This window comes from Pituophis catenifer, unplaced genomic scaffold, assembly GCF_029215685.1.
Source record: "Pituophis catenifer annectens isolate HBS135680 unplaced genomic scaffold, rPitCat1.0.hap2 SCAF_2, whole genome shotgun sequence".
In the NCBI taxonomy this organism is placed as follows: Eukaryota; Metazoa; Chordata; class Lepidosauria; order Squamata; family Colubridae; genus Pituophis; species Pituophis catenifer.
In genome coordinates, this window is record NW_027256882.1 from 239,637,615 (window position 1) to 239,709,703 (window position 72,089).

The following is a 72,089-nucleotide window of genomic DNA, read 5'->3' on the forward strand; positions in this document are numbered from 1 at the left end:
GTCTGTAGCACTTCCAAGCCCATTATTGCCACCTAACCTGGCAAATTATCATGGTAGCTAAGAATTATGGGAAATGTAGGCCAACCTAGGTGGAAGTGTATCCTTTACATTCAGTTCAGTTTTCAAATTGTACCTGGTAATGCACAGAATCAGGTTCTACTTCATTCTTCTCTTCTTCAAAGATTTAAAATAGTTGGCTGCACTTGGCCCTACCTTTATTTAAATGGGTGCCTCCTTTGCTTTTGAAAACAGCACAAGGAGTTTGAAAAAAATGCTGGCTTTGGAATTTAAGGGCAAAGAATCACCAGCATTTTCTCAGCAAATGCTGGAGAAGGTGGGATGAGCCGTGCAAAGTTATCTACACTACAAATAATCTTGAACGTTCTGTTCTGAGAGAATGGTTGCTTTATTTGAATTAAATATTTAATATTAATATTAGTTCAATGATCCTTCTCTCCTGTGCTTAATCTAAAGACATTGGCAGAAACTCCTCATATGATCTCAGATCTTTTTTAGCCTGAATTTGTATACATTTATTATTTTAGTTCAGTTGTAGCTCTTGGTTGGTTAAACATGCATATGAGTTCAGAAAGACTTCTAGAACAACAAAAAAAGTTGCCTTAGAAACTGAGATATGGGGGAATTGTCACACTTCAAATGTCTGCATTTCAATGTATGTTTTTCTGAAAGCACAACAAAAGTAATTCTTACCTGTTCTATAGAATTGGAATTAACGAAGATTTTCCTGAATATTGTATAGGTATTTATTTATTTATTTATTTATTTATTTATTTATTTATTTATTTATTTATTTATTTATTTATTTATTTTATTTTATTTTATTTTATTTTATTTTATTTTATTTTATTATTTTATTTTATTTTATTTTATTTTATTTTATTTTATTTTATTTTATTTTATTTTATTTTATTTTATTATTTTATTTTATTTTATTTTATTTTATTTTATTTTATTTTATTTTATTATTTTATTTTATTTTATTTTATTTTATTTTATTTTATTTTATTTTATTTTATTATTTTATTTTATTATTTTATTTTATTTTATTTTATTTTATTTTATTTTATTTTATTTTATTTTATTTTATTTTATTTTATTTTATTTTATTTTATTTTATTTTATTTTATTTTATTTTATTTTATTTTATTTTATTTTATTTTATTTTATTTTATTTTATTTTATTATTTTATTTTATTTTATTTTATTTTATTTTATTTTATTTTATTTTATTTTATTTTATTTTATTTATATACCGCCCTACTCCTGAAGGACTCAGGGCGGTGAACAGCCAAACAGTAAAAATACATAGATACAAAATTTAAAAACAAAGTAAAATCGAATTAAACAATTTGGCCCAAACAGATTAAAACCCCAATCATTTAAAAAACAGATTAAAATTTGCATAATTAAAAAGAGGGAAAAGATTAGGCCAGGCCCGCCTGGTGGAATAAAAAGGTTTTAAGAGCGCGGCGGAAGGTGCGCAGATCCGGGATCCTCCGTATCTCCGGGGGGAACTCATTCCAGATAGTAGGTGCCCCCACAGAGAAGCTCTGCCCCTAGGGGCCGCCAGTCAACATTGTTTGGCCGACGGCACCCAGACGAGCCCCTCTCTATGAGAGCGTACCGGCCGTATAGGTAGTGCTGGCACTAAAGGAATCATTTCAGTTTGATGACTTTGCTGAAAACCTTATGCAGGCTATAATACAAAAGTCTAGGTATTAAACTAACAGAGGTTCATTGCATTGATATATATATTATTCAATGCATGGAGGGTACAAAATGTGATAACCACACAGTGGGGTCAGTGTCTATAGTTTGATATTAAAATCGAAATAAGCAAAGTTTGTAGGATTTTTCTCTGTCCACAAGATGGCGTTTGACAACTTCCATATAACAGTGTTCTCAATTTTTGTTTCCCGCTCGACATACTATCTGGTTCATTTCAAACTTGACATACTATCTGGTTCAGTTCAATTGGCCTCTCCATTCCTGCATAGACAGGAGTGGAGAGGCCCGTTGAGAGATGCTTCTAGCAACCTTGCTGGAAGGGAAAACAAATTGGAGGAGAGATAAAAAGGACTTTCCCTATCATTCTTCAGAAATATTTTCACTCTAATTCTGCACAAAAAAAAAGACAATAAAACAATATTGAATATTAAAAAACAAACAAAAACCTAACAACCCAACAACAACCCCAAATTGGCAAGTTCATACCTGCTCCTTTTTCCTGGAAGAAATTTAAATGCAATGGAAGGCTAACTTTGAGCCTACATTCCACTCCAATATAAGCCGAGCGTCCTCCAAAGGGAAGTCTAGGTTTGAACCAGAACATTGGAGTTCAGTCGTTACTACTGTCTTTCTCTTCTTCTTTATTCTAAGGCAAGCTACTAGAGAAGGACTAGCAAGGTCTACCACTCATTCGCTCTGGTATCCATAGTGTGGTTATCCAGCCAAATCTGTAACGCCATCGCTCACATACACCTTTCCCGCTCCTGAGGGAAAATTGTCGTGCTCTAGTGTTCCCCATTTTGGATGAACAAACCAGCCCTGCAGTGATTTCAAGGCATGCTACTCAGCAGATGACCTTCTATCTCTAGATTGCTGTGAATGCTGTCATTTGGGGCCACAGGCAAAGTCAGGGAAATGAAATGCCAGTTGAAGATTCAAATCCCATGATGCTTCAGTCCCTTCATGATCTATGGGCCACAAGACATAGCAAATCAGAGTAAATTTCAATTTTTTAAAAAAACTTGCCTTTATTATTTTTATAAATAACTTAAGGTAGTGAACATATCCAACACACATTCCTGCTATTTTCCCCACAGCAATAACCCTGTGAGGTGAGGTGAGTGGGGCTGAGAGAGAATGACTGGCCCAGTCACCCAGCTGCCTTATATGCCTAAGGTGGGGCTAACCTTATACTGGCTATCTGCCTGCTATAAGAGGTGGCTAATGTGAGGTTATTTCCTCCTGCCTCTTCTCAGCCATGTGGGGCATGGAATGTAGTTAGCTCAGTGCTAGGTGCTGCCTATCCTTATAAATCATGTTCTGCTACAGTTAAAAACCTGCTTCCTAATTGTTGCTCTGAGTAAGATTCTCCCCCTCAGGAATGCTCACAAGTCCACAGAGAAAGCTTCAGCCTCCAACAAGATGCAGGTGGTTAGCCAACGTTGCTAAGCAGGTGAAAGAATAAAATAAATAGCAGCTTAGTTTTTCCCTATGGCCCAGCTTAGTATTTGAATAGGAGGAGGATTTGCAATTTTAGATTCAGAGCTCATGACCGGAAACATATCTATCCCGAAACCTGTTAAACCAGGGATGTCAAACTCACGGCCCGCAGCCTAGATGTGTCACGCACTGGCCATGCCCACCCCCCATTTTAGCAAAGGGGAAAAAAGTTGTGATAAGTTACGAGTCGTCATGAGTTTGACACCCCTGTGTTAAACCATACACTAACCAGACTAGAGCTGAAAAGGCATTTATTTATAATTCTGCATAGATTTGTGAATCACTGGAATATTTTGCTGAACTCGTGGGTTAAAACTAAATGCAGAATTCTTTTGCATCTTAATGAATAGAACTGAGTTTTTGTAGAACTAAACTACATCAGCTGAAGATGACGAGAATTAATGGGAGAAAAGCAGACAGGAACAGAGAATTTTATATTTAAGTCTCACAAAGAAAAAAAATGAATACAAAATATGAATGTAAAGTAATCAAAGTTTGATTTTCACAAGACGTATTGCAATAATACAATAAAACATGATTATAGATCAGCTGAATTTTTAAAAAGCATTAAACTTTTATAGGAACTGCATAATTAACCACCAGTTCCAGCTCAGTGAAACTGAGCATGAAGCTGATGAAGGAGGTGGTTGCAATGCAACACACACTGTACCAAAGACAAGCCAGGAGTGCTGACCGGCTCTATCTCAAGGGACTGTGGCCCTCCAATGGAAGAGCAGCAGAGCGCCAAATGAGGTCAGGAAAGAGGATTTTAAAATGCAATTAAATAAAATTGAAGGACGCAAGTACAGCAATGACTGGAAAAATATTTTCCTGGGACTGGAAATGTGCTTCTTTATAGGCTTGTAAATAAAGCAATTGTGATGGCTCTAGAAGTCTCAAGTGCGTTTTATTCCCATTTTGAATTCTTTAACTATTGGCACTCATCCATAATGTTGGGAAACAGCACAGATGGCACAACCCATGTATCGTTAAAATTACGCCCCCCCCCCTGAAAAAGTGCCTCCAACAATTTCTAGATGTTGTAAAACCATGGCTACGTTTGCCTGTATTGAAAATGCAGCAGATGAGAATAGCCTTTTTTGCAACTGAGCTGCCACCGCAGATGACATGCTGAAGCAGGGACAGCCGGAATGGAGTTCCTTGGGGCGAGGTTCAAATGCAGACAGCAAATACCGAGGGCACTTGATTCTTCATACTTAAGGTACTGAGTGGGATAAGATTTGGAAAGATCTATGCAGGAACAATGAAGAATTCTGTGGCAGTTAATACCAATACAAATATTTTTATGGATCAGTCCTCTTCATCTAATGCAGAATAGCCGTGAAAAAAGGAATATTCCATATATACACTGAAATACGAAACATTATATTCTATTTGGTTTATGAAATTGCCACAATGACTGGAATGTTTAGATAAAATCATGGACAGGTCTATCAATGAGAAATTATATGCATGAATTATTTCTTCACTAGAGGCAATATAAAACTATTTTTATGTACATTTACGAACCAAGTCAGATAGCCTTTTCAATTCCACTTGTTCATGAGTTCCTCCAGGATCATTTGAAAACAATTCCCAATTAGTGAAATTGCCACATTTTGATAAATCTAGCATTATTCAACCAAGCCAAAATCAATCTGGGTTGGGTTTTTTCCCCCCAATCTTGTAAATAACTTGGCTCCTTCAGGCTCTTTTCTTAAGGATAAGCGCTACATAGAGCAAATGCCAAGCCAAGGAAATCTTTCTGGAAACATTACAGCTATAAGGCTTCTGAGATAAATGAAGTTTGGCAGGACACAGCCTGGAAGAGAGAGAGAAAGACACCATCTGTGGCCAGGATGGATGGGTGACTGGGAAGAATGGCACAATCTTTGGATGGCAGTAGATGTTTCTGAACTTAAATGTACAAGTATCAAACTTAAGAATGAGTTCATTCACAGATAAATAGGGAAAGACTCTGCATTTTTTCTTATCTCTGACAAGCAAGACTGCTGGGCTAGGCTGATCCTGCCAAGTAATTCATATTTGGCCTTCCTGCAGACAGTTAAAAGCAGGTAGCTGTTTAGGCAGATTCCGCTGGAGAAGGAAGTGGATGAACTATGACAGATCAAGGTTATCTTATCTGGAGACGACAGAAAGAGTGTCAATGGTGCTTGAAATATTAAACCTGCAATAGCCAAAACAGATGACATGGAAGGAAAATGGTCAGAACCGCACAGAGGTGGGTATGGGGGGGGTTGCAGGGGGAAACACTGTAAATAAAAATGAAATGATTTAGACAAAAAGTATTTAATTCACTTCCATTTATTGCAGTGATCTTTCTTCAGTATAGTAGAGTAGCTGCAATACTCCATGTTGTTAAAACATTAGAAAAGTCATAACTGTAGGTAACAGTTGCAATACATTATCAAAATATGACATAACATTTTTGGACTGTGGATAGTACCAACCAAAGCTCAAGCTTTAAATTAAGACCGTAGTTCATTTTTAAATAAACAAAATAGCATATAAAATAATTGTGTAAAAAGGAAAGACAAACATAATGAAAATAATAAATAATCAATTTCTTCAACTATTTTCTAAACACTTCCAAATTTCACAAAATAAATTTATAAAAATGATATTGCTGAGTGTCAATGGAAAACTATTTCAAGTTATTGATTGAAACGTAAAAAGTGTCCAAAAGAAATTTAAAATTATAGTAAATAGAAACTGGAATGGCTAAATTTGCTAACAAGTTAATAGTATATATTATCTGGAGAGCTTTAATAATGTTATAATCAGGATTTGGCATTTTGCATTTCTAATATTGGAAATTTTAATTGGATAAAGAACTTTTAAGTCACAGACTATATTTGGTACCCATCAATAGATCCAAATGTTAAAATAATTATTTCAGCCACCACACACAGACAGAAATGCAATTCCTTTCTTTTGCACATCACAAATAATGGCTGCCCTAAATGGGCCAAACTGCTAAGTGTCCAAGTGCATTTCTTCTGGATGGTGACACAGTTTTCTATCCTATTCTAAGTCTGCACTTAACAAAACAGGGGAAAGGAAATTCAGCCTCACTGAGTAATTTTACATCTTCTCTCATCACAGCAACAATCAATCAATCTGGTAGTAATCAATACTCTATTTGCAATGTGATTTTTTTTAAAAAAATGAATGATAAACTATTATAAACTTCCAATTTCCTTTGAAAAATATATCCAGGCAACAAATTACTCTATGTGGCAGCCAACATGTATTGCACTTCTTGAAAAAAAAAAAATCAGCATTAGAGCAGTATGTTACTGAAGGTTATTACAATATGCAAGAATCCTATTGTCCTATTAACCAGATCTTCCAAAACAATTATTCATTCACAGATTTTGATTTCATTTAGCAGGAAAGCTGTTTTTTTATATGCTATGTGTTCACTTACAAACTCTGAAATTATAGATCTTTGATCTAATATGGCGCTCTGTATTAAAGCCAATAGTTGAAACATATTTTTAGGCAACTTACAGGTAACAGGTATAAGTGTTGTTATAATTATTGGATAAAGCCTCAAGAGTTTCTTCAGGAAGCAGTTCATAGAATAAAAAAATATAAAGCAATTGAAATATATACCCATCCACAAACATCCACAAATGGGCAGTTCTGGAATACACCATCTTCTTATCAAATTAAAAAGCTCAAGAGAACCAAACCTGAGTGTTTAGCAAGAGTTTTAGCAGATTTTAAATAAACTGCCTTTGGATGCCCTGGACAAAACATGGTCCCACAGAACTATTCTTTATCCATATGGTCTCCCCAAAAGGGCACACACAGTATCAGTCCCAACACCGATGGCATCCTGTGACAAAAGCACCCTTTGACAATGGAGCTGCACAATAAAATCTGGCCGGTTAATCTTCTGTCATAGGAGCCCAAGGAAAACATAGGACGGGATGGAATTGGAGAACATCAATAGTTCCCAATTAAGTACATCTTTCAGTAGTAAAAATTGAACATTACAAAGTCCTCAATGCTAACTGTTGAATTTGACTTTATTATCATAGCCAAGTCATCCCACTTACCTCTTAGGTCTAACCAGTCTCTTAAACAGACACATACACAGACCAAGACACACAACCCCCCTGTTCCAAACAATAAGAAACATACAACAGTCCAAACTAATACCTTCATGGAAGAACAGAATGCAGCATCTTTATTATTGTAAGATGGAAGAGTCTAGAAACTAGAGGAAGTCTGATCTAAAGTTTTAACCAATGGCAGACTGACTTTATAAATTTACAAAACGATATATGGATGAAATTTGGTTAACTTCAGAAGGCACCTCAAGGCTAAAAGGTTTTTATAAATCTATAACCCTTTCATTGATCAAAAATAAACACTTTATTGCTGCCTTTCAAGTAGCAAAGAAAAACTTGTTTATTTATTCTTTACTAAGGAATCCTCCCCCATTTAGCAAGATTAAATTACAGAAGAATTAGAAAAAAATGGAACTTCCACAATTTTAGGAGTATAGTGACTTTCCTTATGTGCTTTTGAGTCAGGGGAATAGTGAGAAAGTTATCACTTTCTGCCTCTGTGTGAGGTTAATATTTTAATAGAATGTTCCAGTCCCTTTCCTCTAGGCACTGAAGTACCATTTCTTCCCCGTTGCATCTTGCACAAGAGAGTTTATGAATAGAAAGTAAGAACACTTTGATGATTTCCACGGACAAGGAGAATGGGTGGAAGGTCTTTTGAAAGAGCTTCTATCCAGGCCATGTACAATGCACTCGATACTGCACTTTTTCGTGCAACTGGTAAACTCCTATTAAAAAACAGAGGAGGAAAAATTATTCACAGATGGACAGGATTAGAACTGTATTATGTAATCTAATTTAAACTGATCTGGCATCCAAAATATTTTTTGACATGAAATGGTTTTACTCAATGTTGTTCATTGAGTAGTATTGATAAACAATTCACAATTCTGCTGAAAGCAGTTTTTAAATTTTTATTTGATTTGCTATTTCTACCAATCACCCCCAAGTTCTTTAGTAGCAAGACCTATATTCAAGCAGGATTCACCCAATTAAATGATTAATTTATTGCAAACCACCATACTGTATTCTTTCCATTATCACTAAATTCTTATGCAATTAAGCTTACATTGACCCAAGGTTATTTTAATTATTTAATGCTTATTAGCTATATTTATAGATCTCCTCAAATCCCAAAAATTATGTTCTTTTTTTTTTTAAAAAAAAGAACGCAAAAACAAGGACAACAGGGCTGGTATAAAAATGAAAGTTCCCACAGGAAGTCTGTTCCATAGGAACTTCATGAGAAGGGGGGGAACTTACAGCAGGCATCTCTAAGATAGACAGATTCAAGCTAGGAAAATCTCTGATCACGTATCCTGTTGCAACATTGGCTTTAATGGAAATGAATTGGTCCCAGAAGCCTATTGGCAACTAGCGCAACAACCATATAATTGGCATTATTCTACAAGGATGAGGTTGTCTTACCAAAGAGCTAATTATGATGTTTGTCCCGGATGCAGCCTGGGTCATCTCAGAAAGCCTCTAAAGAAGTGATGAAGATTAGATTGGAACTGGTGTAGGTGGGATGTGCAAGTGGCTGGTGAGGTGAGTGCAGTGGGATTGGGGGAGGGTATGTGAATGGGCAACAAAGTGTAGCATGACCATGGATTGAGGGAACAGATCGCCAGTGAGGCCTGGAAAGGGTGAGAGAGGGTGCACAAGAGTGCTACAGCACAAGAAGCTCCGGAGTTATGGTGCCTCTCCGCATGGCCAGGATGGTAAACTCAGCGGAGAGGGTGAGGCAGGCAAACACAACAAAGGTCAGCTGGGGGAGTGGTTGTAAATGGGAATTGGCTCAAATTACCATGTGACCATGAAGGTACTACAATGATTATAAGTTCAAGGATCAGTCACAAGTCCATTTTTTTCCACCATTGTTGCAACTCTGAATACTCACTGAATGAATGGACATTAAACAAAGACTATATGTGTAACACTTTTGAGTGATTTGTTATTTCAAATATTTACCGGAAAGGATGTCAAGAATTACAGAAATGAGTACTTACATAACAATTAGATTAGCTGTGCTTGAATGTTCTTTCAATAATTCATTTAATCTAATCTGACGGTGACTCTGTAAGAAAAATGAAAACATTACTGATCTCTGAAAGGCAAATAACCATTTAAAAATTAATTTGGAATACTGATGTAAAGTTCAAAAATTTGTACATGTGGGAAAGAATGCTAGATACCTTGGTTTTATACAGCTCAATTTCGTTATCTGTGATTCTCCAAGGTTCATCTTCTTTCATTTTGTCTGCAACATCTTGTTCTTTATCATCTTCATGAAGTCTGAATGGTTCAATCATTTCTTCAAAGGCTGCAATGCTGAAAGTTATTTGATCACAGAGTTGGAATGTATCAATTCTCGGTTTTAACCACTATATCCACAGTAAGGCATGTGACTAGCATGTCACATATCATATAATGCTATTAAAAACTGCAGGCCTAATAACTGGAATTGAATAGCTACTATATCTCTGCACAGAGGTGTCCTGGTTCCTGGCATTTTTTTTCCCCAATAGAAGAGAATAAATGTAGCTTGGGCTTAAGCAATGGATTCCTTGAACCTCTCTGAGCTTGGATGTTTTGTTACCTTAACTAGGTAATATCTTCAGTGCAGCCCCTGAGCAGACAACCAAGTTGAGAGAGGACTAAGGATGCCACAAATTTGTTTTGCAATTTACCTCTATTTAAAAACATTAAGTCTTCCCAGGTAGTGTAGGGCCTGTTCATTATACACTGTAAAGTTGGAATTTTCATTAACTGAAATTTTAATCCTGCCTTTTTATATCTAGACAAGATTCACCAGTTAAGACTTTAGAGGGCAGGGGCTTATTATTGCAGATAGTCCTTGTTTACCAACTGCCCCTTCAGCATGTGCTTGGATTTATGAGAGTGCTGAAAAAATAAATTTACAATTAGTCCTTGAAATAATGACAGTGGCAGCATCCACATGGTTACACGATCTCAGTTCAGGCATTTTGCAACCTGAACTGCAATGGTTGCAGCATCCTACAGACATGTGGTTAACATTTGCAACCTTCAGAATCAGCTTCTGACATGAAAACTCAGTGGTGGGTTATAAATTGTGGTCATGTGACATTGCCTTAACAATTGTGATTTGCTTACTACTGCAATGCATCTGACATTGTAAATTTGGCATGCTCGTGTTATATTTCAGTTAATGACTGTCACCTAGTGATGAAATTGCTGGTCCCAGTTTTATTTATTTTATTTATTTGTTTAAATTTCTATACCGCCCTTCTCCAAATAGGACTCAGGGCGGTGCACAGCCTAAGTAAAAACAAAGCATACAAAATTTAAAAAACAGTATTAAAATAATTAAATATTCTGGCCGTAAATTAAAACAACCCAATTTAAAATCAATTTAAAATTTAGCTCAAGCCAGCCCAGCTAGTTGAAATAAATAGGTTTTCAGGGCCCGACGAAAAATCCGGAGGTCTGTTATTATACGTAACTCTGGGGGAAGGTTATTCCAGAGGGTGGGCGCCGTCACAGAGAAGGCTCTCCCCCTGGGGGTCGCCAGCCGACATTGTCTGGCAGACGGCACCCTGAGGAGGCCCACTCTGTCCGAGCGTAGTGGCCGGTGGGAGGCTATTGGTGGCAGTAGGCGGTCTCGTAAGTACCCCGGCCCTAAGCCATGGAGCGCTTTAAAGGTGGTCACCAACACCTTGAAGCGCACCCGGAAGACCACCGGGAGCCAGTGCAGCTCGCGCAGGAGAGGTGTCACATGGGAGCGCCTCGTCGCCCCCATAATCCCCCGCGCGGCCGCGTTCTGGACCAGCTGGAGCCTCCGGGTGCACCCCAGGGGGAGCCCCATGTAGAGAGCGTTGCAGTAGTCCAGGCGGGAAGTGACTAGTGCCTGAGTGACTGTGCGTAGAGAGTCCCGATCTAGAAAGGGGTGCAACTGGCGTATCAGGCGAACCTGATAAAAAGCCCCCCTGGCCACGGCCGTCAAATGGTCTTCTAGAGACAGCCGTGCGTCCAGGAGGACGACCAAGTTGCGAGCCCTCTCCGTGGGGGCGAGTGATTCGCCCCCAATAGCCAGCGATGGCGTCAGCTGGCTATATCGGGACGCTGGAAGCCACAGCCACTCGGTCTTGGAGGGGTTGAGTCGGAGCCTGTTTCTCCCCATCCAGGCCCGCACGGCCTCCAGGCACTGGGACATCACTTCAAGGGCATCGTTGGGGTGGCCTGGGGTGGAGATGTACAGCTGGGTGTCATCAGCGTACTGATGGAACTCCACCCCGAAGCCACGGATGATCTCACCCAGCGGCTTTACATAAATGTTGAACAGAAGGGGCGAGAGGACCGACCCTTGTGGCACCCCACAAGCAAGGTGCCTCGGGGTCGACCGCTGCCCCCCCCGTCAACACAGATTGCGACCGGTCAGAGAGGTAGGAGGAGAACCACCGCAGAACGGTGCCCCCCACCCCCAACCCCGCCAACCGGTGCAACATGATACCATGGTCGATGGTATCAAAAGCCGCTGAGAGGTCTAACAGGACCAGGATAGAGGAGCAACCCCTATCCCGAGCCCTCCAGAGATCATCCACCAACGCGACCAATGCCGTTTCCGTGCTGTGCCCAGGCCGGAAGCCGGACTGGAGCGGGTCTAGATAGACAGTTTCATCCAGGTACCGGGGAAGCTGTTGCGCTACCACACTCTCAACAACCTTCGCAACGAAGCGAAGGTTGGAGACTGGACGATAGTTAGCCAAAACAGCCGGATCCAGAGAGGGCTTCTTGAGGAGGGGCCTCACAACCGCTTCTTTCAAAGCGGCCGGCAGGACCCCCTCACTCAAAGAAGCGTTAACAGTTACAGCTGTTAAGCAAGACCTATCTGTTTTCAGAGTTATTTGGTAATTAAGAAATCATACTAAGACATTATTTTCCTTATTGAGATATTGAAGTTAAAACTATAATTAAAATAAATTATCACAAGGAAACTATTTAAATAGTAGCATGACATTCATATAGCACTTAATGATTCTGTTTTTAATAGCAATTCAGTCCATGTTCTGTAAAAGCCATTTCTTACCCAATATCTATGCTTTTCTTACTAATTATTTTAAATGATTTTTAAAAATGAAACCTCATTGTATAACCATTTTACATTAGAGTCTAAATATTAATGTAGCATCTCATTTAAATTACATAGAAATTGATATTGGAAATTAGTATGCAACTTACTTTTCTTTCTTTGGTTTTGTATTGATATCACCAAGGACCATGATATCTGAAAAGTCTATCCGAAATTTGCTAAGCAATGTTGCCATCCTGAAAGTTAAAGAAAGAGACCATAATTAAACGTGGAAATTTAGAATACTGCATCCAATTCTGAGCTCCATAATTTAAGGATATTGATAAGCTGGAATGGTTCCAGAGGACAGCAGCCACAATAAAAAATTTATGAGAAAGCCTAAGAGGCACTGGGTACGGCTAGCCTGAAGAGCAGACGATGGGGAACTCTAATGGTTGTTTAGAAGTCTCTGAAAGGTTATTGTGTAGGAAACAGAGCTGAACAATGAAATTGTTTCAGAAGACAGAAGCAGCAGCAATGGCTTTAAATGACAAGGCATAGGTAGACATCAGGAAGAAAATCTTGATGTTGAACATTCAACAATGAAATGTATAGTGCCTTGAAAGTTGGGGATCCTCTTTCAGAGGAGACATTTGAATAGAAACTGGATGGGCCTCTGTTAGGTATATTGTTAATATAGGCAGTCCTCAATTTATGACTATAATTGAGCTCAAAATTAAGGTTGTGCTGGATGTTAAGTGAGTCATCATGTGATCCTTGTTCAATTGTATGACCTTTTTTGTGGTCATTAAATGCAGAGTTTGTAAAGCAAACATTATGGTATTAAGCGAACACGGTCTTTCAGCAAATCCACTGTTCACAATGAGCATTTTTTTTGCTGTAAACTGGAAGTAAATGCCACCCATCATTAATCAAGGTCACATAGGACAGTGTAAACAGCCATAAATGCAACATGGTTGCCAAGGGCCCAATATGTGATCATGTGACTGGGATGAGCCATCAAAACTTTGAATCTGGGTTGTAAGTTGCTCTGGGGAGGTCCACTGTAATTTCGAAGAGTTGCTAAGCAACCAATCATGTGTCAAGAACTATCTGTAGAAGATTTCTGCACTGTGCAGACATTAGACTAAATTATTTCTTCCAACTTTTACATTCTATGAAATGTGTAGGGTAAAATACTTTGTATGAGATTTTTTTTAGTATATTGTAAATCTAATGATTAAGTAAAAGTAGATACATTTAATTTTTCATCCCACTTTTAATTTCATAAGCAATTCCTTATAAATGCTGAAGTGCTTAGAAAAGGATCATAGGAGTCATATATAAACTTTTTACCCATTGTGGCACTATCATTATTCTAAAGCAATTTATGAATTTTGATGTAAAGAATAATATATATCAATGCACTGATTGGGGTTGATTAATTGATTTGGTTAAAGTAGAAAAAATCTTAGCCAAAGGAACTTTGTTTAAATTCATTAAACTCACGCTCTTCTGTCATGGTCGATTCTATTTATTTTTCCACCAATGAATACCCTGATTTTGCAGTCTTTCCATTTTTTCTTGGTTGTCAGAAGATATGGAATCAAAAGTGTTAAGCCTAGAGTGAAGAAAAAACCCCAATATTAGTTTGGAAAAGAAATACCAGATAACATTTCTAATTTTCTTGTCATTTTTTTTAAAAAAAGTCTTACCCCCGTCATCAAAGAGCCACCAAACATCAATGTAATTTTTGCCTTGTTTTTTCTGAAATTGGGAACTTGCGTCAAGCAGCTTTTGATCGGCCAAGTTCAGAGGAACAGACGGGCCCTTAGGATCTGTAAAATTGAGAAGTGACATTTGGAAGAAAATGAAGTCCAAAATATCCGATCACCCATCTCCATTCAAATGCAGAAGCTGGTTTACAAGGAATAGAAAAAAATAAGAGATAAAGAAGATATGTTCTAAAATATATGGACCTAATATCACACTTGATTTTTTTCAGTATCATCACATTGCATGCCTTTGAAGCTCCCAATATGCAGTGCACTGCCGAGAGGAGTGGGAGTGTAAATGAATGGTCAATCACTTTTTACTCCGCTATCTAGATCTGTATTTCTCTGTTGTTGGCAGCTTTAAGCTGTGTGGACTTCACAGAATTCCCCAAGCAGCCAATTGAAATCCACAGAATTTAAAGCTACAAAATGTTGAGAAACACTGATCTAGATATTGGTCATGGCTTGAAATAATTAGCATCACTTTTATCAGCTATTTGGAACAATGAAATACATACACTGTAATATAATCCTTACATTTTTAGCACAGCAATAAAAAGTGATTTAGGTAAACAAGTTACTGAAATTCAAAAAAAATAATGCTAACTGTCCTAGCCAAAACATTTGCCCAAGTTCCCAGGAAGTCTGAATTATTAACTTCTACTTGTGATAAACAATATACAAAATAAGATATGAAAGAAATAATAAATGGACACTGACAGAAAAGGAAAATGGATTTAACAAAAAAAAAAAAAAAAAATGGAAAATGGCCTGCCTTTTTTCAAAAGTGGCTGTGTTGGAGTCTTGACATCATCTTCTTCTTCTGGACAAGTTTTCAAAGTAAACAAAAAATGAAAAAAGGTTATTTGCAATATTAATGATAATGGACCACTTTACCATTCAATGGTAAAAATCGAATATGAATTAATACATGCCATCATGTTATTAATTAGCATATTCACAACTTTTCTAAAAAAGCAACACGTTAGTAGCTGAAATAAATGTCCACTATATCCCTCTCTTTGCACTAGACATAAAACACACACATGCATACAACATAACGTACACACAAAAGTATTTTTATTCAGGGAAGAAATATTGATACAATTTAAAATTCTACATTAGCTTAAGATGTAAAGAGGATGAGTAAAAACGATGATCAGTCTCACATTTAACTCAAGACAAGCTGTACAACTGGGCAAATATGTAAAATAGACTTAGTCTACACAAGTGACTACAAGCACATATTTTAGACTTGGCAGAGCCAGTATATATTTATCAGTTTAATCCACATTATAGTCAACACGCTTGCCATAATCGTATCAGCAACCCCTTTGGTGCAGTACCTCAATGTACCAAAAGCTTTATTTATTAATTTAATTTGTAATGAATAACCTTCAGTAACACACTGTACCAATTAAACTGAACACTGCTGGTTCTGAAACTCTCAAAAGCTTCAAACTTTGTAATATGAAACAAAATGTAATAAGAAGGAAAAGACTTGAATTAACATATTCCCTTCCTCAGATATATGGCCAATAAAAGATCTGCACAATTATTCCATTATATAACAAGGAGTCTTAGGTTTAAATACCCACAGCACTATGACATTGTGATCAGTTACTATTTGGAGTCAAATCTAAATTGTAGGGTTGGTATAATAATAATTATTATGTGTATGTATGTCTGTGTGCACACATACACCTCTGTGAAAAGAACTATACACGCTACCTTGAGTTTCTAGAAAAAAAAGAAGTATACATATACTAAATACATAGTTACCTTTATGAATAGGTCCTTTTTCAGTAACAGGCTTAGAAGTTACCGTATCAGTCTTCTTGCTGTAGTCCACATTTACTATAATGTCTTTGGTTACTGGTGATTTCTCTTGGGATGACAATAATTCTTCTGTGAACATTAAAATATATATGACTCAATATTTATGCAAGGATAGGTTGCTATTTGAAACCATGATTTTTCCGGGAGGAATCTCAGCTTTTGCACTTAGGGATTCTGCGTAGGTGTTTCACTAGAATCTCTATAACTAAAAATTTTCAATGTTCATATTCAGAATGCACAGTAATAATTGCCAAGGTTGGCAAGAGTCATGCTGGCACAGCGGTTAGAATGCAGTATTCTAAGTGGATCGACTCAACCTTCCATTTTCCCCCGAGATCGGTAAAATGAGGACGCAGATTGTTGGGGGCAATATGCTGACTCTGCAAACTATTTAGAGATGGCGGTAAAGCACTGTGAAGTGGTATGTAAGTCTAAGTGCTACTGCTATTTGCACAAGAGAATGTAGATTGGTTGTGTCAATGTGTTGTAACCGAAGAGCTACAATCACAGGAAAATAATCTGTCATCATTCTTCATGGTTTCTATATATTAAATACATAGTTATTTAGTAAGTTTATCTCTGGCAATGATCCTGGCTAGAAAAGAATGGATGTAAAAGAATTTTTCCAAAGGTTTCAGAAACATCAATTTATGAGCATATAAGCATATAAAAATGGTTATAATGTCACAGCATTAGATAAGGTGTCCCCAATTCTTCACCTCATCAACTTCTTCGTCAAGGTTCAGGTTGTTCATTGATCCCAAAACATTTATTATATGAAAATAATATAATAAACACTACTTTGAATAATAGTACTTTAAATATTGGATAATCTTATTGACCCTTGGAGGTCAATACTGAGCACTTTGTAGATAACTGTATTAGGGTTTCAGTAATGGTTTCCCATGATCAAAGACAATCTATATTATGTTAGCCGTTATAGAAATATTATTTAGCGCCTGTTGGAAGTGATCTAGCTACCAGTTGGTAAAACAGTTCTACTTAGCCTATGATTTCTCTGGGAAAGTGTTAGACTGGCCAATCTTTGGGCCAGAATCTGCGTAATAAAGAGAAGATTTGGGACCTACCAAAAAATGGTGGCCTAACCTTTTGGCCACCAGGGACTGTGGTTTGGGCGTGATTTTGTACGCTACCTAGATCCTGCACATGTGCAGATGAAGCTTCGCTCACTTGCACGGCCCATTCCTAGCAGGCTGTAGTCCCCAGACCAGGGATTGGAGAACCCTGGCCTACAGAAGTCCAATGCGGATAAGACAGGGCTGAAATGCTCCCGGTTCGGACCAGATCGCTCGATATGGTAGCGATGGCGGCGGGTGGTTCGGAGAACCAGTAGCAAAAATCCCTGCACCCCCCCACCATGCCCAGCTGAGCTACACGATCATCAGACGCTTTTTTTTTTTACTTCTAAAAGCATTTTTTCTACACCTCTTCTGACGAAAAAATGCTTTTAAAAGAAAAAAAAAGCCTCTGATGATCGCGCGGCTCAGCTGGGATCGTCAGAAGCTTTTCAAAGCATTTTTTTCTGCAACCTCTTCGGCCAAAGGGGTTGTAGAAAAAATGTTTTGAAAAGTTTTTTTTTTAAAAAAAGTTGGCCACGCCCACCCAGTCACATTACTTCCCCCACCAAGCCATGCCCACAGAACCAGTAGTAACAAATTTTACATTTCACCCCTGGGATAAGACAATTAACTAGTATCTAGCAACTAGAAGTTGTAAACTACTTTAGATAAAATGGAATGTGAGTCTTCTGAACAGATAAAGGAAGGATAGTCAGCACTAAAGCTCTGCTTATAACTCTGGGACAACTATCCATGCTTCTGGTGTTTGCCACAAGTGCATCATAGTAATCAATCTGAAATATAAGGTAGTTCTCATTTAGCAACTGCCTCATTTAGCAACCAGAATTATGAGGGTGATGAAAATAAAATATGCAACCAATCCTTGTGCTTACAACCTTTATAGGTTTGTAAAGCAAAGGAAAGTGAAAATAAGAACTTAAGCACAGTTGTGTTTCATTTAATGACCACTTCACATAACAATTAAGTTGCTGGTCTCAACTGTAGTGGCTAAACAAGGACTACCTATAAGAAATGTAAAAATGAAGTACAATTTTAAAAAATCCTTAAAGACTTCAGATCTTCTAAGATTAGGAGCTATCCAGGCTCCTAATCTAACTTCAAATTAGGAGCCTGGATAGCTCTGCGGACAAGGCACTGTAATTTAACACCAGCTGTCTGCAATTAAAGTAAGTTCGAATCTTGCCAGGCTCAAGGTTGACTCAGCCTTCCATCCTTTCTAAGGTAGGTAAACTGAGGACCCAGTTTGTGGGGGCAATAAGCTGACTTTGTATAAAATATACAAAAGTATGAAGGCTATTGCTTAACGCACTGTAAGCCACCCTGAGTCTCCGGAGAAGGGCGGCATATAATTCAAATTAAAAAAAAAAATCTGAGGAGAAAGAGACTGAATTGCAATCCGAGACTGGTACACTAGAAAGAGCAGTAAATATACTTTAATGAAAGAAAGTATAGAACTTTAAATTAAAAACTGAAAAACTTCTCAGTAATAGTTATCAAGCATGTATATAATTCCACTTAAACAAGGAATTCAATTAATAATCATAGTTTTTTCAAGTGAAGGTTTATATACGGTTTCTAGGAAATTTCCTAAATCTACTAAAAACATTTGCTGGAAAAGAACCAGGTTATCAGACAAAGAAAATGCTGATCCAAATGATGCAATTAGCCTTTCTCTGTATCAGAAGACTATCTCTAGCTGGAAAGCACAATGAGTACTTTAGAAATAACAAAAGGATTGAGAATCACAGTTGCCTCATCTGTGACAGAGTGACCAGGATACAAAGGGCCAAGGGATCTAAGAACATATTGAAGATGTTTGTAACAACACAGAAGGAAAAGCATATTCAAAGTATGGCCCATTGCAGTTGTGCAGATCCACGTCCCTGAATGATCTATTATGGCCTACTTTGCGGAAAAAGTTGGCCTTTTAAGTTTTTACCGCTGAGACAATTGCCGTATTTTTCTGTGTATAAGACGTACTTCCCCCCCCCCCCAAAAAAAGTGGGTGGAAATGTCTGTGCTTCTTATAGAGCGAATGTTAAAGCCCCGACCACCCGTCAGGCCTCTGCCTCCCAGCAATTTGCCTCCTTGCAGCAAAAAGCAAACAGCCAGGTCAGCTTCAGCACAGCCTGATTTAGCACGAGCAGCTGATTGGCAGTTGGATCTGCCTCCCAAAATACCTCCTAGCAGCTGTTCCAGGCTGCGGAGGTCGCCATCGCTTCCGCATCCGCACACCCATTTTTGGCCTCCGCATGTCCCATTTTCGGCCCGTTCCAGGCAGCGGGGATCGCCTATCCCTGCCACCTGGAACGGGCCAAAAATGAGACGCGTGGAGGCGGCGATAGGTGGCAGTGGTGATGGGCAGTGGGAATCCCTGCAGCCTGGAACAGCTGATAAGCGGAATTCTGGGAGGCAGATCCAACTGCCAATCAGCTGCTCGTGCTAAATCAGGCTGTGCTGAAGCCGACCAGGCTGTTTGCTGCAAGGAGGCAAATTGCTGGGAGACAGAGGCAGATTTCTTTTTTGTTGTTTTCCTTCCCAAAAGCTAGTTGCATTTTATAGTTCAGAGCGTCTTATAGTCTGAAAAATATGGTAAGTTGATGGCTGGGATTCTCAAAAAACAGAAAATATCCGAAGTATAGTTAAGTGAAACATCAATTCATATGAAGGAGCTTGGGTTCAGTTGATGGAATTTCTTATCAAAACTAGAGAGGTGCACTATTATTAGAAATGTATTCTGAAGTATTGAAAATCGGGTCCACCTTACTGCTTATTCAGATACCTATTATAATAGTGTAGTGCTGTTACTGCAGAGTAAAATCTAAATTTTATGGATAGCCATTCAGGAGATTTTACATGCAGTGGACAAAGTTTGGTATGGTTTGCTGACTTTATAACTTGTTTATGTCTTTTATTTTATTTATATAATTCAAAGGACTGGCATGGCTGCCCATCTTATGTGTCACAGCCCTGGGTGGCTCACAAAACAATAAAAACCAAAAGCAATAAAGCTACTGTTCCAAAAAAATAACTTTGATCACTATAAACAGTGCTCTTCAAACCATTAACATGTGTTCCAGCCTTACCTTATCCAACGCTTGAGGGAACAACTAGTTTTTTAAGGGCTTCTGCTAAGAGAATTGGGGTATGCTGGATCATTGGGAGAAAGGTGGTGCCACAGTAGAAAAGGCACAGTTTCTAGGATTTGCTGGGAGACCATGTTTAAGAGGAGGGATCTGCATCTGGTGAAATAGGCAGATACCACTGGGGAGATTCAGTTTTGGAAATAACTTGGTCCTGTGCCATGTAGTGCTTTAAAGGTGATAACCAGGACTTTGAGTTACACATGGAAAAGGACTGGGAGCTAGTGCAATGTAATATGGACAAACTAAGGGGCACCCCAAACTGAGCAGTTCTTATGAACTGGCAGTCACATTTCCTTAAATACTATATTGGTTTATAGTAGTGAAACTGGTGAAGGCTTTTGTCAAGCATCTCTAACTTCTTTTAGAAACATTGCTAAGATCAAAATGGCCATAGGTGTCTATGCTTCTGAATATCCCAGAGGTGTGCTTATTAGCAGAATCCAACTAGTAATCTGGGGCAAGTAAGGTTTTAATGATGGAAAGCATTACATGACATAGTCCACTGGCTCTGAACCAAAGATTGAAATAACTGCTACCAGTAATTCTGACTAGATTAAGCTGACTGATCATGTAATCAATAATATTATATACAGTATATTATATCCACACTGGAGGTAGCTACTAGATTGATAGCAAACCCCATTTCCACCCTCACTCCCTGCTTTCCTACCAACCCATCCTTTATTCTCATATTGCTATAATCTCATTGTTTTTTTCATTGTTCTATTATTTCATTATTTTGGTACTATTATGTACCAAAATAATAGTACTTTTTTCATTTGTTTGTTTTTATTGTTGTAAACTACCTATAGCAAGCCTCACTAGGTAGCAAATAAATTTAACGAACAAGCAAACAAACAAACAAACAAACTTGTACTTTAGGAAGTCTAGTGAAGGAAAGATGAAAAACTGCATAGGGGAAACAACATATTCCTAGAAGCAGGAGTGGTGCATATTTTGAGGCCACAACACGTACATTGTTATGTTCCAGCTGCTATTGCTCCCAATTCTAAAACAGAAAAAGTGATGCATATCTTGATGCAAATCATTTCATAATATTGTGTAAACAAAGTCTGATGAAATATTTGATGCAATAATCTCCATGCTTAGACCTGGGGCTACTGTGACAGAGGCATTTTATTTTCAACCTGAGAGATAATTGGGCAGAAAGTGTTTAGCAGTAATTTCATGATCTTAATTATTGGAGCCAAGTTTTCACTTGGAGCCACTAGCAATGATGGATGGCAGAAATGAAATCAATAGAAATAAATAGTTGAAGAAGATGCAGCGCAAGAAATAGTAGCTCCAGGCTATTAAGTAATGAACTCACTAGTGCCAAAATTGTGTGATTATGGAAAGAAAGATTTTTTAAAAAATGTTTCTTATCCTTATCGTTTTTAGCTAAAAGAAAAGGCAAAACTCCCAAGAAGCCACCATCAGAGATTGTGATACAACGTTTGAGAATGAAATAGAATTGAAGTCAACTCAACTGCCCATAGAGGGCAGAGAACAAGATTAAATAGAATGCTACTAACAGAATGTTCTAAGGAGCTGGGTTTGTTTTTCCCCTCAGGTTTTCAAGTGTCTGATGCAGACATTACAATAATATCTAGGAAGCCTATTACAATACAGAGAATATCAGAAGAGTGGTCGCTGCTGTTGTAAAGGAAGGATATAATTCTAATACTATGAAAATCCCAAGTCATATTAAGGATTACCTTGTCCCTGAAGATGAGATATGTCCAAACCTTCCCTCAGACGGATGACAACCACTCCATATTGATAGTCGAAAGCATCACTGAAATAAAATGAAGTAGGAAAACCAGTGAGCAGTCAGAATTGGCTAATTAGTACAATTAATCTGAAAGGACAAGCAAGTTTGATCAATCAAACCATATAGGAAATGTCTCCATTGGTGATCCTATAAAACAAAAAAAATACTTAAAATACTGATCTTTCTAGCTTCAGCTTTTTGTTCAAATACTATCCACTGGCAAAATCATTATAGGTCTTTGACTTAGAACAATTGAGTAATGTCAATATCACACAAAAAAGCATAAACCACAGTACATAATCACAGTTTTATAATCATACACGCAACACCATTTCTCCAGGAACAATTTATCCTTCCACACAATCCAATGTCTTTTCACATCTCAAAACAGTATCAGGGATATCACTACTCACACCCTCCCTGGGCACATTATTCCAAAGGGAAGGAACTGCCACAGAGAAGGCTTGCCTTCAGAAATCCTACTACAGATACTGCCTAGGGATTGGGACCTGCAGCAAATGTCCTCTTTCAAATTCATTGAAGGGGCCTGAGCCATAAATACTTTAAAAATAATGACAATTAACTTGAATTATACCAATATGCTGACAACCAATGCAGCTTTTGTAGTAGATAACTGAATAAACTGATCTGATCTACTGCATTCTGGAGCATCTATAGCTTCCAAATAGTCTTCAAAGGTAAGCCAATGTACAATTAATTAAAAAATCCAAGTATAAAGTAACAAAAACATGACTAATAGTTAACAAAACCTGTTGGTAAAGGACTAGCCTACATAAGACTGAACTGTGCTAACGGTCTCCTGACTATGGCCTTTACTCTGCTTTTCCAGCAGCAGGAGCTGTAATAACGATAGGACTTCAGATTGTACACTTGCTTCGCAGAGTGAGCAATCTAGGATTAAAGGCAGAATTCTATTAAAATTAGCTAATTTCTCAACCCACAGACACACTTGCCATGCGGGATTCAGTTTATTATTATTATTATTATTAATCAAATTTCTATACCGCCCTACTCCCGAAGGACTCAGGGCGGTGAACAGCCAAGATAAAATACAGATAATACAAATATTAAAAATCCCTTAAAATTATTAAATATTTTGGCCGAAAACACAGATTAAAACACCCAATTTATAAAATCACGAATTAAAAATTTAAAAGAGGAGAGTTAGGCCAGGCCAGCCTGCTGAAATAAAAAAGTTTTGAGAGCACGACGAAACGTGCACAGGTCCGGGATCCTCCGTATCTCTGGGGGGAGCTCGTTCCAGATGGTAGGTGCCCCCACAGAGAAGGCTCTCCTCCTGGGGGCCGCCAGTCGACACTGTTTGGCCGACGGCACCCTGAGGAGCCCCTCTCTATGGGAGCGTACTGGTCGGTGAGAGGCTATTGGTAGCAGAAGGCGGTCTCGTAAATACCCCAGTCCGATGCCATGGAGCACTCTAAAGGTGGTAACCAAAACCTTGAAGCGCACCCGGACGACCACCGGGAGCCAGTGCAGCTTGCGCAGGAGGGGGGGTCACATGGGAGCGCCACGTCGCTCCCATAACCACCCGCGCAGCTGCATTCTGGACCAGCTGGAGCCTCCGGGTGCTCAAGGGGAGCCCCATGTAGAGAGCATTGCAGTAGTCCAGGCGGGAAGTAACGAGAGCATGGGTGACCGTATTTAACGAGTCCCGATCCAGAAAGGGACGCAACTGGCGAATCAGGTGGACCTGATAAAAAGTCCCCCTGGCCACGGCCGTCATGTGCTCTTCTAAAGACAGCCGTGAGTCCAGGAGGACACTCAAGTTGCGAACCCTCTCCGTGGGGGCCAATGACTCACCCCCAATAGTCAGTGATGGCACCAACTGACTATATCGGGATGTCGGAAACCACAGCCACTTGGTCTTGGATGGGTTGAGCCTGAGTCTGTTTCTCCCCATCCAGATCCGCACAGCCTCCAGGCACCGGGACATCACTTCAAGGGCATCATTGGGGTGGTCCGGGGTGGAGATATACAGCTGAGTGTCGTCAGCGTACTGATGGTACTTCACCCCGAAACCATGGATGATCTCACCCAGCGGCTTCACATAAATGTTGAACAGAAGGGGCGAGAGGACCGACCCTTGTGGCACCCCACATACAAGGGGCCTCGGAGTCGACCTCTGTCCCCGTCAACCCGGACTGCGACCGGTCAGAGAGAAAGGAGCAGAGCCACCGTAGGATGGTGCCCCCCACCCCTAACTCCTCTAGCCGGTGCAGCATGATACCATGGTTGATGGTATCAAAAGCCGCTGAGAGGTCTAATAGGACCAGGACAGAGGAACAACCCCTGTCCCGAGCCCTCCAGAGATCATCAACCAACGCGACCAATGCCGTTTCCGTGCTGTACCCAGGCCTGAAGCCCGACTGGAACGGATCCAGATACGACGATTCATCCAGGTACTGGGGGAGCTGTCGCGCTACCACACTCTCAACAACCTTCGCAATGAAGCGAAGGTTGGAGACTGGACGATAATTTGCCAACACTGCCGGGTCCAGGGAAGGCTTCTTGAGGAGAGGCCTCACCACCGCCTCTTTCAAGGCAGCAGGGAAGACACCCTCACTCAAAGAAGCATTTATAATCCCCTGGAGCCAGCCTCGTGTAACCTCCCGAGAGGCCAGCACCAACCAGGAGGGACACGGGTACAGTAAACATGTGGCTGCGCTCAGTCTGCCCAGTATCCTGTCCACATCTTCGGGCATCACAGAATCAAACTCTTCCCAGATAATACTCACAAGACTTGCCTCTGTCCTCCCCCCTGAATCTACCCAGTCAGAGTCCAGGTGTTCCCGAATCTGAGCGATTTTGTCATACAGATACTGTACAAAATCCTCAGCTCTACCCTCCAAGGGGTCCTCCCGCGCTTCCTGGTGGAGCAGGGAGCGGGTCACCCTAAACAGGGCGGCCGGGCGATTATCTGATGATGCAATAAGAGTGGCAAAATAGTTATACTTCGCCGCTTTTATCGCCACCAGGTAGGTCTTAATATGAGACCTTACCAGTGTTCGGTCAGATTCAGAATGGCTGGCCCTCCAACCACTCTCCAGGCGTCTTTTCCGGCGCTTCGTCTCCCTCAGCTCCTCGGTGAACCAAGGAGCCAGGCGAGATCGACGCCGGGTCAGAGGCCGCAAAGGCACGACCCGATTCAAAGCTCCAGCAGCCGCCCTATCCCAGGCGGCCACCAGCTCCTCAGTCGAGCCGTGTGCCAGAGCCTCAGGAAATGGCCCAAACTCCGTCTGGAACCTATCAGGATCCATCAGGTGCCTGAGGCGGTACCACCTCAATGGTTCCGCCTCCCTGCGGCGGGGTGCGGCGGTTCGAAGGTCAAAGCGAAGGAGGGAGTGATCTGACCATGACAAGGGCTCGATCACTATATCCCCTATCTCAAGATCACTCAACCACTGACCAGAGACAAAAAACAGGTCTAGCGTGTTTCCCCCTGTGTGAGTAGGCCATGAACTAACTGGGTCAGGTCCATGGCCGTCATGGAAGCCATGAACTCCCGAGCCACCTCAGACGCCTCACCGATGGATGGCAGGTTAAAATTCCCCATGACCATGGGCCTAGGGGGGTCAACCGCCACCGCGGCTATAACATTGAGCAGCTCGGGCAGGGCTGCCGTCACGTGGCAGGGAGCCAGGTACGTAACCAGCACGCCCATCTGCACCCCATGACCCCACTTCACAAGGAGGGACTCACATCCAGCCGTCTGAGGAACAGTGGCCTCCCTCGGACCAAGACCTTCTCTAATGACAACCGCCACCCCCCCCCGCCCCTCCTCTGTGTCCTCGGCTGATAGAATGCGCGGAAACCGGGTGGGCACATCTCAACAAGGGGACCCCCCCTCCTGGCCCAACCAGGTCTTTGTAATACCCGCCAGGTCCGCTCCCCCCTCCTGAACAAGATCACAAATGAGGGGGGCTTTATTTACCACGGACTGGGCGTTGCACAGCATCAGCCGAAGGCCCAGGGCCTGAGGGTCTGTGCAACCTGGGGAACGAGAGGAGCATTGGAGGCCGGAGCGCGCCACCGCTTGGAGCCAGTGGGCGCGCGCCCCCACAACCTGATGTGGCCCCCCTGCTCCCGCCATATCTGCCCCTCCCACCCACAGTACTGATGTAATGTCCATCCACAACACAAGCTCTAACCCCGTCCTTGACCCCGGTTCCCACACCTCTTGTGCCGTGCTCTTCAGCCAGCTCTGGCCTCCTCCCCGACATGTTCTCCCCCAAACCCACCAAGCCCACCCCCCTCCCAGAAACCTTTAAAACCTTATCTAAAAATTTCCCCAAAAAACCCCACAACCCCCTCCTTGCCGCATGCCACCTCTCGGGATTCCAAAATCCGTCATCAAGGTAGGCCCTCGATAGTGAGGAGGGCCAAACCTGCGAGAGGGGGGAGTCTCGCAGCGCAAGCAGGTCAGCAGCCAAAAACATCACACAAAACAGAGGTGGAGAGTCAACTGGTCAGGGCTTCACCAGATCGTCCAATAATACTGGGTCAAAGTAGATCTTCATATCAGGAGCTGGTTCACTGCCCTCTCACGGCAGTGAAAGGGGCCAGTGGCATCCCCCCACGTCCGGAGGATAATTATCCCAGTCACCCTCTCACAGTGACTGGGCCAGATGACACCGACAATAAAGTCACAATAGTCCATCCTTTCATCTGGTGGATGACAAACAGCCCCCTCAGCACCTGCACACTGTTTTGCCCAGTTCTCCTCCAGTTTGGGGTCGCACAAGAAGCCAGCAGTTTGTAAAGTTATTAAAGACAATGGTGATAATTCCACAGGCACAAGCTCTTCCTTGGGGCGAAAGTAGGGATAGCAGACAAAGAACCCAGTCCAAGTCCAAGGATGGGTGGCCATCAAAGGCCAACACCCACCCATACCTGGGGGAAGAAGGGGGGGGAGGAGAAGCCATCCAAGGCGACCAATAGAGCCCTGGTCAGCCTCCAGATTTAAACAGTTTAAATCTGTTTATTCTCATTCATACATTGAAAAAGAACTTTAACATCTCCTGTATGACCCAGTAGATAGATGAGATAATGACATCTCATCTTGTGCAATTGGATAAATGTTCTCAATGTCTTTATGTAAATACTAAATATAAGTGGGATAGTTGGGCCTTGCAGCCCCTTACAACAGACTGCCTAAGAGCTTGAAATCCCTTCCAGTGATGGATCACTTATACAATGCCTTCACTCTCAACCTTCACAGGCCAGCTAGAAAAATGATACTGGAAGCAACTGAATATCATTTCTCCTATGCTAATTCTAACTAAGATCACCCATAAAAATGATAAATTTAGTTCCATATCCTGTCCTGAAACCCAAGAGAAATGAACCAGATAATCTAGTTCATTCAGGGTGTTTACCTCAATAACTTCCCTTGAAAACTCTCTGTAGGTATTCAAAGAGCTGTGTTTTCTTTCATTTGAAGCTATGTTGTCAGTTATCAGTGCAATACAGGACCCTTTTTTATTGAAATCCCAGAACATCCACAACAGGAATGGAAAAAAAGCTCCTACTCTCCCCACATATGGCCAAAAGGATTCTGAATAAAATATGATATCCACTTCAGAACTATCAACATGCCTAGAGTAGGGATGTCAAACTCAATTTCATTGAGGGACGCATCAGGATTGTGTTTGACCTCTGGGGGCCAGGGTGGGTGTGGCTGCGGTGGGCATGCCCAGCATGAAGTCACTTGTGTTGGGAGTGCCTGTGGTGGCCAAAGCACTCTGCCAGTGAAAATGGGCTCCTGGGCCCTGTTTTTGGCTGCAATAGCATCTGGGATGGCTGTGCATGACCCTCCTGAGCTCCATTTTCGCTGACAGAGGCATCATGGGCCGATCGTTTGGTGTTTCCAGGGCGACCCCACGGGCCAGATCTAAGTACCGCGTGGGCCGGATTTGGACTGCGGGCCTTAAGTTTGACACTCCTGGCCTAGAAGATCAGTTTATAAGGCAGTATTGTACTGAATTACTGCCCACAATATCAGAATATACTAGCAGAAAAAGGCTGTTTATAATTATTCTGAAAACTTTGATAAATTGATAAGTATAGATATTCAGTTACAACAATATCATAAATACTACTACTTACTGTAATAAGTTGATGTAGATGTCAACATCATTCATATCAGCTGACTGCCAATCCTTCTTAAATCCAAGAACAAGAATATTTGGCCTCATTCTTCCTAGACCTGCAGCCTAGAAAAAAAAGTATATACAACATTTTGGAATGGTATGCCTATCTTTAAACTTTGCTTTATTCAGATTAGATAAAAACACTGTAATTTTTCTACCATATCTAGTCCTATGTTTTACTGGGAATAATTTGACAACACTGGCTGAAATTTCGAAGCCCTCTAAATGCCTCAAGATGAGAAATGAAATAAAAACTAATTTTGTAAGCAAATTTAAGCCCAAACATGTGACTTTCTATTTCATAGCACTGACTTAAGTTAGCATCTGGGTCACTGTATTCTTAGCTAAAACCGAAGGACCAGTATCATTTTGGAGCAATTTCTTGCTAACTATTGATTTGAGCCCTTTTGTTGCTTTTTACTGACAATCTACACTATAGCATGATATTAATGTTGGTATGTACTATCTGTGGTCCTGGCTATAGCATGTATCTCCTCAAAATCTAGGTTAATGTCTCAAAACCTTTCCTACATTTTTAATAGAACATTAGCATAAAATTACTAATATATAAGTAATCAATATTTTTATCCACATTCTCATACTTTTTGAAGTTACTATGCCACTCAAAGGTACTCAATGAGAGTGGCTTGTAGGAAGGATCAGAACAGTAGCATTTCTCCCATACCTACCTAATTACAGTAAACACAAACAGAATAGGCTATAAAGAGATGAGAATGGCACCTATTTTCTGAGAATGGCACCTATTTTCCTACTGAAATAATGTACTATTGGGGCAGGATTTGCAGTTGTTTCCTGATTCCTCTCAGCCACTTTCTAGATTTTTCTATGAAACTCAGAAAGGAGGGTACAATTATAAAGGTAAAGGAGCCCAACAGAAATATCTCTGTACAGAGACCTAACATTTTCATTCTATTCTGGATGAAATTATTTCTGAAAGGGAGCAAGAGAATGGTTTTGTCATAAGACCACACAGAATTTTATAGCTTTAAGACTTACTTCAAATCTATTGTCATGTCGCTGTCTAATGAAGAGAATATGCAAATACACATTTCTTGAATACCTGTACCTTTCAATAATATGGCAGAGTAGAATAAGTAGCTCTATATAAGCTATAGCAATTTTTAGAATGGTCTGTAGCAAGTGAGAGAGAGTGAATTGCAATCCACCTTCACAATGCATGAAACCCAGCTGCAGAAAAATTAGTTTCCCTTCCTCTGCTTTTTGATACTCAAAACCAAAAGAATGTCAATTTCTAATACATGAAAAACAATCAAGCTTCTATTTGTGGTGTATGAGAAACAGTGTTCATCTATTCCTGACCATTTTTATTTTCTGGATATTACTTTTCCTATAATGTAATTCTAAAACATGTATAGATAACATCTATTTATAAACATAAGTGATCTTGTAAAACCTTCCCATCTTTCAGGATGTATGTTATTATATCACAAATTATACAAAATAATTTGTATAATAATATAATAAAAAACACAAATAATTACAAAAGAGAAAACTCCCTTTTATTAAGATCACTTACCTGCATTAAGTACTGTGCACCATCTCTCATGTCTTCTGCATGTACTGGAGCATAAAATGCTTTCATCTTGTTTTTAATAAGCCACCGTTGGTACCTGGCCAAGTCAGCTGACAATTCCTTCATGGCTTGCCTGCGAGGACCCTAAAAGAGACATAACCCCTCATCAAAATTTTTGGAAGAAATTTAAATGTGCATTCCTCATTGAAGACCATGTACTGCCCTATCAAAAGATACGATATCACTTAGATTAGATAAAAAATATCCTAAGCAAATTATTTAGAACAAATAAATTATTTAGAACATAAATCATAAACTATGAACCATAAATTAGTATCCTTTTTTAACACAAAAGCCAAACTAAAAAAAAAAAAAAACCCTTTACTGATAACCACTCTCAATTTAGAAATCTCACATACCCTATATGAATGGGTAACATACATGGTGATTTTTATATAGATATATATAAAGATCACCAATATATATGTTACCCATTTCACAGGGTATGAGAAAATGCAGAAACTGTATACCTAAAACCTTCTGCATCTCAAATATTTCCATGTACTCTGATATCTGAATATTAGACAGACTAGGCTTGTCAAAATGGTCGTCAGTAGCTAGCAAACAACTCATTCTCCATCATCTCATCTGCATGCTTCTATTCAGTCAATTACAATATTATAAAACTTACATAAGACAAACATTACTCTCTATACAAGCAATAACTGGTTTTACAAAAATAATATAATGGGCAACATGCAAAACTTTAATAACATTTTAGTGTTTTATGATATTAAATTGTAACTTCCAGCAGCAAAGGAACTTAATAAAAATATTTTAAACTTGTATCATGCTACAGATGTTATTTGTAATACTGACTGATAAGATCTTTTTATCAATAGTAATTTTTGAATGGTCACTGTTAATTACGTTATATAAAAAAGCAATTATCTGAAAGGAAGACTTTTTCTTCATCTTTACCTTTACCTGCTTTATGATTATTAAGAATCAAGATGGCTACCGGATTTAAAGATAAAACTATTAAACAAAAAAATTATTTGATGCCGTAACTAGAGTATCACTATTTCCTTTTATTTCATATCTTCTATTTCATGCAATTTGCATTATCTTAGACTTCTAGATAAATGAAGGGAAAGGGAAAAATTACAACGGGACATGGATAATTTTTTGAGAAGTATAGCCAATTATTTAAAGACTTACCCTATGTACGTGACCACAGATCATCAATCCTACATTTTTGGTGAAGGCATGGACCAGATGAAGCAAAGCTGGGCGTGAGTTTGGAGCACCACTCATGACAAGGCATTGTGGCCTAATTTTAGATTCAAACAACAGTTAACATGTACATTTTTGCAATCCAATCTGAACTATTTTTAATGTTGCCATTAAGCAGTATCTACACATGAAAACAATCCAGAATTAGCACCATGTTTTTCATGTGACTGGAATCACCATTTATTATTCGTTTGTAATATCAAGACTCCCTTATACTGGCCTTGAATAATGTTGTCCAAGTGAAAAGTATGGCCTACATATATATTTACTAAAATAAAGACATGGATTCTGACCTAATCTATTGGTCAGGAACTAGGCCAGGGGTGAAATGCTACCGTTTTGCTCCAGTTCGGGCATGCGCAGCACGCGCCAAAAGGAGGCTTGGGAAGGTAAGTAGAACAGCAAGCGGGGGGGGGGACGGGACACGGAGTAAGTTTCAAAATTCTTCTTCTGAGATCCATAACAATATCACACAGTGAAGCTAGAAACTAGCCACTTATATGTTTTGTCAGAGGAATGCTTAGTCCAAATCCACAATAGGGAAGTGCATTAAATGAATTCTGTAATCTATGCATATTTCAAACCATATTTACCATATCACCAATCAAGTCACTTTAAAAGATCTAAAGGAAAACGGTAAACAGGAATATGCAAGATCAATAAGGCTATAATCATTCTATAACCATCCAATACCAACAGCAACACATTTTGAACATTCCAATTCAGTGTAAGTCAACTGACCCTAATTTTCCAAACATTTGACTTCAAAAATATATATTTTTTCTCCCCAGACTGCTGTTCTTATATTTCAAGTCTAGCAATATACCGATTATTATTTTTCAAGTTACCTGAAGTTTTTTACATGGTCTTCCACACCAGTAAGGCGGACAGCATGCTGCAAAGCATTCAGGTAAGTCAAAGCTTGAGTTGAGGAACCCCAGTTCACATCTGCAAAAACAACTTTAATGTTGAAACAGAAAATGCCCTATAGCAATCTTAATTTCCAGGAAACATAACTGAATGTTATACTCATGCTTCTACTTATCAGGGAAGCTACATCCCAGCATGACTCAAGAGTTATATATTAAAATAAATTATCTTAGCATTTCATTAAGAAAAAATAAATAAACTACATAGGCAGCACCACTAGCAATTTACTTGACCCTAAAATGTATTTTTTATAATCAAATAAAGTATCTTATGGGGGCATAATATGTTCTCTTCAGACAAGTTTCAAGAATAATCAGATACACATTTTTTTATATTTTTATAGCTAAATAAATGAGGGAATAGGGATTCTTCAAATTTTAATATAAAGGATAATTAATAGTTACCATGGGTACATTTATTAGAAAAAAGCTCTAGCTAAGTTTCTAAGAGTCTTAGAATCTTGACTATAGATTAATGACTATATGACACGACTATAAGAAATTAGAGTAGAATATTAATTGGTAAAAAGAATTAGAATGGCATTCTGGACAAACAGTTTCAGAAAGTGATGAGGTAATCTGGGCTCAAGAAAAAGATATAAGAATCCTATTTGAAAAAGTCCCAGAGGACAGAAGTAATGAATGAGAAGTCAAGAAGCTATACTGTGAGGTAATAGTGAACTTTCAAGGCACAAAGCAGAGCATCAGATTTCAGATTTATGACTAAAGAAACTTAAGAAAGAAGAAACCTAAGGAATCTAAGGAAAAAGATATGGAAAATGAATTGATTCTAAAACCCAAATGTAACCAAGGAAACCTTTACTGCCTTTCTTCAAAGCTGTGTGAATTTTGCTGAGATGGAGCTTAAGAGAGTCTGGTCTGAAAGAAAAACTATTGAAGGCATATTAGCTAAGAACGTCTTGCAAAATAGGACTGCTGTGTAAACATATAATAAAATGATTGAACTATTCAAACATTTGAAAAATAATGCTTTATTTCCCTTTATTACTAATTCCCTCGACAAAGTGTTACTCTGAAAAAATGAAGGTTTCAATTTTACCATATAGACCAGTGATGGTGAACCTTTTCGGCACTGAGTGCCCAAACTGGAACACACGCACACATGCACACCGGAGCACCGGAAACCCAAAGACCAGCTGGCCAGCCAGCTGCACTTGCCAGCCAGCTGGTCTTTGGGTTTCTGGCACAAATGAAGACCAGCTGGCCGGCATTCATATGCGCGCCAGAAACCAGAAGTACAGCTGGCAACGGCGCACATGCCCACAGAGAGGGCTCTGGCATGTGTGCCATAAGTTCGCCATCACAGATATAGACAAATCCTGATTTTAATTTACTTCACCTAAACTTAACATTAGGCTTGGAGTGAAGTAGCAGTAAAGGGGAAAACCATGCATACCCCACTGCCTAAAAAATATGTACCCACCTGGCTTCTTGTAAGTTACATAAATGTAGAGTCCTAGAACAATAACATATGTGAGGAGTGCTGCCCGCCAGTTAATAACAAACATAACTATGCAGCAGAGAATTGCTCCAATTAGAGATATCCACATGTTGTAGTATTTAAAAGCAGGACGCCAGCCTATTCAAAAGCAAATAAAAATTAAATAAACATATATACATATGTCTATATATCTGTATCATATATGTTATACGACATATATAAAACCTATCCTTTAATTGTCACGTTAATATGTTGTATAAACAAAAGCTTGTTACATAAATTTTCCAGCATTCATATATGCAGTTGCTATGTACTATGTACTTAAATATATTAAAAATGAAAGAAAATAATATAGTAATACTATGCCTTCTCCCCACCCTCCAAACTTTTGCGATGCAAAAGTGATTGCAATCTGATTAAGCTGAAAATTATTTTTTATTGCTGTTGGTGTTTATTTTAAAAATGAGTGTACAATTAGCGCTGTTGAAAAATATTTTTAAAAAGACCCCATGCTCTCACTAGGATCAATATAAAATTCATACCTGGTGATTTTGCCAGTGAAGCATGGAACACGGAAAAATTAATTAAAGCATAGGAAGCCAAGAAGAAATTGGAAATAATTGGAGCAATTAAATTCAATTCAGCTGCAAAGACAGAAACACATAATCATATAGATTTTTAGAGCAGACTGCTATGGAAAAACATATTGAATTGGTGGCTCTTTTGATTTTGTATTCTTTGTAGTCTTTTATACTGAGGCACTTACATGAACGACAGACAGAACTTCCAAGAGTGGTGCTACAAATTAAAAGGACTGTCTTCTTCATATATGCAGACATATGCAATCTGGATTAGGGTGGCAAAAGTGGCTTTTCTGCTAAAGCTTTTTGCACTTAATTGGGATAGCAGGATGAGACAACTCTGGAACTGAAATCAAGCTGAAATATCTCTTACTAAGAATATAGAGAAATGTATAAATACACAGAATCTCTCTCTCTCTCTCTCTCCTCAGCACAGGTTCCACAAAACCCCCTTCCAAACTTTAAGAGTATGCAAAATGTTCAGCACTAGAAATATTTTAAATCTGAAATATTTTGAACTTTCTAGAAGCATTCCAAAACTGTATTTATGGATCTAAAATTCTCTTCTAATGGATGGAATAGTATTGGTATACTTCTGGTAAGGGTTTGTACAGCTGTTCTGAATTAAAAATGGGATGTTTTTGATACAGGTCTAAGGTATTTGACCTTAGACCTGTCATGTTAATAACTTATTTTTAATAATGCAATATTTTGCATACCATGAGAGTTAAGCACGTTAATTTACACAGGAATCTTTTTCATAGTGTAATTGCAAGGTAGAAATATTTCTTGGCATTTGTTAATGTTGAGCACTGGATTAACAAAAAGATTCTTCAAATATTTAGAAAATGAGAAATTCTAGTGACAAGCCCTTGAAGTCTAACTAGTTAATGTGACTAATGAAAATAGTCTATATAAAACTTGTAAGGCTCAGTTCAGGTATTGTATTGTCATATTTTATTTCCACAGATCATGCCACATAATTCAGATTTTTAAAAAAGTTTTGTATACAAATATGATTTAAACTAACCAATTAATATGAATCCAAGAGCAATCACAAAAGTGAGAAGATACCCTCGTAAAGGTTCATTATTTTTCCCATAACCTTTAGCAAATATCAGAAAACCCGGATAGATATTGTCTTTGCACAATGCCTAGGATCAAAAGAGATAACCAATTAAAGTATGAACATATAAAAAAAACACTCAAGGCATTACGTCTTAAAAGACAAGGGCCAAGCATATATAGACTGTAATAAAAAATTCAATAACATTAAAACTGTACAGATCATCAACAATCTAGCCACAAGACAATATAGTTGAAAGCAGGCAGCATTATTAGATATATTGTAGTTTTTTTTAAAAAAATGAAGACTTACTACATAAATTATAAGCTTGTACAAGTTGAGAAAAGTATTTTTTTTAATATGAAGCATGTTTGAAGAAAACAATGAAAACAATCCTTCTTACCTGAAAGATTTTAGGTGCACTGACAAGAGAGGCTAATGCTGAAGAAAGAGTTGCAGAAAATATACCAGCTGTTATCAGTGGGGCAAATCCTGATACCATGCTCATTACCTGTATATTGAATAGGAAATAAGAAAATAGTTTGCAGGGAAGAATTAATGTTATGAAAAAATGGAATCTGTATTAAGACTGATTATCTATATTTTGAAAGCAAGGCCCATTCTGCTTGCATTTAAACATTTTAAACTGTTTCATAAATGAATTATTTTTTTAATTGAAGGAGCCAGGGGTGAAATCCAGCAGGTAACAGGTTCTGGAGAACCTGTAGCGGAAATTTTGAGTAGTTTGGAGAACTGGCAAATACCACCTCTGGCTGGCCCCAGAATGGGGTGGGAATGGAGATTTTGCAATATCCTTCCCCCAGGAGGGGAGGGAATGGAGACTTTGCAGTATCCTTCCCCTGGAGTGGGGTAGGAATGGAGATTTTGCAATATCCTTCCTCTGCCAGCCCACCAAGCCACGCTCACAGAATCGGTAGGGGAAAAAATTGGATTTCACCCCTGGATGGAGCCAAATTCAAGTTACCTAGATTACTGAGACAGCAGATAGGCAGATAATATTCCTTTAAAACAGTGGTTTTAATTTTCCTATTTTAAACAATACTTTTGTGATATTTGTTAACACTATTTGTCTGGAATGCGAATGATACTGTCTCACCATTATGTATTCAGTACCCTTGTAATCCTGGCAAGCTCTTGGTTCCAATTACAATACAAACACTGAAGAGGATCAGACATATGAGTTTTATTGGACAGAAAATTCAAGAAAAAATTAATACTGTGAATAATTCTTACTTTGAAACAGCTGTAAAATAATGGGGTAATATATAGGCTGTCAATGAGATTATTATCCTCAAAGAACTACAAAGTAATTACAGCTTTAAAACTTTTTAAATTTTACAAAAGAAATGCAACTTCCTAAAAAACATTCAGTGGCAATATTTCTAATTAAAATATTTCTTGCATGCTCTGTTTGGCCTCAATGCCCTCATAATTTCTGAAAACTTGATGACATGAAAAGTGTTTGCCAAGACTAAACCTGAAATTATTACAGAAAAGAAAATAAAAAAGGAAAGAAAAACAAATAAAGTTGACTGGGTGACTTTAATTCAGTCATTCTCTCTCAGCTCAATCTACCTCACAGGCTTGTTGTGGGGAAAATAGGAGTAGAAAGGAGTACAGACACAATGACTCTTAAGCAAGATGGCCTCACTTAATGACCCAACTCCCTGCTCCCCCGATACAGTCATTAAATGAATTGTCTTTAAGCAGAGCATAGGGTGCCTCAGGCCTCCTAGCGCAGGCACAGGCCCATCTGCCCTGAGCCTCTCAAGGCCTCCCCCCCACCCCCAAAACACCCTATGATCCATTTCTCGTCACTTTGGTACCTGCAGGCTTTTTAGGTCCATGCAGGACTTTCCCTTCAATCCTTAATGAAATAAAATTTTAATCAAAGTTTAAGAATTTTTTAAAAATGAAAATAAATCAATTTAAAAAATTTGACACTAAAGGGAAGTAAATATATTAGTTAAAGGAGAAAATTACACAAGCCTAATTAACAGTTAATTAACTGGGATAGATACCGAAGGGCACTTTTGAAAACACAGAATCAGAAATTAATATCAACAATGTCAATAGCAATGTTTGTTTCTATCAATAGTTTGTGTCCAAAAATATTATGGAAGAAATTTCAAGTGAAGAACAAGTTTTACTTGACAAGACAGATATGGATAGAAATGGATCTACAAATGACCATTATAAAAATGACATGGAAAAGGACACCTCTCTATATGGTTTCATGCCTTCCCCTACATTTGACTCATTACAGTTTACCTATCGGAAGAACCGCTCTATAGATGATGCACTTTCCTGTGTGTTTCATCTTAGCTTGGTGCACCTGGAGGAGAAGAATACTCATGTGCAAATGCTGTTTATTGATTTTAGTTCAGTGTTCAACACAATCATCCTCAGCATTTGGTGAACAAACTAGGCCTATTAGGTTTTAATACTCCTCTATGTATTTGATTTCCTTATTGATAGGCCCCCGTTTGTGCGAATTGGAATAAAAATTTCCAACTCTATCTCCTTGTGTACAGGTTTCCCATAGGGCTGTGTCTTGAATCCGCTACTGTTCACCTTGATGACCTACAACTGTTGTGCCAAATCTGCTACAAATAATATTGTGAAGTATGCGGATGACACAGCAGTCGTGGGTTTTATCCAGAACGATAATGAAGATACTTATAGGGAAGAGGTGAAGGCTCTGGTGGACAGGAGCAATACAAGTAACCTGGTTCTAAATGTTAATAAAACAAAGGGGATCATTGTAGATTTTAGAAAGAGCCAGCATAGTCATGTTCGACTCAGTATCAAGGATGCAGCTGTAGAAGTGGTCAACAGTATTAAGTATCTGGGGGTGCAGATAATTAACAATCTGAACTGGTCTCTCCACACGTCATCCTTAGTGAAGCATGCAAACCAGCATTTCCTACATCGGTTGAGGAGAGCACATCTTTCTCTTTCTATCCTGGCCACTTTTTACAGAGGCACGATTGAGAGCATTTTAACAAACTGCATCACTGTTTGGTTTGGTGGTAGCAGTGCCTCAGATACGAAGTCCATACAGAGAGTGGTAAGGACAGCCGAGAAGATTATAGGAAGCTCACTTCCTGTTATTCAGGATACTGCTTATAAGAGCTATGTGCTTAAGAGTCAAAGCATTGTTAGAGACCCCACACACCCATTTTACAACCTGTTTCTGTTGCTTCCCTCTGGGAGGAGGTTTCGAAGTATTTCTAGCAGGACTACCCGATTCTGTAACACCTTTGTTCCCTATGCCATCTGTCTGGTAAACTCACAAGTTTTGTTTTTCTTGCCGTGTGCATGTATACATCCAAACTATACTATGTTGTTTCTCTGTGTCATATAATATATGTGGGTATATGCATATTTCTTTATTTATATTTTTGTGATGTTTATATAGTGTACATTCGAGGTGGTGACTCTTTGAGAGCTGTATGCAACAAAATTTCATTTTAATGTATGCCGATTAGTGTACATTTACAGTGACAATAAAATTACTCTAAGTCTAAGTCTAAGACATGCAAACCAAGTTGATATTTAATAATAAAAAGGAAAATAAATATAATAAACCAAGAGAGTGACCTGGGCAATTCTTTACATTGGATTTACAAAAAAGCTTGTTAAAGCTTTCAAGAATCTTGTGAGAAAGGACAAAAAAGAAATCAAATCAAATTTTGCAACATTTGAATGGACAAAAAATTAAGATTTTGAAAAGGAAGGAATATAAAGTTGGTTTCTTTGATCACGGTCATAATAAGATATGTTATTGCTGGTAATCCTTAATGGACATTCTACTGATACTAGGACTGAAATAATATGCTTTATGAATTTGTTACAGATAAGAGATGGGATGGATATAGGATGAAGAGATCATTGTAAACTAAGAGGGGGTGAAGAGTTACAAAAATGTGTATGATGAACATGATGAAGATGGAAGACCACTATTTCATATATTTTTCTCTATTCTTTCCTTTCCCTTTGTTTTTTCTTCTCTGCACCTTTCACTTTCTCTTTTTTATATTAGATTTTACTATTGTAATTAAAATCCGATAGACAGATAGACAGAGTGTATGAAGGAGGTGACAAAAAGGAACCACCAACACAAAAGCATAGAAAAGTATGACTTTCAATTAAACATCCAAGGAGAGAAACATTTTCCATTTTAAATATTTGATTTCACATCCTTTTAACACAAAAAGATCTTTCTTTATAAAATCGTGATATGGAAAAATTTCCAGGATTGGAAATGGTGTTTACCTGGAAGTCATGCATTAGTCCATAAGTACATTTTGTTGTTTCACAGGAAGAGAAATCAAAATTCAGTTTACAAGCTGCTGATGTACAGTTTGTCAGCTCATTCACAATTGTGTCATTAAGATTCCCAGTGGCATCCCGAACAACACAGGAACCTAGAAAAGTAGATAAAGAAGAAATGATTTACCAAGCAGAAAAGCATACTGCATTACAGCTATCTTAACCCTATCTATAAAGAAGGTCATTTAGATTTTGTTAAAGATCTTCATAAATATATCAGCAGCTACTCCACCCCCAGGATGGATGCTGTCCAGTAGGGAATTTTTTTCTCCCCTGCTGACAATCTGCTGTTTTTGTTGCCAAAACTGATTCTTTGGCAGTGTTGCTTCCTGGATTTCAATGGGGGCACCTAGGAATGACCCAAGACAACTTTTGGACAGCTGTGCCCTACCTGGGAGGAGGAGTCTCAAAGATTCCAGCTCCCTATAGGAGCAGCCGGAAAGTCATTGGTGTTTTCTCCACCTCTTCCTATCAGCAGAACGTTCTCATAAGCAAGCCTGGGCTTTAAGTTCACTTTTTCAAGTTTTGTTTTGTTCTTTATCTTTAAAGGTTAATTGGCTGGCTGAATGCTGATTTATTTTAACCCCTGCTGGATTTTATCTGTTTTTTCTGCTTTTCTTCTTTGATCTATTTGACTATACTCATTAACTTCATTAACTTCTTGGAACCAGATATCCAGAAAATACCTTCCCTGTTCTTTTAACTTTTCCTTGTCCTGTTTATCTACTATATTGAGCTACAACATATCAGATTACAGAGGGAAGGAGGCTGACACTTAGTGGGGAAAAAATTGCTTGGCAACATGCAATCTTTAGGTGAAAATTTTTCTAGAATGTTTGATGGACTCATAAAGAGCATAGAAAACATTCAGATGAAACCGAATATAAATAAATCAAATCCACAAAAGGAATGCAATTTCATAGCAGTAAATTCATTGGGAAGAAATATGGAGTCAGAAATAACAAGTCCGTGGAAAACATTCAGAGACATATACCATGATAGAAATAGCAGATGTAATTTTTTTTGTTTCAGTCTATATAGCCTTAAACCCAAAAGAGCAATTGAATCTACTAGAATAGTGGTTGTCAACCTGTGGTCCATGGACCTCTGGGGGGAGGGGGGCATGATGTCATCACAGGGGTCCATGAAGGCTTGAAGAAAGTTATGATTTAAATCTTAAGTCATAGGGGTCTGTGGCTACAAAAGATATTTAAAGGGGGTCCGGTTAAGATTTTATTTGTGGAAAGAAAGGGGAAAGAGGTTTTTGCAGACCTCATCTCCCCATCCTACCTTCTATGCTACTAGGGAAACAGAATTGTAAAAATGCCATATTCTTGAATGATATGATTCTTAAATGCCATATAAGCATCACTAAACTAAACTACTTTTTATGAACTAGGTAAAAAAAAATATTACTAAGAACTAACATACAGTTATCAGATTGTCTTAGTAATTAACATTGTTCTTCATAAATTAATTTTAAGCAACTTTAGAGAAACAACACCTCAGAAGTGTAAAAAAAACCCCTGTGGACTAAATTCTGGTAAAATTAGGTTTATTTTGTCTAATTTAACATTTTTTAAATAAAAGTTTGTCTTATATGTTATAAAGAAGAAATATAGGTTCTCAGTAATGATTCTTCTTCTTTCTTTTGGATTCAACTTTTTAATAATTTCTTTAACAACATTTTGTTCTGTATGCTTGGCTCCAGTATCCTATACTGCTAATCTGATATTTTGGAAAGCTAAGCACTGCTTAGAAACCCATACACTATAAATTTACACTGGCAGTATAAAAATCTAAGTAACATAAAACATAAATAACATAAAAAGCAAAAGCAAAAACAATGTCTGGTTTTGGGGAGAATTTCTACTGAAATGGCTATTATGTTTTATAAAGACACAAATTTAACTTCACAATATCTACAATCTATTTTTAGAAAATTTTAAACAACTAATTTACCTGAATTGCAGTTTAGGTTTTCTTGTCCTTTTTGTTCTCCTTTAGAAGCATATATAAATAATATTTATAATATTATTCTTGCCTTACCTTTTCTGCCTATATAGATATAAATACTTGGTAATACCAAGTGGACTACAGTACAGAAGATTGATCTAAGATGATACATAGTAGATAGATAAATTTTGTATTTGGTAAATTATAAGATGGTTGTTTCTATATGAAGAATAAACAATAATTCAAATTGTAAAAACCAACCTGGGAAAAATTATGCACACACACACATCAAGAAACTTCCAAATAATTTAGAAGTGAAAATTGCTTACCTACTGATACTGCTAATCCTATGTAAACCACTGTAGTGATTAAGATGGCTAGCAGTGTCCCTTTAGGTATGGCTGATTGAGGATCCTGGAAAAAAATGAATTTATAAACCACAAGTACACTCCAAAGAACTGAATAGTGACAAAATAACTAAACATTACTCACCGCAAGATCACCTGAGATATTTGCACCAGCTAAAATGCCTGTTGCAGCTGGGAAAAATATAGCAAATACTGAAAAGAAAGTTTGTCCCTCTCTGAAATCTGGTCCAAAGTTTTCCGAAAATATTTCAGCTATTAAATAAGAATGTTAAAAAAAAGATTATTTTAACATTGTGTTGTCCAATAAACTTCGTATTTATTATTCCACTGAAGAAACTACAAGGAAACTTTAAAAAATTATGTAATACTTAAAAAAACAAACTGTAAGGTGGATATTTAAAGATGTGCTGTGTTTTTTCACAAACACAATCTTTCACCAAATCAGTGTATCTTTCTACTACCTGTTATTTTTCTCCCATTATTAACTAAAGCACAGATATTAATTTAATCCACTTTTAAATTTACAAGAATTCCTGTAGGATTACAGTAGACATATTAATTAGAAACAGCAAACAGGTCGTCCTCACTTATTGAACAGTCTTCGGATGACTGTTTAAAATTAGAACAGTGCTGGAAAAAACAACTTTACAACCTGCTTACAATCTTTTATGACCTTTGCAATATCCCTCAGTCACGTGATTCCCCATTACAGACAGTACACATCCTATATCTGACCTTTGGGGTTTTTTAGTTTTTTTCTTTTTTCCCCATCTTGCAGAACAGAGATGGGATTGTGAGAAAACAAGCTGTTTGCTCTTCTACACATCAAAAGCAATGTGATTGTGCTGAAAGCAGGAAAGGGTCAGGCAAAGGAGAAATTACTTACAGAAATTACTTGCTTTTTTGTCTTACCTTTGTAACCAAAAAATCCTTTAGGCTTCTTATTCTCAAATGGAATAAATGTTCCTATGATGAAGTCAACAATAGCTACTAGTAATATCACCAGCAGAACAATCTGTGCCTATAATTTTCAAGTAGTTAATATCAAGTGGTTAATATATTTATATAAAACAATTCTCCAAATTAAAACCAACACTATATTTAGATACATTGATCTATTAGTTAACAGTGAAATATAAATTTTAAAGGTTTGGGATTTCTATTTTTAATTAATGCTGTCTGCTTATCAAAAATATTCTTTTATACTGAATAAATTTAAAAGCATAGTTCACCAATTTCTATTATCTGTTGTAACCTAATTACTCAAAGGTGTCAAAAACCTGTCTCAGAAACAGATATTAATAATAGAAACAAAAGGTTAAATTCAATCATCAGAAACTGGATGATAGTATTATTACTGTTTGGATCACCATTTTACTGCTTTAATGTTTCTTCACTGTAACCAAGTATATGAATTGCAAATTTGTTGTCTTTTTCTTAGGTTTTCTTGAGGGGAGGAGTTACCCAGATCACTTTGATTAAGTAGGCAGTCAAATAAATATTATAAATACAGTTCTTTAGATATGTCAACCTCTCATCAATTGAGCCAGAAGTAGGAATGTTTGTGCTTGAAACTGTTTTGTAACAGAGATGATAATTCACCTAGAAATTTACTCTATTTGATGAAAGCAACTTAAGCATAGTAAGATCTTAAGTATTTAAAAAAGGGAATATAAGGAGGATAACTTTTTTTAGATTTATAGAATGAAAATAATATATCCTTTTTAAAAAGTATCTTATAGGATCTGTTTGGGCCATGGCATTCTTTCAAATCTAAAAAAAATACTATCTTGTTTTTAATTGCCTCCTTCTGGAATATCACCCCCCCTTAAATTACAATGCTGCTGTCCTATGTGTAGTTTCAACAGCATTAAAATAATAGTACTTACTTGTGAAAAATCTTCAACAGAATTATAAATTTTCTTTTGGGGGGCATAGAACTGTCACAAATCTTACTGCTTGTTTGGATTATGTATTCACAACAAAACTCTGATACTATACTCTAGGTCTGCAACAGTCATATCTGAAGAATCTTTTGCTCCCATTACCCTAATGGTAAATAATCTCTATATTGTAACTATGTGATAGAAAGTTATTGCAAGAATGTTCCTTGCTAGATGTCTGAATATTTGTTCTGTTTTTGTAACATATGCATATTGTTTTTCACATTTTTTCATAACTACTTACATGTTTATATCTTTTTTAAAATCATAGTTACTTACTTTAGCTTCCCATTCCATTCCTGCTAACGAGATGCCTAATAAAACAACAATTGTAATTGCTCCTATAATTCTGATATCATTACTTGGATCCAGCATAAGTATTTCATGTTCCTATAAAAAAAATGAGATAATTGTAATAGAGTTATAACATTGCAACAAACTAAAACCATGTTTTAACAAATACAAAGAAGATTAGGAAGAATATTTGAAAACATTGAGAACTTCATTTTAATTTGTCACATACAATAAATAGATCAAAGATCCTGATTGTACAAATGATGAAATTTATTTTGCTCTATTTTAGAATAACTACCTCTAATCATAGAGATTAATATTAAACTCTTTTAACTTTAATGTTTTTGAATTGATTACTAAGCTTAGAAAAATCAAGTTGTGATTTAGAAATACATGACAAGTATGTATGCTCCATATTTTCATGTTGCCTTAATTTTCCCTTAGGTTGTTCATCAATGATGCCCTCTAATCCAGATTTCATATTTTTTTTTCCAAATTTTGGTTTGGAAGGAAAACACACTATATAGAACACAAACTATAGTCACCAATGATTAGTAAATGAAAGATGTTAAATGATTGAATAATCTTCATAGCATCAAATCCCCATTATAATTTTTCCTAGAGTTGCACAAACCTTAAAAGGGATACTTTATAAACTCATGGGCTTTGCACAGGTTTATTTCTACAGGAACTATCAAACTATTTTGATGAATCACAGACCTCCTCAGGTTTTCCAGTAAGCATAATTAAATTATGTATTTGATCTTGGGCTGATCTCAGCAAATATTTGTTCACTGCACTACTACCACCATTAAATCCAAACTGTCCCACATCTCCCTAAAAAAGTTTTTATAAACTATTCCAAAGTAGAACTGTTCTGAGGAAAACTTGTTCACACTGTGAAACATAAAGATAACAAACAGCACACTAGAAGAATGAGTTTACCTGAAGTAGGTCAACAACAGTCTCTGCAAAACCAACTACATACATGGCTACAGCAACAGCATTAGCAAATGCAAAGATCAAGCCTATAGCACCACCAAATTCTGGCCCCAAGCTTCTGGAAATGAGATAATATGCACCTCCTAAAAAAAGAAGAGACAGTGTAAGATGTTAAGTTATGATACAAATTATATCTTTATGCACAGAATTTATACTTATGTCCTACAAGCACCGATTTCCCCTTTTTTTCTATTTGAGGTCAATTCTGATTTTCATGTGCACAAAGTCTTAAGAAGTACAGAATTAATATCATTAAATTATTCACTTGTAAGAAAATGATTGCACCTGTTTAGTACTGAAGTAAACGACAGCTAACAGACAGACTGTCCTGGCAGATAGATACTATAGATAGGCAGAAAGATAGAGAGAATTACAGCTACTAACTGTATAGAAAAAGATCAAGGGATAAAGCACTGATGTATTTTCTAGAACTTTCCTTATAACCAAAGAACTATGAAACTGCATGCAAGTAACTGTTCTGCTTGTTAAGCAAAACATTCATGATGAATAGAGGATTTTTATAACAAGTCACCAAAAACATGTTTTTTGAAATCAACTGACCCTGACAAGCTAGCATAATATTTTGTTATTGCTGTTACAGGTGGTATCAAATTGCTGTTGGATGTACATCAATCATATATTTCATGGTCTTTAAACATTTCTTTAAATTATACGAAAAATGCTTCCATCAGGGAATTTACATACATAAGTTATTATAAATGTAGAGCTAAAAAATAATTTATACCAACTACATTTGAAGACTACTAATCATGTAAGTTTTACCTCCTCTCACAAAACCATTGGTAGCTATTGCTGATGTAGACAAGCCAGTGATAGTAGTTACAACAGTGGCCATTGCAATAACCAAGACAGCAAGTCCTGTAAGGAAAGCAGAATTGTTATGATTTGTAAGGACTATATATTTGCTAAAACAAATGCATATTATTTAACAAAAAATACTGATTCAACAAAAGATGGGAAAATATGTAATGAAATTCTGAATAACAGCAATGTCAACATCCAAATTACCTTAGAAGATAATATCTATTTACAAGAACCTTTAGTACTAGATGATAACTTTAAGTCAACAATCCACTAAGTTTAAAAGCTAAAGGATTTGATGGAATATTTACAAAAATGTGACAAAGTAACAAAATAATGATTGAATGATTCTATCCTATAATAGTAAATCTGGAGAAAGACACATGGCCAAGTGATTGGAATAGATCACCTTAATGCCAATATCAAAGAAAGAAGATTCTCTGCAAACTGTTGCACCATGTCTTTAATTTCATCATCAGCAAAATAATTCTTAGGATCATCCAAATAGAATACTATGTTCAAACTAGTTTTAAAAACAAGAGACAATACTGCTCTCTGGATAATTGAGAAGGCCAAAGAATACCAAAAATAATTCACTATTTATTTCATTGATTACAGGAAGGCCTATAATTCTGTCAAGCTGGGATATGTCTTTAAATAAATGGCATTCTCAGACCATTTTCAAATGCAAAAGCCACACAGAACAGGAACTGCAATCCAGGTGAAACATGGCAAAGCAAATCAGATCAGGTCAACAAAGACTGAATTCTCTGTTTTACTTATTCGATCTATGTGTCAAATATATACTGAAAGAAGCTTGATCAGAAGATGATGAATGCAATTTTAAAAGTGGAGAAATAAATATCAAACTGGGTTATGTTGGTGACATTACTCTGAAAGTACAAATGACTAGAGAGCTCTACTGTAGTAATCAAAGTCAAAGACCTCAGTGAGAAAATGGGAGTATAATTAAATATAAAGAAAATCAAATTAGTAAAAACAGATGCAGTAACCCAGCCTTAAAATTGAATACATTTAAGTGGTGATTTGTTTCTGCATTTTAGGACTGTTTATCAAACAGCATAGGATTCAGCAATCAATAAATAGGCCATGAATAGCCAAGAAAACAAATGAAACATAGAACAAATCAATCAAGAGTTCTGACTTAAGGTACAAATAATCAGGCTCAAATTATCATATTTTGGATCAGGTCTCCTGAGAAGTCCATAATGCTGGGAAAGGGTAGAAGAAAAGAGAAGATGACAATAACTATCAGCAAAGTGACAAGTCTCCATTACAGCAGCAATAGATGTGCTGTTGGAAGACCTGAAGATCCAAATCTATTTATCTAGTGAATAAGTGTTGTTGATACCAGGTTGATCGAACATGTTAACAACTGATTGCAATATATAAAAGTAACAAAAGTAGCATAAATGTCAAATATGGAAACATGTTTAACTGTTTCTAGAATATACTGCTAGTTCACAGCAAATGAAACATGTTCAGCAATTGTAGAAATCATATTAATTTTTATTATGAAAGCCTCCTACATAATCTTCTGGGAATCAAATATAGGGCTAATCATTCAGGTGTGCTATGTTTTAATATAGAAACAAACTTCCCTCCCCCCCAAAATGTGAAAGTTCTACAAAAAAAACCACAGTTGTTTAACCATTCAATTCTTGCTTTTTGAGAAATTATGGACATTTAGCAGTAATTCTACTCTATAATCCATATTTTGTCACATGTCAAATCACAGGAATTTTAGCAATAGCCAAAATATGGTGTTTAGAAGTATTTACCTATGCCAGCGTGTCCTACAATCCAGGATAGTCGAATGAAGAGCATCACACCCCAGATATTCAACATACATCGTACCTTTATCAACATCAAAGTAAATAACATTTATATTAAAATTAGATTTTTGAAGTAATTGTAACAGTTCAAGTAAAAAGTTTCTTACAAGAGAACCAAGCATCTCAGGCTTTCAAGCATTCTTTTCAAGATGCAACTTGGAATCCATCTAACTTTAACAGCATATAGATGAGTTTTCAGCAAGTAAATTCGTAACTGGCTGGATTCGTAACTGGCTGACTAACCACACTCAATGTGTAGTCCTCAATGGAACTGCATCTACATGGAGGGAAGTATGTAGTGGGGTACCCCAATGATCTGTTTTAGGCCCAGTACTCTTCAATATCTTTATCAATGATTTGGATGAGGGGATAGATGGGGAACTCATCAAATTTGCAGACGACACCAAGCTAGCAGGAATAGCCAACACTCCGGAAGATAGACTTAAGATACAAAAGGATCTTGACAGACTTGAACATTGGGTGCTATCTAACAAAATGAAATTCAATGGTGAAAAAAGTAAGGTTCTACATTTAGGAAAGGAAAACAAAATGCATAGGTACAGTATATGTGGTACCTCGCTCAATAGTACTAACTGTGAGAGGGATCTTGGAATCCTAGTGGACAACCATTTAAATATGAGCCAGCAGTGTGCAGCAGCTGCCAAAAAAGCCAACACAGTTCTAGGTTGTATAAACAGAGGGATAGAATCAAGATCACTTGAAATGTTAATACTACTTTATAATGCCTTGGTAAGGCCACACTTGGAATACTGCATCCAGTTTTGGTCGTCACAATGTGAAAAAGATGTGGAGATTCTAGAAAGAGTGCAGAGAAGAGCAACCAAGATGATTAGGGGACTGGAGGCTAAAACATATGAAGAACGGCTGCAGAAACTGTGTAAGTCTTAATGAAAAGAAGAACTAGGGATGACATAATAGCAGTGTTCCAATATTTCAGGGGCTGCCACAAAGAAGAGGGAGTCAAGCTATTCTTCAAAGCACCTGAGGGCAGGACAAGAAGCAATGGGTAGAAACTAATCAAGGAGAGAAGCAACCTAGAGCTAAGGAGAAATTTCCTGACAGTTAGAACAATTAATCAGTAGAACAACTAGCCTCCAGAAGTTGTGAATGCTCCAACACTGGAAGTTTTTAAGAAGATATTGGATAACCATTTGTCCAACCAAGTGGTGTAGGGTTTCCTGCCTAAGCAGGGGGTTGGACTAGAAGACCTCCAACTCTGTTATTCTGTTTAAAGCTCATTATAATTACTGTTCATGATCTTATATTCTTAACACAGCGGGCAAAAGTTTCTAATTTACATATAGATAAAAAGATAGTTTAGAAAACAAGATTGCAAAATGACAATTTTAAAAAGCTAGATGCATATTATTGAAAGACAGCTAATAACAGCTAATCAATAGATTATATACAGAAAACAAATGTATTACCTTTCTAGATTCCTAATAGCAAGAAAACATGTTCACCAGAAAAAGACTGATCACTGTTTATAAACCAAAAGTATAGTAATAAAGTAAACATAATATATAATGTCACTCCAAAAACTACATCATTTGTTATTATGTGTACCCCCATTTTGGAGCCATTTGCTTTGTATGGCTACAGGAAGAGAATGAGTACTGAGCTGTAGTTTCTTAACTTCTTTGGGGCAATGATTATGAAAACTGCCAGATAGACAGACAGGGACCTCAAAATGCTGGCTTTCCAAGCCATTTTATATGGCCTATAATGATACTTCATGGATGTTAAACAGCAAGAGCAGGGCAATGAATGCTCTACAAATGTGAATGTGGGGCTACAGGAAAAGGCCTAGAATAGAAGCAGTCTGGAAATAACAGCCTCACAACTTGTCTTAATACACCAGCCTAACATATTTTCTGGGCATAGGGAACGCTTATCAAACCCCCAAATCTCCTTGTGATGAGCAGCACCACCTGCTCTCACCCTCTCTACCATGCAAGAAGAAAGGCAACAAGCAAACAAAAGATATCGCTGCTAGGCAAAGAGAAGGAAAAACTCTGCCAGGCAAAAATAGAGATGTGAAGTGATAACAAATATGAAAAAGACTGAAGAGAAGCAAGACAAGAAAAAAAGCAGGGTCTGCACAGCTTTTAGTAGATGGATATATTATCTCACCCTATATATGAACTTGAAAATATATTACATATCAAACCAGTAATACAATTAAATATTGGTATTTGGGTGAACAAAAAAATACTGTGAGCTAAGTGACCAAATTGAAATATTTCTATTTTAAAAGTAGTTCTATTCTATCATAAGATAGTTTTTTTTACATTCATGAAATGTTGAATCTCACCCCACGCATGATTTAAAACATTAAATAGAAGTCAAGAATTACTTGAAATACTTAAGTTCTACTCACCAATACACCTTTAATCCAACCAAATTTGACAATCCCTTTACTATCAGCAGTATATGCTGCAGTGGCTTCTCCAGTAGGAGTTCCTTCTTCTCCATTTGCATAGCCATCTTCAAATAGCTCCTAAAACACAATAACAATCAGAAGCGAAAGGGAGGTTGCAAGAAAGTCTCTAATAAACCTCTTTAATGTTGATAATGTTGGAACCAACAAGGATTAAATGGCAGAACACTTTCTGACTAATATCAGAAAGCTTGGAATTTTTTTTTCTTTGTAGGAAAATAGTCTACCACTGTATGATAACATCTTTTGTATAAAGCTAGTGAAGCTTTATATGAAAGTTTATATGATTCATTTATTAAGTGAAATATGCCTGGCATGATGTACAAAATATATTTAAATGAATAACTTTCAAAAAAAGACTATAGAAACCATGGCAATTATATAAAGCATGTATTATATTACATACACAGATATTCCTTGCTAAATAACTGCCCTGTTTAGTGACTGTTCAAAGTTATGACAGCACTGAGAAAGGAACTTTATAGCCAGTCCTTGCACTTACAACTGTCAGTATGTTCCCAATGGCCACATGATAGAGATTCAGGCATTTCACAACTGGTGGGTATTTTATGACTCTCACAATATCCTGTGATCACATGATTGTCATTTGCACGCATCACAGCTGGCTTCTGACAAGTAGAGTCAATACGGAAACTGGCAATAAAACTGCAAATTTTGGTCACTGATATCTCCCTTACCAACCATGGGTGACTTGCTTAACAATTGTGATGGAAGTGAGGACTTAAGTTTTGTTGCTATCACATGATGACTTGCTTAATGATATCATTTAGTGACAGAGTTAACCACCATTTGTGGTGGTTAAGTGAGAACTATCTGTATACATAATTAATAGGTACTTTTACATTCACTCAAAAGGCTCAATGCTCCACACCAGACTTTCTAAATTTTGTTACCCTAGAAGAGCCTTTGAAATAATTTTCAGATCTCAAGGATCTCTGTATAAAAATCACAAAATATAATCTAAAAATTCACTTCTTGCTTATACAACACATGTCTACGTTTAAAATATCAGTAAAACAGCAGGCCAGGAGCTGACTCAGGTGAGTAAAAATTCCCGCATAAAGTAAAAAACAAAAAGAAACACCTTTTTTTTCCAATCATGGGCCCTCGCACAACCCCAAACAACTTGTCATGGAACCCCAGTTGAGAAAGGCTGCTGTAGATTTTAATGTTTAAAAAAAGCACAGAAACTGATTATGTTTAATGAAGGTAGTGCCTTAATCTCCATAATATCTATATGGATATTATAATAAATGAAACAGAAAAAAATAATCCTCAAAATGAGCTCTATTTTTTACCTCTATTTACTTCTTCACATTATGTATATTCTGCCTTTGTTATTTTTACAAATAATTCAAGGCCATGAACATATCAAGCACACCTTCCTCCTATTTTTTATGTATTCTATATATGTCCTATAATCATCACCATTTGTTACACTTCTGCCAATGATGGACAAGCTACTTTTTAAACCTATTATGAAAGAACTCTAAACTTTGTCTTTCAACCAGGTCTTGACAGTCCTTTCTACCTCTTCATTTGAGTCCAATGCATATCCACAAAAGTTTTCCTAAATTTGCGAAAGGGTGAAAGTTGCATGGTACAAAGTTTGAACTATATGATAGATGGAATATGGTTGCGAAATTCAATTTCACAAATAACTATTGGATGGCTTGTGAAATATGAGACCTAACACTTCCAGATTGCAATCCAAATTTCCTTACTTTGCTTTTAAACCATTGTAAGTATTGCAGTATAGTGCTTTAAATTAATAGTGAAATCTGTGTGAACAACACTATCTGCATCTCAAAAACTGTAACTACGAGTTTACCTGTCAAACACTAAAAGATAACCATGAGGTGTCCTGTATAACCCTATGTTTTGAATCCTTTGATCATATATGAGATTTTATAATAATATTCCCACGGACTGAGATTTTGTTCCTGGGACTTGTTTTGTTGGCCGTCACAATTTCTGTGAAGAAATTCCTTATATTCATTCTTGTAGTATGACAATATGCACTGTCTCTGACGTATTCTTGACATCACCTGGCAGGACAAAGTGCCAAATAGCGCAGTCTTGGAATGTGCTGGAATTTCTAGCATGTATACACTACTGAAACAGTGACGTCTACGCTGGCTTGGGCATGTCGTGAGAATGACTGATGGTCGGTTTCCGAAAGATCTCCTATATGGAGAATTAGTGCAGGGAAAGTGTTTCAGAGGAAGACCACAGCTGCGATATAAGGATATCTGCAAGAGGGACCTAAAGGCCCTGGGAATGGACATTAACTGGGAAACCTTGACCTCCGATCGTTCCGCTTGGAGGCTAAAGACGCAGCATGGCCTTCTCCAATTCGAAGAGACACATGCTCAGCAGGCTGAGGCAAAGAGGCAGTCCTGGAACCAGCAAAAACTGGGCGCTGGGCAGGGGACAGAATGTATCTGCCCTCAGTGTGGAAGGGATTGCCACTCTCGAATTGGCCCTTTTAGTCACACTAGATGCTGTTTTAGGACCTCTTTCCAGAGCACGATACCATAGTCTCTTGAGACTGAAGGATGTCAATGATGAGTATGACAATAATTGCTGGCAATTTTTGACCATTGATGTAGGAAAGACTTGATTTGCATTAATTTTTCAAAATCGAAGAACTTCAATAACATGACCCATGGATTCCTATGAAATGTCAAGCTTGACAGCAATTTATATCTGAATAAAGTTCATTAATCTTTTTCATATGAACTTGTCAATTTCTCTTACAAGTCATCCACATCATTCTCAATCACACAAATCATCACTATTTGGTTCACTGTTTTTATTTTTTTTGGGGGGAGGGGTTCAGCAATGCACAATACATCAAATCATCAACTTTACTAGCACTTTTAGTTGTTCCCCCCCCCCCAAAAAGACATTAAATCAGGGTGGATAAAAATCAATGATTTTTTTAAAAAAATCAAAAAATCAGATTTTTTTTTATTTAAATTGGATTTTTTTTATTTAAATTGGATTTTTTTGATTTTTATCGAATTTATTTTAATAAAAAACTTTTGGGGTAAAAATCTATTGTAAGATAGTTTTCTATTTAAGATACATAAATAATTTAGTTTATTCAGCATGAAATGGAGCTTAGTTATGTAGCATGAGGCTGTATATTCTGCAACACTGGGACTATTGGTGAGTCAACAGTGGGTCAAAGGAGTAGCAGAGATGACAGTTGCTCTTTAAAAATTATGATTTAAATCGAATTGATTTAAATCAAGCCTTTTTACTAGTGATTTAAATCATGATTTAAATTGTGATTTAAATCAACTCGATTTAAATCAAATCCACCCTGCATTAAATACCTGGGTTTTCCATCAAACACTGGCATACTGTAGGTTAAAGCGACTGAATGTTGGAAGCTTGAATTGATGTCAGGTTTTTTGTTATAGTTTTAAATGGTTTTTATATTGTTTTAATTCTTGATTGGCAGTTGCCCAGAATTTGGTATAAAGGGAGGCTATATAATTTTTTAAAAATAAATAAATAACCAATAATTTGACAGTTAACTTCATTAGGCTAAAATTCAATTACAAATTCCATCTGTTAAAAACTTGTAGCATCAAAGTCATTTACTTTTCATTAAACCTTCTGAAATCTAGTAATCCTCAGATAATGTAAGATTAATAGATTGAAGGATTCTTCAACACACTTTCTGGCAGAAGAAATGCCTTTACGCATGGAACCCTCCATGTTTTTTTCATATCCTAATCTGATTACCACACAGCATATTTATAATCAAAAGTATACAATAAATCAAATATGTTGTCTTGTAGGGAAATACAAGTAATCCAATGTAGTAGCTAAGAATACAAAGCAGAATAAATGATTATTTCAGCTATAAACCTGCTGTCTCCCCAGAAGAGTTTAAAGCAAACTATTTTAAGCTTTGTTCACACAATAACAGGTATTGGGTTCAAAGAAGACATAATGTTGTGCATTTATGAACACAGAGGTGGCAGTCCCAGTCTGGAAGCAGAGTCTAGAAGTGCATTATTACAATAATTGTGGGTGCTATTCTGTGCTGCTATTCTTAATATTCTATCAGTTTTTGGTGGCAGCTTCTTTGGCACTTGCATGAACAAGCTTGAGGTTTCTTTTTGGTCTCCAATTCACCATCCAGTTACTAACTAGACCTAAATGCTCATCCATTCTGATGATGTGTCTCATCCATTGCATCTGGACTCATATCCATATAGGAGAGAAAGGATAATTATAGTTCTGCAGACTTTCAACTTTGTGGAGATATGGACATTGTGATGATTAAACACTCTAGTATACAACTGCCCCAAAATCTGGCTGGCCTTACTGATCCTGGGGTCAACTTCTTTGTCCAAAGATGCATAGATCGAGATGATACTTCCCAGGTATTTGAAGCTGTTTAATTTGTCAGCTGGGTATATCTTCTATAGGGTTGGTATTTGACACAGGCTGGCAAAGTCTTCAGTCTTATTCAGGTTGATAGTCATGCTAAAGAGCATACCAGTATCTAAAATTTTATTTAACATCAATTGAAGATCTGTCTTTGTGCGCCAAGTGAACACAATCATAAGCAATCATTATTTTTGAATGTATGGAGGCTCTTTGTCCATGTGTTCAAGGGACAAAGGTCAGAGAGTTGTCCAATGGGTATCTGATATAACTCCCTCCTTCAGATCTTGGACAGCATAGGACAACATGCAAGCAAAGGACAGATTGAAAAGGACTGGGGCTGGTACCCAGCTTCACCCACAATGGAAATGGTAAATGAAGTTGACTTATCACCATTGTAAAGGACCTGTTCTGTCATTCTGATGTGGAGCTGAATCAACTTCAATCAATTTCTTTGGTCATCCATGATGTTTCAGGATGATCCAGAGAGTCTCCCTGTTTCCAGTGTCAAATGACTTTGTCAACTTGATGACAGGAGTAAAGAGGCTTGTTCTGCTCAATGAAATTCTCCTGGACTTGCCTCACAGTTAATATGTCTACTGTACTACTGGCCAAAAGCCACATTGTGCCTCTGGGAGGTTCTTTTCCAAAACAGTGACAAGTCTACTCAGAAGTGGGAGGGGGGGTGATCTTGCAATGGACAGCAGTGAGCTGCCTGTATAATTTCTGCAGTTTGATTAACTTCCCTTATTTATAGAGAGCTATGATGAGGGCATGACAGAAATCATCAGGTAACTCCTCCAGGAGCTAAAGGTCTTCCTTGAAACAATTATAAGGCATTTAGATGAACAGCTTTATAATCTCAACAGGAATACCATTTGCCCTGTTGCTTTATTTGAGTGTATCTGCAAGATCACTGTCTTGATCTCATCACTAGAGGGAGGAAGGTCTAGGGCATCCAAAATTGACAGCTGAGGAATCTGCTGTAAGACATCAGGATCAGTTGTGGATGGCCTATTGAGTAGGTTAGAAAACTGTTTAGCCTGGTGATTTTTTTTATTCTTCCTGATCTTTGATCAAGCTTAGCCCATCAGATGACAGCAGGGGGAAGCATCTTGATTTACAAGGGCCATAAATTGACTTTATGACGCTGAAGAATTTCAGTGGCAGTGTTCCACCTGCTCAGCTTTTCTCTGCTGCCACTCATCCTGCATTTCTGTAGTTGCTTAAACTTGCCTTTCTTTGACACAGGTGACAGTTCATTCTGCCTGTCTGTGTAGGCCTTTTTCTTAACCTGGAGTGTTGCTGAAACAGTCTCGTAATTTTCATCAAACCAGTCATTTTCAGTCCAAGTACACTTGTTACAATCAGCATAATGACATCTTTAAACTGCATCTATTCTTCAGAACAGTTTTCACAACCAGTAAATGTTAACACATTAAGCCATTCTACTCCTAATCCTGACTCTCACTAGTTTTATACAATATATTTCTATAAATATTATCTGTATCAAAATGTCGACCATTCTTCATCTGCCCAAATAACATAGATCAACTTTAAAATGTTCTAAGAAATGAGAAATTATATTTTATTCAAATTTTAATATAAAATGTTTCTGACAAGATCACATTCCATACAATACAGCAAAGCCAGAATGATTGCCAAAATGATTAATGCATCTGCTACTTGGAGATGCATTAGTAGTTTTGGCTGAACCTTCTTATAACATCAGCTGACTTGATATCATAAAGTACCTGAACTAGTACTATATGCATAACTAGTTTCAAAGAATCCTTGTCAAGGAACTCCTCACTTCAAGGTAATCCTCATTTTTATCTAAAAAGATATAAAGTAATGAAGAATCAATGTGACCAACTGAATTGGTGCATTTCAGCTTAGTTTAAGATTTCATTAGATATATTTCTTTGGATAACTACCTGACCCTCTTTTAACATTTTCTGTTGCTTACTTTTAATATTAATAGATAATTAGCCAGGTGATTAAGCAAGCTTTAAAGAGCCATTCAGCTAGCATTTCAGCTCTTGACCTGACAGTAATCCTCAAACATACATTTGCATGTAGTTCTATAGGGCAGGCTGCCCTCACACAACCAACATAACCACAACTCCAAAGTATTTCCTTAATACTGCAAGATTTCTTGATGAGAAAGCTATACAAATCTTTCACACAGCAAGATAATAAACATAACCACTTTCTAAGCAGGATGATTTACATTAACTTCAATTTTTAAACTAATAACCATTTATTTTCATTTATAGAGTATACTGCCCATCTTAAGGTTGCTTATACATGTGTAGCAATTTTTCTAATTGCTAAAAAGCAATCAACTTATACTTTTAATGGAAAATACTCATTTATCTAAAAATATCTGCTTAACCCGTTTCATTGCTTTCAAGACAATATCCTACTTCTTCCATAAATACACTCTATGTATTTAGATTCAAACTGCCATACTTAGAATATTCTTCCTGAAAAAATGGAACTCTAATTTAGTCAATACTCAAGGCCAATGGATTTTAATATGTCAACCCTAAGCTCTAAACCAACTCAATGAATTCTGAAGTTAACAGAGTTGCACTGTTACAGGAAAAAAAAACATTTATATTCTACTAATATAATTCTTCCATACTACACTAGGCACTAGATAAATTTTGGAGCAAGCTTTTATAATAGGTAGTATTCCTGTTCAACATTCATCATGCCAGATTTTCCCCCTATCAGCTACCATGTTTATATCTTTAAAAGGCTGTTAACACAATTGAAACCAGATTTCCATTGTATATTTACCTTATTGTTAACATTTAACATATTGCTTCTACCAACTATCTAATCTTTATACTAATTTATCAAACAGATTTTCAATAGCTTAGGTTCAATATGCAATTCTGTTTGGGAAATCTTAATTCTTTAATAAAACCAGAAATATTAACAATGGCTCATAACATAGACTTACCAAGCACAATTCTGTTTTAAATGCTAATATCATAAAACTGGTATGTACTTTTCAAAAAGACAGAGCTCAGAAAGTTATCAAAACTTTCAAATACAACATAAATAAGCACTAATAAAATTCATAATGAACTATAAACTCTTTAAATATGTTTCAGATCTACACATAGTTGAAGTACTTAAGCTGCTGAGTTTAAATTCCTTTCATCATCTTATAACAAATGTAGGTAATTCTGACCTATTGGGAAGATGCAACTTTAAAGCAGCCTTAAATTTAAAATATTAAATTATTTAGGTAAAAGCTAAAAAGTTGATATTCTGAACATAGCCTCTCAAACATAATTTACATATCTATAGACAGCTTATAAATCCATGAACATTGCAGTAAGTCGCCAGTGGACCGACAAAGAACTTGGCATCAGTAAATAATTGAAGCACACAGAAAACCAGAAAGCTAGGGGAGAATATTAATATGGATGTTTGATATAAAATAAGAGATAAAGAGATTTCTTCTGGACTATCTGAAGATGGCCTTTGGTTGTTGTTACATCATGTAGAGACTTTACACTGTGTTTCTCCAGCAACTACTTAACCCCATGTCCTAACCTAAAATGAACTAAGACATCTGGAAGGGGGAAATATTACCTTAGACCAGACAAGTACTGCTGTAGTGTTCCATTAACTTTTACAGACCTATAAAGTATACTGGCTCCACGTAAAAGATGCACAAACATGAGACAATATGTAACGTAAGGAAAGACAGAAAGACAGCAAATATATTTGCAATGCATTTTTACAAAGCCAAAGTCCATACAGAGAGAACATAGAAAACATAACTTTTTATAGATTCTAGGTAAAACTCATCTTTAGAAAAACACAGTATTTTTCTACTTCTATACTCTCAGCACGACACTGCATCAGTCTGTTGCCCCCCCTTTTTTTTAATCCCAAATGGGGTTACCAGATGTTCTTGACTTGCTCACCATCACTCACCTTGTCCAGCTCATCATGCAACTCTGCGAGGCTGGGTCGAATAAGTTTCTCTCCGAGACCAGCAGCGGTATGCTGATAATAGTCTATCCTTGGCACGGCATCGATGGTGTTGTGGCCGAAGGTGCGCAGATAGTACGTGTTCGTATGAGTGTCGTAATAGTAGTGATGGTGCCCTCCTGAGCCTCCCCCGGAATGTAGGCTCCCTTCGCTCAGAACCGTGTCACCACCATTCTGGAAGCTGACGCTGCAGCCTTCTGGGCCACCACCTCCAGGTTCACCACCAGAGCTGTCGTCTCCAGCAGAAGGGTCCACGAAATTCACCCGAAACCGGCCTTTTGCTTCCTCACTGCTTTTCTTATGCCCATCACCGGGGACTTCGGAGGTCCCTTCCATCGTCTTCGCCTCTTCTGCCACAGCCCCCCGACTCAAGTTTTCTGCCACCAGGTCCACCTGAAAGCGGCTCTGGCTGGGCGTGGGACCCAGAGGTCTGCACAGCCCATCTCCAGCAGCTGCAGAGGCAGGAGCCAAGGCGCTCCCGGGGTCCGACGAGGAGTCGCCTGTGCCAGCCGGCGCATCCCCGTCACTCGCCGGCAAAGGAGATACTTCCTCCGCGCCTGTGGATGCTGCTGCATCGGCGGCGGCTCCTCCTCCTCCTTCTCTCCCTGCAGCTTTGAGCTTCGGCGAGCCGGAGCGGGGCGGCGGGGTGGACGCGCGCGAAGGCTTCGCTTCCATGGCTTCTGCTTTTCCTCGGGCGGCGACAATGCGGGCCGGAACAGACCTCCTTGCGGCTCTGGCTTGTTCAATGAAGTCCCTTCGTTTCTGGCAAGCAAGCAAGCAAATAAACACAGTCGGCTGCCGCTCGGGGCGCTTTAAACTACCAAATGGCGCCCCGCCGCTGCCGGGCTCCGCTCCGCCGCCCTCGAGAGAAAGCAAGGCAACACGCTGCACTTCCTCGGCAGATAACCGCGCGGCCCGGCCCTGCCCCTCCCTCCCTGCCGGTCCCTCCGCCCCAGTCCTTCTAGCGCCGCCGCCGCACCAGGTGATGATGCACCGCAGCTGCTGGCCCCTCTCGCCCCTCTGCCTACCCGGGTCCCCCTCCTCGAAACCCGAGACAAGGGAAGATACGAAGGAGAGGTGGGGGTGGGAGTCTCCGTCCCTGTTACTCCCACCCGTCGCCTTGCTTCCCGCTTTCTCTTACCTCACGTCCCCACAGATAAGGAGCACCTTCGGTCCGTCTCCCGAAGTCTCAGGGGCGGCTGGAAGCAGCAACGCCACACGCTTCGTATCGTGGGCGCCAAGGCGACAGCGCTCCCTGTGGGACCGCGGAGGGGAAGAGGAAACCGGCTGACCGACCCTCCGCAGACCTACGCTTTCTCAGTCTGAATAAGCCGACGCGGTCTCGACACGTGTGTGTACGCTTTGGTGCTCGGGGCTGGCCGCTGCCCAGTCAGCCGCAAAGCTTCCGCTGGGCCCTCCGTTATCCCGCCCCCCCCCAACTCGGTTTCCCCCAAAGCGAGCGAAAGCCGGCGCCAAGGAGCGAAGGAGAGCGGGCCGGCGGCAGCCAATCGCCTAACAGCCGCGCGGCTCGGGGACGAGTCTTTAAAGCATCCGCTGCGAGGGGAGCGGGAGGCGGAGGCAAAGCCCGAGCAAGGGAGGGATCTGGCCCGGCGAGGGCGGAGCAGCTTTCGGGCGCTGCTTCTGGAGCTGACGGATGCTGGCCCGGTTTTGGCGTGTTTCGAGGTTAGAGCTTGTCCGCTGCGTTGCCGCCGGGAGCCTCAGGCTGGCTTAAAGCGCCTTTCGGAGAAAAGAGCGAGGCCGCGGTCCAGCGTGGCCCGCTTTCCCCCTGCAGGTCGACCCAGCCAGCAGCGTCCTTACTCGCGTCGTGTCAGGAAGGAGGGAGAGGAAGAAGGCATCCGCCCGGCGGGCTGCTTGCCTCCGCCTCCTTTCGACGGAGAAGAGCTTTAAGGCAGATGGCGGTTTATAAAACTGACGCTCGGCTCGAAGCGGGGATGGGCGGGCCTACGAAGCAAAGTGCTCCTCCGTGGGAGGACGGCTAGCTGGACGGCTAGCAAAGTTCCCCGACTCTTCCTTCTGCTGTGGAGGAAGGAAAAAAAAAAAAAACCAAAAAAGCAAGCTTCAAGATCTCGCGAGCAAGGCGTTCAGACGCGACTGAGGTTGCAAGAAGCCCCGGCAAGCTTTACGTTGAAGCGGGCGGTTTATAGAAGGAGGGAGCTATCTCCACATGCTCCGAGGGAATGCATGATCCCTTCGCAGGAAAAGCTGCTCAGGGCATCTCAATTGCTGAAAGATGTGTAATGCCTTTCATTGAGCCAAGCCTTGCCTTTTTTTTTTTTAATTTGATTTATATGCCGCCCTTCTCCGGAGACTCAGGGCGGCTTACAATGCGTTAAGCATTGCCTTCATACTTTTGCATATTTATACAAAGTCAGCTTATTGCCCCCACAAACTGGGTCCTCAATTTACCCACCTTAGAAAGGATGGAAGGCTGAGTTGACCTTGAGCCTGGTAAGAATTGAACTTGCAGTAATTGCAGGCAGCTGGATGTTAAATGCTGCCTTAGGAGGCATTAGCCTCCTACACCAGTCAGGCTCCGAGCAAAGCCCAAGCCTTCCTAGGATGTCGAAGATGTCCTACATTAGGAAAAGGAAAAAAAGAAAGAAAACACAGTCCCCACACAAAAACAGTCCACGCATGCTTATACAAACCAAAAATCTAATGTTTTTTTTATTGCTGTTTTTATTAGTTTTATCACAATTCTGAGAAGTTGGTGGCTGTTGCTGCACAGGAGTTAAATTGAGCCATCCGTATTCGTGTGATACATACTAGTGAATGCTTGCTTTGAATTGAGCATCCTCCAAAAATTCCCCCGAATCCCAAGGGTGCGCGAGGATTCCTGGGCAGGCTAAATGATGTGGAAATTATTCCCTCAAGGCCTGAGGTTTAGAAACAACTCCCATTCAAGGAAAAAGTGTAATAGCCTTGCGTCTACGAAGCTTCTGCTATGATGCTATTTTATGTTAAGGGCCCTGTTTTTGCCCTTTCAACCTAGTCAAGGAAGGTTAGCTGATGTCATGTGAATTCTGTAACCTATTTAGCTGAGGGGGTATCTCTAAATCAACCGTGTCACGTGAACATGGAAGGAAGCATTTACTCCGAGTTAACTCTTTTCCTGCTGAAATAGATAACACTTGGAGCAGCTCTACAAAACCGAGACTTTTCTAATCTGTCCCTACATGTAGCATACAAATAGTGGGAAACTGCTATGTCTTCCACCTGTCTCTGGCATCTTTCGTTGGACCATCATGAATTTTCAAACAATTTCGTCCTAGTAGAAAGGTAGGATCTTACATAAATAGCATTGTGGTCTAGCATCCTGGATGAAAGCATGGGAGTTGTTTCTAAACCTTAAAAGGAAATCTGAGGAATTGGAAGGAGATACTGAATGGGTTTGCATATCACATTGGGTCATAATCTGTTTTAATGTGTTACGTGAACCCAATTGTTTTAATACAATCAATGTGTGTACTCCTGAGGTTGAAGCCATGTCTGTAATAGATTACTTTCTTAGGTAAAATGGAGAACCAGTAGTGGAAATTTTGAGTAATTCGGAGAACCGGTAGTAAAAATTCTGACTGGCCCCGCCCCCATCTATTCTCTGCCTCCCAGGTCCCAGCTGATCGGGAGGAAATGGGGATTTTTCAGTAACCTTCCCCTGGAGTGGGGTGGGAATGGAGATTTTACAGTATCCTTCCCCTGCCACGCCCACTATGCCACGCCCACCAAACCACACCCACAGAACTGCTAGTAAAAAATTTTAAACCCACCACTGATACATATGTGTGTGTGAGACACACAACAAGTTTGACACCCGTGGTCTATGGTTTACACTCATGCAACTGATGTTAACTTGCAAATCCTGCAGCTAAAACAGCTGGATTAATTTTTGTATATTTTTAGTGGTATTTTTTTAATCTTTTTGGAGGACAGGAGATTCTTGTCTACTGCTTTGACCCCTTGCAGCAGCCCTTGAACATCATCTGAGTGGATTGCTTCTAATAAATGTTTTGACTTCCTTTGTTATTGTTTGGGGTTTTGTTTGTTTGTTTGTTTGCTTTGGTCATTTGTCACCCATTCAGTTTAGGAAGCGTCAAGGACTCCACAAATATTGGACAATTGAGGTGGATTCAAGGAAAGGTAACCAACTCTATGTACATATAAACAGTTTCAAAATAGCTTAGTTATACAAGACTGAATTGAACAAGTAATCGGGAAAAGGCCTCTATAACTTCCTTATTTTTTATTGCCAAATTGATAGGCACCTAATAATCCATAACTCTTATCAATTTGAATGTTTACCATAAAAGAAAAACAATTTGTTCTAGTAGAAACTTTGGCAAGAAGACTTGGCCTTGTAAGGACATTCAGATTGAAATTCATAAAATTTTCCCAAAAGCTGACTAAATTATAGATTTTAAAAGAAATCCAACATGTACCAGTTGTCCTGCATTTCTTAATATTTATACATCTGATGTTATGGCAAAAATGGGAAAATACTGCAAACAATATCTTTAACTGGTAAAAATACATTGTATATTTCTTCATATAGTCAATATTTCTTTTTAAAACGCTTATATAGAAAATATTGCATTCTTTGGACAGAGACTTTTTATTTAATGTGTAATCAGTATACTTTATTTACATAATTTTTCAGGGGCCTAAAGGTTGTGTTGATTTTGTTTTTTTGATTTTTCCAGGACATACGTGAAAAAGGGTAAAAGGAATATTTGCACAATTTATTTTGATTGGTATGTAGAACTAGAATGCCATCTGGAAACAACTTAATTCATATAACTCACACTTTTTGACAGATTTGAGATTTGATGGCAAAATCTGCTTTCTCATTGGAAAATGGTATTTAGAAAGCATATTGGCAGTTACTGATGAAGTTATAATAAATATAATAATAATGGTAAGACATGGTTTGCTTTATAAATCACAATGTGGATTTTTACAATAAACCAAAACCAAATAAAACAAGTTTTGTGAATCAGGTTTTATGCGTATGTAGTGAGGAAAGAACTGTGGGAATGTTACGCTTTGGGGTGTGAAATGTTGCTGTGTGGTCTATGTAATGTGTAACGTGCTGTCATATCAGTCATATAGCTGTATTTATTTGCAATGTATTGTGTCAATTTACCTGCATGCACATTTGTATATAATTCATTACTAATTGCATACTTTCATCTTTTCTTAATATTTATTCAGCTAATATAAATACCAAATGTTTTTTATATTATTCTAATGGTTCTTATTTTTATGCCAAGGCATTTCAGTAGCTTCTTCACTATCAGATCAAGGTTTAGGTTTGTATATAACAAAGATGCCTCAGCTCAGACTACAGAGTTGACAAGGGCATCACAATTCAAGAAACTCTTTGCCATTGTTGAAACGTCTAGCAATCATAAAGCTTGGATTGTTTCTGGCAATGCTAAGCTCCCTACAGACATGAAGTATCTTCCACCTTAGTAACAATATGAGCTGGCATAACTAATAACATGCCAGCATGAGACCCATTCAGCATCTGTTAGGACAATTTCACAAATTAAGTTTTGTTCTAAATTTGTTACATTTACATTACATTTATTTTACATTTTACATACTGTATTTGCTGAAATTTGGATTGGTACATTAATCTATGATCTCTGTAACTATTTACTATATTTTTGGAGTATAAAAAGCACTCCCCCCCCCCCAAAAAAAGTGGGTGGAAATATCTGTACGTGTTATACTCCAAATATTGCGGCGGGGGGAATGTGGTTGGTCTGGTGCCAATCAGTTGTTCTAGAACAGGCTGCGGTGGCGAATGGGCGGTGGCAAACAGGCCAGATGAATACCAGGCCAGATGGATGCTGGGAAGCAGAGGCAGATTTTTTTCCCTTTGGTTTCCTCCCCAAAAGCTTGGTGCGCCTTATAGTCCGGAGCGTCTTATAGTCCAAAAAATACAGTAATATATTGTCCCAAAGGTACTTTTTCAAAAGGCAACTGGATTTTGTTTTTCCTTGGAGATGTTTCGCCTCTCATCCAAGAACCTTGTTCACTTCAGAATGTCTTCAAGGAAAAACAAAGTCCAGTTGCCTTTTGAAAAAACACCTTTGGGAGAACCATCATCTGAATGACCGAGAATCTCCATAGACATTTAGCTATTTAACATAATATATAATCACACATGACATAATCGTATCTTTCATTGAAGATTTCTGAGCATGAAATATACCATTTATCTGAGAAGTCAGATCTGGAATAATAATATGGATTAAGTTAAAACACAACAGCAAGGAATAAAGAAGATGGAAAATATAAACCAGAATATTTGGACTAGAATCTAAGGAAGAGACAGAAATGTGAATAAGAGGACTGTGATTACGGCAGGGGTGAAATCCAGCAGGTTCTGACAGATTCTGGAGAACCGGTAGCGGAAACTTTGAGCAGTTTGGAGAACCGACAAATATCACCTCTGGCTGGTCCCAGAGTGGGGTGGGGATGGAGATTTTGCAGTATCCTTTCCCTGCCATGCCCACCAAGCCACGCCCATAAAACCGGTAGTAAAAAAAATTGGATTTCGCCACTGGATTACGGTAAGTGTTTTGCATTACAGTTTTATTGCTATCAGGATTTGAAATGAAAATAGAAACTTTCCAACAAAGTCGTAAGGCTTTTCTGTTGCTTCATATGTTCAAATTTATGGGAGAAACATAATGTTTATTATGAATCTATTCATTTTCTAAATAAAAATAAATAGATAAATCATTGGGAGAAAATCATCACTGGATAACTTTGAGTAATATTAAATATTTATGCAGAATTTTCCATTTTCAGTTGTTTCTTGCTAATATGGAAAACCCAGTATTTTTGATAGCAAGGAGGGAAAGATTGGACAGAAAGTATGTCTACCTGACAATGTATTTGTCTGCAAACCAATATGTACTGTATGTATGCATCTGAAATCACCGTCAGGTACATGCCTTTTTTAAAAGCTAATTTAAATCAAATTGAATTTAATATAAATGCAAATCTTTATAGTAATTCCTGTTTTGATTGCACTTATAGCACTTTTATTCTATAATATGGACAGTGACTAATTAGTATCCAAATCAAATTTAAAACAGCTGCTTATAAGAATGAGGGTTTTGGAAATAATTAAGCTTATTTAGGCCAGAGTTACGAAATTAATATTTTGTTATTGAAGTGTTTTACACCACAATTGTGATTGAATACTTAAGAATCATAGGTCACTGCAGATCTAAGACTACTGTGCTTAACATGGGGGAGAAGACATTACTGTATACCACAGTAGTTCTCAATCTTTTCTTCATCAGGGAATTACCTTTAAATACCTTTTGTGGCCACAGACCAAGATGATGAACCCCCAAGATTTAACTGACGATTTAAATCATAACATTTCTTCAAGCCTTCGCGGATCCCCAGGATGATACCACGGACCACAGGTTGAGAACAACTGGTATACAGTTGTAAAATAGGGATTGCCTTTATGAATGGATTCTTTTGTTTTGATTGATTGATTGATTTCTACTTGTTGATTAAATCTAGTTGGGATAGTGAATAGCTTTTTTTTTCAATTTTAAAACTTTTAAGTTGAATTGTGAACATTCCTAATTATGTCCGATCTCCTTTCAGATATTGATTTCCTGTCTTATTTCTTGCTATTTTCCAACTATAGTTTGCTATAACTGTTTCCTTTCATAAACTTCAAATTACATTTGTTAGGTGACATTAACTTTGATTTGTGGAACCAAAATCTGTGGCAAGATAGTGGGCCAACTCCTTCAAATGTTTACATTAAAAGAGACCATATGCAAATCATTTCAATATCCGGAAATAATTAGATTGATGAATTCTTTTCATGTAAGGCAATAAAACAAACTAAATCCTGATCCCCAATAATTATTTCTGTGGTTCAGGTTTTACAGCACATTTCTCTAAACCAGGCCATTGATTAGCATGGACAAAAGAACTTAAGATGCCTTGTAATAAGCAGTGGGAAAAAATGAGTGTAAAATTCAAATCAGTATTCTGTCTCAGGGCTCAGAGGTCCCCAAAGCTATTAGGTTAACCTCATGATAAAAAAATAATAACAATCTGGAAATAGAAATTAGGCTAAGGTAATAAAAGAGAAAGGAAGATATACTTAATTTCATTATCTCCCATACCCAATAGGCTATTTAGGCACTATACCTGAATGCATCCTACTAGGCTATGTTAAGGTTTGGCTGTATCATAGCGTTGTGCATGAATGTAGTCTCTGTCTTGGACTGGGAATGGGACTAGCATGCCTACGTCATAATCATTATTACAGATAAACACATTTTCAGGCTCACCTCAAATGTAGCGAGAGTTTTTGCCCTAAGTCAGCTCAGTTATGAGCACAGAAATCAAATTAAAAATTGGATTGTGACTTTTGCATCTTAAAATCAACAAGCATTTTGAATATCAATGAGCATCTCTAAATATTTTAAGTATTGAACTCAGTGACATTGGCCACCCAATTTTATGCTTTTTTGAAGATAATTCAAGTAAGGATAATAGGGTTCCCTTTTGTGTAAATGTGAATAAGAATGAAACCTTCAAAGCAGAGATGAAGTCCACTTACCTTCGCTACCGGTTGGCAAATGTGAATGTGTGCATGCGTGAAGGGTCAAAAACTGGACGTGATGACGTCCGGGTGGGTGGGTGGAGTATCCCACCACTGGCGCTAGCGGTTCGCCCAAGCTGGGTTGAACCGGCTGAATTTCACCACTGCTTCAGAGTCAATAGATTTGGTCATATTATGCCACTTTTGCATTACATAAAGTAAGAATTTACAACAAACCATGTATTTAGGTCATGTTCAAAATTTGAATTTCTTTTCATAAAACTTTTATGTCATGAGAAAATAGTGTGCCACTTTATATAAAAATAATTCCAATCTTATATTTTCCATTCAAATGTTTACTCTGCTTTTATGACTTATTTCTCTCTTTTTTTTTTTTTTTAATTTGATTTATATGCCACCCTTCTCCGGAGACTCAGGGCGGCTTACAATGCTTTAACAATTAGCATTTTACAATGCTAATTGTTGCACAATTAGTGTACATGGATGGGCACTGAACTGTCATTGTCTCAATGTGAGAAACGGGCCTGCTTTACAAATTGCTATGTTTCTTCTTGAATAATGGATAAATTATTAATGGAACACATTTGTATAATACAACACAATTTTATTGTTTTTCTATAGTGATGTAGACTTCTGAAATTTTGCCAGGCAAATTCCATGTTTAATCCTTTCTGGCCAAACAGTTCAAAGCAATTTGCACTCCTTGTTTAATTCAGAGGCCCAAAAGTTCTTTTCAGTGTGCTGATGTGATATTTATAATTACTACTGTGTCTTCTGCTTTGCAGTCTATGCTGAAGTTTTGAGTCAGGAACACAATTATCAAATAAAGACTGTTCTTTAAAATATCTTTGTAGAACTTGATGTTTATAGTTTATATCTTATATTTTCTCATATCAGATATTCCTTGCAAGCTTAATTATTAATGCTTAGATGGGTGCAACTATTTTTGTCATGCATTAATCAGGAATCCCAAGAACCTAAGATTGGTCTATGAGTTTGTAAACTGGCATCTAACTTGAAGAAATAATGATAGCTTTATAAAATTGAAAAACTTGTAATTTATAGAAGTCTCCTGTCCTAGAAAATAAGGAAATATCTATTCTCAAAACTTATGCTACTAAATGATATAAAATCTACAAACTTACTGCACCTTTTGGGGAAAACTTGCTTCCAAGAATGTTAAGCCTCTGTTTCCTCCTTACTTGCATCCAAAGTAAATGTCAAAACTTGGATGGAATATCTGGTAAAACTATAGCCATAAACCTATTTGTTGAGATTAATAGAAGAATTATAATGTAAATCCAGCCATGAAGATAGTCCTGAATGCATTCATGACAGTGTTCCAAGTATTTACTTAAAACTTAACCACCTTAGATTCTGGGAATTTAATAACACCACATTGAGTTGGGGACTGGTCAGTGGTGGGATTCAGCCAGTTCTCCCCGGATTGTGTGAACTAGTAGCAGCGACTGCGGGAGGCTCCACCAACCGCCTGGACATAATGCACAACTACTGTGCATGCACAGAAGGCCGTGCACATGCGTAGAGGTGGCACATGCTCTCACATTTGCAAACAGGTAGGAAAGGTAAGTGAATCCCACCTCTAGGGCAGGTTATGTTATGGAGTTTTGATCAATATAAACTACATTTTTACAAAATGTAAAACAAAAATCTAGAATATGCGTTGAACGGATGTAATCTGCAGCTATTGCCAAGAATCCAAGCTATGCCACATAAATATTAAAAGTCCCCATTCTGTGGTTTGTCTCTGAAGATATTTCAGAGAATACACCAGAATTTTCCACCTCGGTATTTATATTCTTTCTCTTTCTCTTCAGTACTGAACTGCTTAATTTTCAATTACAGGAAATACAAGGGGAAAATCTGAATAAATATCAAAACTAGTTAATTAAGTTTTTCCATGGGGAGACAATAATAAGGCAGAATCTAAACAGGATACAGCAGTGGTTCTCAACCTGTGGTCTGCATATCGTCACAGAGGATCCATGGAGGCTTGAAGAAATGTTATGATTTGAATCTCGAGTTAAGTCTTGGTAGTCTGTGGCCATAGTCCATTACCACAAAAGGTTATTTAAAGGGGGTTCATGGTGAAGAAAAGGTTGAGAAATACTGGGTTACAGAATTACAAAACATATAATAACCTAATATTATCTACCAAACAGAACCCCTTAGACTCTATCCCCAAAAGCTGGAGAATACCGACAGAATATCACTGCCTCATTTCAAAAAGACGAAGAAATATGTGAGTCTTATTGGAGAATGTCAGAGGCCTGGCAGACTATCATTGGATTCTAGCTATGTCCGATTCTGTAAATCCCTGGGTACCTGCAGCGAAAGGTGAACCTGAAGGTATGTAGGGAAAGGGTTTCTTATTACTTTCAACCCTTATCTCACATACTCATATAACTGGTGTTAATGTTTTTATCTTTTGCATAACTTCTGAAGACATGGCGGCAGATAAGAATTGTAATAACCTTGAACAATGCTAAATATTGTGCTTCGTGCTGACATTTTTCATATGCATTAACACAGTTTTTATTAATCCTATCCTTGAGTTAAACCTGCTGGGTGTGGAGAAGATTGCTACAAAATTCCATTATGTTGGTAAAGTCTGAATAAATCTTGGCATAGCATCAGTAATCGGCAACTTGGCCTGTGAATGACAGAAATCAGTAGTGCAAGGAGTAAAATTAAGTATTGCAGAAGAATTGTGGTGCATAAGTGGAATCCTATGCTTTCTCAAAAATTGTCTCCATAGAGATATACTATCACAATCTCATATCTTTCATTATAGGATACCACGTGGGGATGGTAAAACCCATGCTTGCATAGAAATGGGGTTCATAAAAAATGCAGGGTAGGGTAGATAAAAATAGATTTTTTTTTGAAAAAATAAAAAATAGGATTTTTTTAAAATTGGATTTTTTAAATTTTTTATCAAATTTATTTTAATAAAATGCTTTTGGAGTAAAAATCTATCTAAAGATAATTTTCTATTTAAAATACCGTATTTTTTGCTCCATAAGATGCACCTGACCATAAGACGCACTTAGGTTTAGAAGAAGAGGAAAACAAAACCAAAAAAATCAGGCAGAGCCTGAGAGGAACACAGATAGGTGCCCTTTCATGTATCAGCTCTGCCTATCGAATCCTGCACTGAGGAAAAGAGACAGAAGAGGCAGGGTTCAGCACTGTAAAAGGACCTCGCCACCGCAGCCTGGTTGCTATTCACCAAAGATGGCACAGATATTTCCATCCATTTTGGGGGGGGGGGGGCGGAGGAAGTGGGTCTTATGGAGCGAAAAATATGGTACATTAATAATTTACTTTATTCAGCATGAAATGGAGCTTAGTTATGTAGTATGAGGCTATATATTTTGCAATATTTACATTTTTGGTAAACTCATTCAATGAATTCAAGCTCTGCAAGCTGAGATAACATGCAGTACATTGATGCATTCACACAATTTCACGGTAACCATGAGATAGATCATAAAATAAAGTTTAGGAATATTCCTTCACTCCCTTGTTTTGCAAATCTATGTACACTACAAACTGTATGATTGTTTGAAGGGAAATGCATCTGTACCACCAGGCTCTTAAGTGTGAGAAGGAAGGGCAAGCAGTAAAAATGAAAGTGAAACCTTCTAAGCAGCTTATAAATATAATATTAAAGAGCACCTGTCATTTCAGATCCATCATGGCAGCACCTGTTAGCGAGCATCCATTCACCTGCTACCTGCCACATCCCTCACTTTGTTGTGTCATTGCCGCATTACCAGCTGTCCCATTAGAGGGAATGGGACTGTCGGTGAGTCAACAATGGATCAGAGGAGGAGCCGCTGCAGGACAGAGATGACAGTTGCTCTTTAAAAATTATTATTTAAATCAAATCCACCCTGATGCAGGGGTTGAATTTCCATTTATTCTAGGGTTGAAGCAATACAATACTTAAGTTCATATTGTTCTTTTGTCAAAAGGGCATAGATGGAGTTGAATTTGTAGCATCTTAATCTACTGAGCCTTTCCTACTGAATCTCTCTCAAGTCCAGGTACTTGAAGTTAAAAATATCAGTTATCTGTCTCTGCTTTCCCACTATGGGCTTAGCTATGTTAGATAAGATGATAAGGGCAGCAAGTGGATTCTTTGGATAAACATAGAGAGCTTAACATTGACATATGATTTCCATTTATGCTTAAGTAGAATTATCATGAGCAACAGTATCATAAAAGATGGATGATGATTGCAATGATTATCATTGCTCATTTCTTGAAAGCAGCTAATAACCCCATTGTATATTTTGGTTCACTGGCAGTCATTACGGTACTTTTTGACCATAGAGTTCACATTCTTAAAAGTAATAATGACGACATGCAAGGCAGCATTTGATAGTTGCAAAAGACAAAATATTTATTATATTCTATAGTGGAGTTTGCATAGAAATCATTATAGCTGTTACTATAAAAATACAAAAGCAATTAAATAAAGCATGGTAAAAGAAAAATATATAACTCTAGTAATAAATAACTATAATTAGGGCTTATTATTATCATTATAACTCTGATTCATATATTCAGTACCACAGAAACATGAAAATATTAGGAATAAGGAGTTTGATTGGATATTGCTGATTCCCCAGAACATGGAGAAGAGCAGGCATTTTGTATGTATTCTCTGCTCCCCGGTGATGACATTGCATCTTCAGTATCCTCTGTGTGTGTTTGTGTGTTTTAAATGAGTGAAGATAGATAGTATACACATTTGTTTCTTCTATGTTAGCTCTATGAAGCTAATGCCCAGTACAGTCCAA

The 72,089-nt window shown here is 37.9% G+C and overlaps 1 protein-coding gene across 1 annotated transcript; it reads right to left on the bottom strand.

Annotated features, from left to right (window-relative positions):
* Positions 1-5,558: 5,558 nt before the first annotated feature.
* SLC12A2 (solute carrier family 12 member 2) lies at positions 5,559-59,842 on the bottom strand. The gene is made up of 28 exons (XM_070938707.1): positions 59,764-59,842; positions 58,566-59,384; positions 50,112-50,231; positions 47,657-47,732; positions 45,816-45,911; positions 44,976-45,115; positions 44,016-44,126; positions 42,706-42,814; positions 41,918-42,045; positions 41,755-41,839; positions 39,413-39,564; positions 35,517-35,624; positions 35,078-35,201; positions 34,009-34,110; positions 33,449-33,604; positions 31,924-32,023; positions 31,001-31,112; positions 29,783-29,923; positions 28,181-28,287; positions 21,981-22,060; positions 15,960-16,085; positions 14,953-15,000; positions 14,118-14,240; positions 13,912-14,023; positions 12,573-12,659; positions 9,548-9,683; positions 9,362-9,429; positions 5,559-8,080 (listed from the first exon to the last, which is right to left on the bottom strand). Exons 2-28 carry the CDS (start codon positions 59,295-59,297, stop codon positions 7,945-7,947), a joined length of 3,615 nt encoding a protein of 1,204 aa, XP_070794808.1. The 5' UTR covers positions 59,298-59,384; positions 59,764-59,842; the 3' UTR covers positions 5,559-7,944.
* Between the last annotated feature and the right edge of the window lie 12,247 nt (positions 59,843-72,089).

Coding starts and splice junctions, on each gene's coding strand:
- SLC12A2 (XM_070938707.1), bottom strand. CDS start 59,297: ATGGAAGCGAAGCCTTCGCGCGCGTCCACCCCGCCGCCCCGCTCCGGC. Junction 41,840..41,917: donor ATATCTCAGGTGATCTTGCG/GTGAGTAATGTT, acceptor ATTTTTTTCCAG/GATCCTCAATCAGCCATACC. Junction 32,024..33,448: donor TGTAACTTACAAGAAGCCAG/GTGGGTACATAT, acceptor TTGTTTTTGCAG/ATGTGAACTGGGGTTCCTCA.